A 72,089-nucleotide genomic window follows, 5' to 3' on the forward strand; every position below is an offset into this window, starting at 1 on the left:
ACAAGTGCAAGATGTTACTTCGACTACACATTTTTGCCTCTCTGGGATATGTTCCCAGGAGTGGTACTGCTGGGTCAAATGGGAGCTCAATTTCTAATTTTTTGAGAATCGTCCATATTGTTTTCCAAAAGGGATGAACCAGTCAGTATTCCCAGCAGCAGAGAAGGAGAGTCCCTTTCTCGCCACATCCGCGCCAACACCAGTTGCTTTTGTTCTTGTGGATGTGGGCCAGTCTCTGTGGTATGAGATGATATCTCATTGTTGTTTTGATCTGCATCTCCCTGATGATTAATGATGTAGAGCATTTTCTCATGTGCCTTGTTGCCATTCAGATTTCTTCTTTGAGAAAGTATCTGTTCATTTTAGTAACTGATCTCTTGAGACACCGGTTTTGCTTTCTTTTGCTTGGCTACTTATTTTTTTCTCTTTTGCTTTTGTTTTTGGGCCACACTTAACGATGCACAAGGGTTGCTCCTGGCTCTTCACTCAGGAATTACTCCTGGTGGTGCTCAGGGGACCATATGAGATGCTGAGAATCAAACCCGGGTCAGCCGCGTGCAAGGCAAACTCCCTACCCGCTGTGCTATCCATCCAGCCCCTTGCTTTGCTCTTTCCATAGTGAAATTCCAACTCTTATTTTGGGGCTGGAGCGATAGTGCAGCAGGTAGGGCATTTGCCTAGGGTGAGTCCGACCCAAGTTTGATCTCTGGCATCCCATATGGCCCCCAAGGTCTGGCAGGAGTGACTTCAGAGTGCAGAGCCAAGAATAACCCCCGAGCATTGCCAGGTGGCCTCATAAAACAAATCAAAACAACATTTCCACTCTAGTGTTTTAAATTCACCAATAAAAAGTGATCCCATGAAGCCTTATGTTCTCACTCTCAAACCTGATAAAGCAGAGCCCCATCTTTCCCCTCAGCCTGTCCCCTCCTTCCTGCCACCTGGCTGTGTGACCCTAGGTGTGCCAAGTGACTGCGAGGTTCTGCAGGTAATAAAACTTTTTATCACCCAAAATTTTCTAATCATCTCTATGGAAGCTTACAATCACAATACGATTATGGGTAAGTGTGGAACAATTTTGGGTATTGATCCCCTGAGATGAGCACAGGTCACTTAGAGTATATATATATTTCAATTTACATATATTTTATGTCACTGTTTTCCTTCTGCTTATTATCTGTACAGTTAGTGCTCACTGGTGCGTTTTAGGTAAGGTTTTGTTATGATTTTCATATGGGCCACACCTAGCAGTGCTCAGGGGACTCTGTGACTACTTCGAGCTGAGAAACTCAGCTCTGCCTTCTGGGTCTGAATGTTCAGTGCTCAGACGTGGTGAGGCTCAGAGAGTCCTAAAGTACAGCATGAAACGCAGGGGGGTGGGGCATGTGGTGTCTGGGGTCCAATTAATAAAACGACATGCCATAGCCAAGCCGCAGGACCCCGCACCAGGCTGTTCCATTCAGGGCAACTTGGAAGGGGGAGGGTGAGTTCCCCTCCCTGCCCCAAGCAGCCATCTCTGGCAGCCAAAAACCTCCAGAACTCAACCACTGACATGCTCACAGCTGCTCTCCACTCCCACACGCGAACCAATTCCTGGACCACACAGTTGCATTTGCAGCCACATGACATCTTATACTTCACACCACTAATAATCCAAGAGTAGCACGCCACATTTGATGGGGTTTAAAGTAGAAGGCAACCAATCTTAAGAGGGAACGATATTTTTTACAGTTATGTGCTTATATCGCACGGCAGAGCTTGGCAAGCTCCTCGTGTTGTATTCGATATGCCAAAAACAGTAACAGTAATGGGTCTCATTCCCCTGACCCTGAAAGAGCCTCTAATATGGCACTGCTGGGAAGGACGAGTAAGGAGAGGCTGCTAAAATCTCAGGGCTGGGATGAATGACTGGCACCCGCTCAAGCAAATCAATGAACAATAGGATGACTGTGACAGTGACAGTGATGTGTTTATATATAAACATATAAGGCTCAACCTTTAACAACATGTTAGCAATCTCATATAAAAGGGCTTAATGGTTCCTGGGTGAAATACAACAGTCTTCACACAACTTCCTCACAAAACTTTTTGGGACCATTTTCAGCAGTTTATTCATAACAAACAATGCAAAATAAATAAATTCGGTTCTGCTTTGGATCAGGGGTTGAGGTTTGGGGTGGAAACATCCAAAATATGGTGGTGGGAAGGTGTAATGGTAGTGTGGTTGGTGTTCAAATGTTAAATGTAATCAAATATTGTGAACTACTTTATAAAAATTTAATTTAATTTAAAAAGATCTGTGTTGCTATAAGCATGCCTTGCATGTTTTATGTAATTGTTGAATATTATTTCATAATATGAATGCAAGTCATTTTCCACAGCCTTTTTCTTGCTGATAGAAACACAAAGTACTGTGATAAATGTTCCTCTGTTTGCCCTGTCATGGTATGGGTGGCAATTTATGTGTACCTAGTGGTGTTGTGGTTGACTATTGTTAGAATCCTCCAATTCCTGCTGCTCTTAAGATTCCTGACCAGCAATAAGCAAAGATTGCTATTTCTGTTATCAGAGTTATATACCATCTTTCCCAATCCAGTCATCTGTTCTGGAGAATTGGGTTGTTTCTTGATTTGGGCTACTATGAGAGTACTACAATGAATACAGGAGTACAAATTCTTTTCTGAATCTCTATTCATTTGGACCCTTGGGATAGATGCCAAAAAGTGTAATTGCTGGGTTGTATGGAAGGGCATTCCTAGTTTTTTGGGAAGTGTCCACATTTTTTTCCAAAAAAGGCTGGACCAATCAACATTACCACCAGCAGCGAATAAGGGTCCTTCCCCCCCATCATTCAAATCAACACTGATTGGTTTTGTTCTTTATGATGTCTGTCAGTCTCACTGGTGTGAGGTGATATTTCATTGTTGTTTTGACTTGTGTTTCCCTCATGATCTGTGATGTAGAGAGAGCATTTTTTTTCCATATATATTTTGGTCATCTGAACATTTTCTTTGAGGAAGTTTCTGTCCATCTCTTGCCTTCATTTTTGATGAGGTTGGTTGTTTTTCTCTTGCAATTTTTTTAAAATCAGTGCTTTATATATCTTGGCTATCATCCCTTTATCAGATGAGTGGTGATAAAATATTCTCTCCAAATCTGTGGGGTATCTTTTCATTCTAGTCATTGTTTTTGTTGTGGTACAGAGGAATCTTATTTTGGAATCTTATAGTCCCACTTGTTTATCATCACTTCTGTTTGCTTGGGTAATGGCATTTGATTTATTGAGGACACCCCTAGATTCCATGTCACGAAGTGTTCTACCTATATTTTCATCAAATTACTCACTATTTGCAGATGATATGATACTATGTCTAGAAAACCCTAAGCACTCTTCAAAAAAATTCTTAGAAACATAGACTTGTATAGCAAAGTGATTGGTTACTAAATCAGTGTGCATAAATCCATGACTTTTTCTATATGCAAATACTTAAATACAAAGGAGAGAAATAAAATAAATTAAATTAAATTTAAAAAAGCAATCCTATTCATAAATGTTCCTCAGAAAATCAAGTACCTTGGAATCAACTTAATGAAACAGGTGGAAGACTTAGAGAAAGAAAATTATAAATCACAAATTAAAGACACAAAAGATGGGTACAAAGTGATAGTACTGTGGGTAGGGCACTTGCCTTGCATATGGCTGATCCAGGTTCAATCCCTGGCATCCCATATTGATCCCCGAGCCCCATGAGAAGTGTTTCCTGAGCTCAGGGGTAAACTCTGAGCACCACTGATCCAAAAGACAAAACATTAATAATAATTTTTAAATAATATAAAGCACTGGAACTTCACAAGAAATAAACATCCAACCCCAATGAGGGGAAGAGATGAACAGAAACAACCTCAAAGAAGAAATACAAATGGCAAAAAATACATGAAAAAATGCTCTATATCATACTACATCACTAGTCACCAAGGAAATATCAATCAAAACAATGAGATATTATATCATGCCCCAAAGACTGGCATACATCAAAAAGAGCAAAAACAGGTAATGCTAGCATGGATGTAGGGAGAAAGGGACTCTCATTCACTGCTAATGGGAATGCTGTCTAGTTCAGCCTTTTGGAAAACAATATGGACATTCCTCAAATAACTGGGAATTGAACTTCCATATGACCTAGCAATACCACTCCTGGGAATATAGCCTAGAGGCTCAAAAACCACAATGCAGAAAAAGCCATCTGCACTTCTGCGTTCATTGCAGCACTATTCACTATTTCCAGAACCTGGTAACAACCCAAGTGCCAGAGAACACATGACTGGATAAAGTAATTAGGGTAAATCTATACAATGGAACACTACATGGATGTTAGTAAAAATGAAGTAATGAAATCTGCTTATGCATAGATGGACATGGAGAGTATCATACTGAGTGAAATGAGTCAGAGGGATAGAAACAGATATAGAATAATTGTACTCATTTGCAGGATATGACAAAAAATATCATGAGAATAATACCCAAAGACAGAAGAAATGAGGGCCAGGAAGACCGTTGGATAATAGGAAACTTGCCACAAGTTATGGGGAAGTGCACTCTGACGGTGATAACAGAAAAGATCACTCTGGACAAGAACTGAGAGATGGAAGGTGGGAAAGAGATATACTGATACCCTTTCAATAATAGTATTGCAAACCACAGTCATTAAAAGGAGGAGGGCTTGTAGTGTCTGCCATAGAGGCAGGCTAAGGAAAGCAGGAGGGAAACTGGGAACATTGTACTTTGGTGCAGGAACGGGTGTTGGAACACTGTATGACTGAAACCAAATCATGAACAACTTTCATGACTGAAACCCAACCATGACTGAAACCCTATCATGAAAAACTTTCATGAGTCAAATTCATGATACAATTGTGTATATCTTGATGATTCAATTTTTAAAAAGTAGTCATTTTAAAATAAATTGAAAAAAAGACATAAATGAGGACACAAGGAAATGAAGACAAATCATGGATTAGGAAGATTAATACTGTCTAAATGGAAAGCTTGGCAAAGCATTACACAGTTTCAATGCAGACCGTATAAAAATGATCATGACATATTTTAAAGCAATAGATAAAACACCATTGAAATTTGTTAGTAACAATAAACACCCCTTCAAATAGCCGAAGCAACTGTAGGGTGAAAAAGAAGATGGAAGATTTCTCTTCCCCCAGTTTCAAACTATACTATAAGCTATAGTAAAATGTGTGGTACAGGAATAAGGTCAGACTTCAGATGAATAGAATGGAATGGAATAGAATAGAGTCCAGTGACAAATTCGCAGGTATACAGACAGTTAATCTTTAACAGAGGAGCAAAAAGTATGTGGCATAACAAATAAGGGCTCTTCAACAAATGGTGTTGGGAAAATTGCTGGCTTATATACCAACAAATGAAGTCAGACCCCATTCTAATGCAAAGTATGAAAGTCAAGTCAAAATGGACTAAAGACCTAGATATAAATCCATTTAAACCTGACTCCATAAATTATATTGAGGAAAATATAAGAAGAACACTTCATGACACTGAATCTAGTATTTCCATTGATTCAGTGCTAGTGGCCAAGCAAACAGAAACAAAGACAACAGATCATTAAACTAAGAATCTTCTGCACTGCAAAAGAAACAACGAAGAGAATAAAAAGACACACACAGACTGGTAGAGAATATTTTCCCACCACTCATTTGATAAAGAATTGATATCCAAACTATATAAAGCACTGGTAGAACTTTGTGAGAAAAAAAACCAACCAACTTCATTCCAAAATGGCAGGTGGTGGATGTAGAGATGAACAGAAACTTCCTTAAAGAAGACATGCAGGTGGTGAAAAGGTAGCACAGCACTGTCCTCCCTTTGTTCATCATTTTGCTCGAGTGGGCACCACTAACGTCTCCACAGTGAGACTTGTTATTACTGTTTTTGGCATATCGAATACGCCACGGGGAGCTTGCCAGGCTCTGCCATGCGGGCAGGATACTCTCAGTAGTTCGCCGGGCTCTCCAAGAGGGATGGAGGAATCAAACCCCAGGTCGGCCGTGTGCCCGGCAAATGCCCTACCCGCTGTGCTATTGTCCCAGCCATTTCTCTCAAAAATGGGATATAAAGAAACAAGGAGTGTGTGTGTGGAGGGGGGGTTCCAGGGTCAAAAGTATGTAGTTATTTAACCTGTTTGTAGCTTGTTGTTTTTTGTTTTTGTTTTTTTTTTTTTGTTTTGCTTTTTTTGGGTCATACCTGATGATGCTTAGGGCTTACTCCTGGCTCTGTCCTCAGGAATCACTCCAGGTGGTGCTCAGGAGACCATCTGGGGTGCTGAGCCTTGAACCCGAGTCAGTCACATGCAAGGCAAGCACCATACCCATGTACTATCATCCCAGACCCCTTGTAGGTTTATTTTATATTTACTTTGGCATGTCCAGTAGTGTTTATCCATGAGTGGTATGAAGAATAAGATCATTCCATTTGCTCAATATCCTTGTTGTTCTTCTAAGAGATAGTCTAGTGCCAGATGGTTGTCTAGGACCATAATTGCTAAGGAATTAAGAGAGACTCTAAGTCTCTAAAAGCTCACATATCAATAGGGTGTTTAATGCAATTGTTTCTATTGCAATATGATTGCATAAACTTGCTTCATGATGGCAAGATCTACCTATGGTGCAACAATACTGATTACAAGTCAGGGTAAGCCCTACAGACCTCTTATCATAGTGGGAAAGTGTGAAAGTCAAACCCCTACAGCTCACTCATGAACAAACCACAGGTTACTAATACATCAGTTAGACCCTCATGTGGGAGGGAGCACACGTTTTCAGTCAAATGGGAATCTTTCGGGTGAGGATGGGGGCCACATAGCCTAATTCTGCCCATGGGTACACAGATGGGAAGAGAATTTTTATCCTCCTTTGCCTGTATGATTTATCTACCCAGGGAAAGAATCCATCCCTCTTGGAAAGCCCGGGGTCCACTGAAGGAAAGAAAGAGAAGATTATTGGTCCATAAGTTCCCACAAGGAGGTTGGGGTTGACCTTCTTCCAGGCAATGCAGTAAGTAAAAGGAGTAAGTTAGTTAGCAATTGTCTCAGGTAATTGGTGCATGTGGCCTTATACTTCTTTGCTTTGTTTTGTTTACTCAGCGTCACAGACAAATATGAGTTCCATTAGTTATAAACATGACAGAGGTGTTAAAGATAGCCTGGAGCAATTTGCTCATTATTTGAGCAAATGGAATAATCCAGATTAGCCCTATACTTATTCCTATTAACCCAGGAGTATTATTGACATAACTTACACATTTATCATTTTTTAGGAAGATTGAACCATAACTGAAAGCCTTCCTCATGAGCAGGAAGCGGGGAAGGGTGAAGGGGGAGGGTGGAGAAGGCAGCTGGAATAGACCAGGAGCAAGGCAAAAACACTGCTTGCTGTACCTCTCTGGCCCCTGACTGAATTTTTGGTTAATTTCCTATTTTTTTAAATTTTTTTATTAGTGAGACACCATGAGGTACAGTTGTAGACTTACATATTTTTGTGCTTAGGTTTCAATTATATAATGATCAATTACCTGCCTGCACTCATGGCTTACTCCTGGTTCTGTGCTCAGGGATCACTCCTGGAGATATTCACGAGACCGTATGTGGTACCAAGAAAAAGCCCAGGTCAGCTGCATGTAGGACAAGCACCTTACATGCTGTTCTACCTCCCCAGCCCCAGTTTAACCTTTTCCTCTTTTTCTTCTGTAGAATTGCCTCTAATTCTGCAACTGTGATTCAAATCAACTCCTTAGTGGAATTAACATAGTCTCAGAACTTGAAAGACTGGTTCTATGAAATAATTGGACAAACCAACTGCTGAGCTATGGAGACGTTTCAAAGGTGGGACTATAAAGATTTTAAAAAATGTTTTACCCCCCAAATATGTTTTGGGTCAAAGGTTACTTTATGGAAAAGGCCCTGAAGACATTATGGAGATGCCTTTGAATAGGTATTTTTTTCTTCCCATCAGATTAGTCTGTTCTATTCCACCTACAACAATCCTGTTCAGCCAGAAGTTGTGAGCTGATGCTCCATTTCTCACAAGATTGTGAAAATTATAAATCAGCTTAGATGTGTCTCTGACCTGGATGGCAGGGACAGCCTTTGCTTTCAGACAACTGGGCCTCCACTGAGGAAGGAACACTGGCAGAAGGAATTTGAATCCAGGTTCTAAATAAACTGATATATGGGGCCAGAGAGAGAGTTCAGAGGTTAAGGTGCATGACCCTCTTAGTTCCCTGGCACCACCAGGTATATTCCTGAAGGCTCCAGCACTACTGGGATGGCCCAAGAGAACTCTGTCACTCTAGGGACAAGGTAAGAGCACTGCATCCTTAGGTTCTCACAGTGAATAACTAGCCTAGGTGAATAAGAATTCCCACACAGGGTCCCCAGGTCTCCTGATCACTACTTGGGAGACCCAAAATATAAAATTAGAAAGGAACTATAACTGGGTCAGGGACATAGTTCAAATGGGTAAATTATGTGCGAGTCCCCAAGTCTGATCCCCAGTACCACATGCCACCCAAGCACTGTGGGGTATAGCCCTGGTGGCATCTGAACTCTTGTTGGCATGATCCTGGTGTTATCTTGATGAACAGGCCTACACAGACAAGGAAGCACATGATTCCTAAGCACCGATACCCCCACCAAAACTAGAAATTAAATAAAAAGTTTTAAAGTCAACTAACTTCTGGGGTCTGTCCTTATCTTGTTCTAAAAATAATCTGCTGGGTCCAGAGCAATAGCACAGTGGAGAGGGCATTTGCCTTGCACACAACCAACCTGGGTTTGATCCCCAGCATGCTTCTCCAGGCATCCACTCCCTGAGCACCGCCAGGAGTCATTTCTGAGTGCAGAGCCAGAAGTAACCCCTGAGTACCCTCAGTGTGACTCAAAAAGCCAAAATAAAATAAAATAAAATAATAAAAATAATCTGCTTGATGACTGATTAAAGAAACTTTGGTACATTTACACAATGGAGTACTATGTAGCTGTTAGAAAAGATGAAGTCACGAAATTTACATACAAGTGGTACTACATGGAAAGTATCATGTTAAGCAAAATGACTCAGAAAGAAAGGGATAGACATAGAAAGATTGCATTCATCTGGGGAACATAAAGTAACAAAATAGGAAACTAACACCCAAGAATGGCTGAGATTAGTACCAGAAATTTTACTCCATGACTTGGAGGCCAACCGCACATACTAGGGGAAAAGGGAGCTCAGATAAAGAGGGGAACACCAAATAAAAGTGTTGGGAGGATCCTCCCAGGATGGGAGAAGCATGCTGAAAGTAGACTATAGACCAAACATGATTGCCACTCAATGTTTCTTTCGCAAACCACAGCACCCAATAGGAGAGAGAGAACAGAGCGGAATGCCCTGCCACAGAGACAGGGTGGGATGGGGGGATGGGGGGTGGGAGGGATACTGGGATCCGTGTTGGTGGGAAATGGGCACTGGTGGAGGGATGGGTATTTGATCATTGTATAATTGAAACCCAAGCACAAAAATAAGTAAGTCTGCAACTGTACCTCATGATGTCTCACTATTAAAAAATTTTTTAAAAATAAATAATCTGCTTATTGAACTCGATCTTAGCAGTGAACCTGCATCCAAGAACTTTTCACAACTAGTTGATCTATTTTAATATTTATGTATGAGTCTCTGGAACATGGTGGTAGATGAGCTTACATGATGGCAGAGGTGGGATGCGGGCCTGCTAATTGAACTCTTAATAAGAAATTTTAATTTAATTTGCAGATACAAGGAAGGAACTAGCCTGAGAGGGAGTTCACAACTTCTTTGGGACCCACCAGCCTACAACCTACCCTTTCTAAAACACTTGCTTCCCTGTTCATTTTTTTCTGGTTTATTGTGACTGTGTAAGGAAGACGGTTTTCCAGGACATGAGCCCATCTTCAAGCCCTCGCTTGTTGTCAATATAGTTCTTTCTCTACCCATCACCTTTGCTCTTGGTAGAGTTTCTCTGAACAACAGTTGAATGAATTTTTTTTTTTGCTTTTTGGGTCAAACCCAGCGATGATCAGGGGTTACTCCTGGCTCATGCACTCAGGAATTGCTCCAGGCGATGCTCAGGGGACCATATGGGGTGCTGGGAATCGAACCTGTGTTGGCCATGTTGGCTGCGTGCAAGGCAAACACCCTACCCGCTGTGCTATCGCTCCAGCCCCAAATGAACTTTTATATGACAACTTAAAATCTGACAAAGAGGGATGACCAGATCCCTCTGAAAGTAAGTGACATTAAATGTGCAAAGACTATTGTGGGGATCAGGATATGCCTCCTTGGCATACCTATCACTGTGAGATAAAGACAACCAAGAAACAATAACCCTACATCAGCTCTCTGCTCTCCTGCCCGCTACCTTAAAATAGGGCAATCAATTTCCTTTTTTTTTTTTTTGCATTTTTTGGGTCATGCCCGGCAATGTACAGGGGTTATTCCTGGCTCTGCACTCAGGAATTACTCCTGGCGGCGCTCAGGGGACCATATGGAACGCTGGGAATAGAACTCAGGTCGGCCGCATGAAGGCAAACGCCCTACCCGCTGTGCTATTACTCCAGCCCTCAATTTCTTTTTGAGAGGGTATCTCCTGTTTCACCTCTTCTACCAGAAGGGACAGAACAAGACTGATCTCTCTGTTCTCATCAGCCCAGAGAAACAATGAAAGAAATTTTAAAAAATGCTCCTCTTCCATTGGTTTCTCCCACATACTGACCTTACCCACGTTTGTTGGACCTAAAAGTCCAAACCTCTTTCCTTGGTCTGTCACCTCTGTACAAATTTGTTATTTGTCAAGGTAGTATATAAGCCTGGAAAAATAGCTCAGTAGCTTGGAGCATCTTCCATGCAAGCATCTAACCATGAGTTCACCTCACATCATGAGGTAACCCCACAGATGCTGAATAGGATCCTGGTGGATCTGCTCTCCCTGATCCTCAGTGCCAGATGTATAGAAACCATGCAACCAAAAGAGATAAGCTACACTATAATCATGAAATGTGATCCCCCCTCCACACACAACAAGGTGTGTTTGAGCACCCCAGAAACCTCTGACTAGTACCACAACCATAACCTGTGAACCTCAGCAAAGATCGTGACCTTTGTGAGCAAAGCAAAAGGAGTGCAAAGCTTGGGGAGCACTGTGATTAAGCGTGTGAGCTCCACATCCAAGTGTGCGTAGGACTCCTGATCATTGCAACATAAACAATGACGACAACCAAAGGAGTGGGGTGGAGGAGGGGAAATGGGATATAAGCGCTCAGAACTAGCTGTGTCGGTAGGGGGTATTCCACATCTTTTATGAAAGCCCACTGTCACTGTCACTGTCCTCCCGTTGTTCATCGATTTGCTCGAGCAGGCCCAGTAACGTCTCCATTGAAGACTTTGTTGTTACTGTGTTTGGCATATCGAATACATCACGGGTAGCTTGCCAGGCTCTGCCATGCGGGCGAGATACTCTCGGTAGCTTGCTGGCTGTCCGAGAGGGGCGGAGGAATCGAACTCGGGTCGGCCATGTTGGCTGGGTGCAAGGCAAACGCCCTACCGCTGTGCTATCGCTCCAGCCCTAGAAAGCCCACAGGGTATACAGACACACACATATGAGACTGATGCGCTACCTACTGAGCTAAGGAGACAACCCCCTTTGGTGCTTGCCTTGCATGTGGCCAACCTGGGTTTGATTTCCCCTTACCTCCAAGCCCACCAGGCGTGATTGCTGAGTGCAGAGCCAAGAGGAAGCCCTGAGCATAGCCGGGTGTAACCCAAACCCTTCCAACCACCCCCCCCCCACACCAATTTTAAATCTTAAAAAAAAAATCTTAGGCTAGAAAGTTTTTATATATAAGGCACTTAGATTGTAGCGAACAAAGGACAAAATAAATCCTTGTTTGGAACATTTAATCATAGATGTCTGAAAGCGTACAACATTAAAACAGAGAAAAGAACTTTTAAAAAAAGAATTCATAGGAATGGTTGTATCTGGGAAAGAAACTGATGAGAAGGGATTTGCAGGAAAGGGTTCTGAACCCATGAGTCTTAAAGGCATGTTCATATTATCTTTCGTGACCACGCATGGCAGAGCCTGGCAAGCTACCCTTGGCGTACTCGATATGCCAAAACCAGTAACAATAACGGGTCTCGTTCCCCTGACACTGCAAGAGGCTCCAATACGGCCGTGTTGGGAAGGATGAGAAAGGAGAGGCTGCTAAAATCTCAGGACTGGAATGAATGGAGACGTTACTGGTGCCCACTCGAGCAAATCGATGAAAAACGGGACGACACTGATACAGTGATACAGCACTGCACTGTAGCACTGTCCTCCCATTGTTCATTGATTTGTTCGAGTGGGCACCAGTAACGTCTCCATTGTGAGACTTGTTGTTACTGTTTTTGACATATTGAATATGATATGGGTAGCTTGCCAGGCTTTGCCGTGCAGGCGGGATGCTCTGGGTTGCTTGTAGGTCTCTCTGAGAGGGACAGAGGAATCGAACCCAAGGCCATGTGCAAGGCAAACACCCTACCTGCTATGCTTTCTCTCTCTCTCTCTCTCTCTCTATATATATATATATATATATAAATATATATATATGAACAGACGCCATTGGGCTACACTAGCACACGACAGGGACAAATGGAGACGTTACTGGCGCCCGCTCGAGCAAATCGATGATAAACAGAAAGTCAAGTGATCAAGTGATATATATATATATGTATATATGGCATATAAAAACATAAATACCAAACGCCCTTGGTATGCCTTTTTCTCCTGCTCATCTGTTTGTCTGTTTCAATTCCAGGGTCCCAGCTGTAGAACCTTGCGATGAAGAAAGAATTTTCCTGTCTATATCAGGAAACTCAGACTCCCCCTCTGGCTGCAGTGCTTTCCTGGGAGACACCACAGTCCAACACTCTGTTCATGGACACTGGTTCTAAAACTCCAAGGCACAAGCAAACTCAGTACTAGCTCCCACCTCTCACTTGGATGCTCATTCCTGGACAGTGGGCCCAGCATCCTCAACAACGATGGTCTGGACTTACAGACTCATTCCATTCTTCCCAAGCAAACCATCATGAACCTTCTACCCCAATGATTAGCTAATAAGAATCCAAAATTCTACCATCTTTCAACTAACCTGTGAATTTTGTTACTGCTCACAGCTTTTTTTGCCTGTCAAGGAAGTGAACTGGGAATTCACTTTGATACTCACAGGAATGATCATTGTCTTTCCTTTAACGAGCCTCATACATGGCATAAATCAATGACCATGAGCTAGGACTGTCTTATTTTTTTTAACTGAGGCACCATCATTTACAAAGTTATTCATGATTGAGTTTCAGCACACAGTTTTCCAGCACCAATTCCTTCACCAGTGGAGCTAGAACTGTCTTGTGTAGCCCTATGTCAATGCTTTCCATAGACCCTTCCTATGTCACCATTTGCACGTCGTCAACAAGCACAATTTTTCCCTTGTTACTGCCAGTGGTGAAGTGCTCACTGAGAATCACAAGTGTACCTTGGCCCAAACTCCACAGCACCCCCACAGATCCAGTCCTCATTGGTTACAGCAGATGAACATTTTGGCAAAGTCAAGAATGTTTCCATGTCAATAGTGACCAGGATACAGAGACAACCTGTGGAATGGGAAAGGATATTCACCCAATACCCTTTAGATAAGGGGTTAATATCAAAGATATACAAGACACTGGTTGAACCCTACAAGAACAAACATCCAATCCCATCAGAAAATAGAGCAACAAAATGAACAGAAACTTCCTCAAAGAAGAAATTTGAATGGCCAAAAGGCGCATGAAAAAAATGCTCTTCATCACTAATTATCAGGGAAATGTGGATCAAAACAACAATAAGATATCAACTTATGCCACAGAGACTGGCACACATCTAAAACAACAAGAGCATTTGGACGCATTGATGGCCATGATCCAGAGACTCGCAGATGAATCTCAGAACTGGGCAACTCGTTGCAGAGATGCCTCCAAACCTTGCACTGGGCCTATTTCACCAGGGTGCCTCAGATGGGAGAAAACGTCATTCTTCTACCTGCCCGCTTTGAATCAGGGATGAACCACTCCTTCCCATCTCCCTGTCCCATGCGGGATCCTGGCTGTCACACCCATATACTGCCACTGGGTACCATTTAAGTGCATTAATGGCCACAATCCGGAGACTCAGTGAATCTCAGAACGAAGCAGCTTGCTTGCAGAGATTTCTCCACACCCTAATAATTTAAAATTTTAGAATTCCAGGAGCATGCGGCCACAAAAGCGACCACACATCTCATGCTATTCATAATAAGCAATACAAAATAGATTATCTAGCATCTACCTGTGAAGCAGGCGTGAGTGGTGGTAGGAAAATTCAAAATAGTGGTGGTGGAAAGGTGTGATGGTGGTGGGATTGGTGTTGAAATATTAAATGTAATCCATTACTGTGAACAACTTTGCACTGTGAACAACTTTGCACTGCACTGTACACTGTCCTTCTGTTGTTCATCAATTTGCTAGAGCGGAGCCAGTAACGTCTCCATTGTGAGACTTGTTGTTACTGTGTTTGGCATATCGAATACACCATGGGGAGCTTGCCAGGTTTTGCTTTGTGGGCGAGATACTCTCGGTAGCTTGCTGGGCTCTCCGAGAGGGCAGAGGAATCAAACTTGGCTCGGCCAGGCTGGCCGTGCACAAGGCAAGCACCCTACCACTGTGCTATCGCTCCAGCCCAAAAACCTTATGAAAATAAAATTTTTAATTCATTCATTCATTCATCATCCTGTTATTCGTCGATTGGCTCGAGCAGGCCCCAGTAACGTCTCTTTCATCCTAGGCCTGAGATTATATTCAAGGCTCTTTAGGAGAATGAGACCCATCAGTGTTACTGGTATTTGACATATTTGGTGTGCCACAGGCAGTTTGCCAGACTCTGCCCTGTGGGCAGGCTGTATTCGATAGCCTGCAAGTTTGTCCAGAGTAGGAATGAGATAATGAGATATCATAAAAAGATGTTCTGATAAGATGTCGCGCGGCCGCAAATGCGGCCGCGCGGTTCCGGAAGCTGCATTTTGTAGTCTCTGAGTCTTGGCCGTTGATGGGATTACACGGCACCAGGGGGATCACACCCACCAAAATTTTTAAAAAAAGAAAAAATATGAATGATAATCTAACTGGACAGAATATTCTTGGTGAGGTGCTCATTACATTGAGTTGTTGTTTATCTCTCCATTCTCGTGACACATAGAATCTCATTTGACAGATCTGATATAAACCATATGGGCTTTCCTCTGTAACTTCCTTTTTGAACTCACTATTTTCAATATTCGTCTCTATCTTCTGAATTTACCATTTTGAGTAAAATGTGTCTTATAGTTTTCCTAGTGGAGTCTAGTTTTAATGGTACTGCTCACGCATCTTGAATCTTGGTGCCTGTATTCTTTAACTCTGGTAAATTCCTATCATTGATTTCCTTAACTGTTTTTTCATCAGCGTGACCTTTCTGTTCTTCAAGAAGATACTAAAGCACTCCTTTTAGATTGTATGGCCCCAGGAACCATGAGTAATGAGACTTGCTTTGTTTTCATTTTTTCAAGTTCTCTAAGGGTTGATCTATGATGAGTCTTGCAATTATGATAAGAACCACTAGGGTTGGGCTAGCCACAACCTTGGCTCTGCTTAGGGAATTGTCTATGGGTATTTACCACAAGTGGATGGGCATTGATGTGTGACTCTGGGCACTTCTAGGCATGTTATCACTATAGATAGATAGACTAAAACCTCAACACAAGATAGGTTGATTACACATACACACACAAACACACACACCATTGTCAGTTAATTATTTAGGAGTGGCTTTATTCATGGAACAATGTGCAGAAGCCTTGATCATATAGAAATGAGAAACAGACATTGTAGAAGATGATTCTCTGTGGATCTATCTTGTTATTGTACCTCCTATGACCACCTACCTCCCAAATAAGAGGTAAACAGGTAGATACAATTAGACACAGAGAATCATAACTTACTAGGGAAGATACTTCTGTAGAAACCAATGCCCGGGTGAGGAACCCTGGATTATAACTTGTGAAATGCCATAGGCTCCATGGGAAAAGATTGTTTTTTAAAAAATAGAAAATACTGTGAGTTCAAAATGTGAGTGGGCCACATGTGCCTTCAGTGGTCAAGAGCCACCTTCCCACCCTTGCTGGCCCACGGTGATGGGCAAACAAAGGAGGAAATGGAGCCACCAGGCTGGTGAGTAATGAGTCACCGTTTATTCCAGTGTCACTGAAGGCCTCTTTTCAGTCTCACACTGCCCCTCATTCCAGTCCCACAGTTTTAGTTATAGAGAAAAATCCTCAGGAGTTGGGAGTAGCAATTACACATAGGTGTGGTTTCACAATCAGCAGATGTAAAGCTCTTCCTTCAAAGGGGAAGCTCTTCTAGGACGAAAGTCTCATCCTAAGGAGAAATTCCATCTTTAAGGGTATGTTTCTCCTTTCCTTGATCCATATCCATTTAAACTGTTATCTTAAATTCACGTAATAATATTTCTAATGTGGATGGACACATTGAAAGATATATTAGGCTTAAAGGGGACATCTTGCTATGTAATCCCAGACTACAGTCCTTAGGTTGGGTTCGTCTTTTCTAACTCCTACCTGCAGGGTTATTTCTTATCCAGTTACTTTTTGAGGGATTATGACAGAGTTTGTCCAGGACCATGCTCTTTTTTTTTTTTTTTTTTTTTGCTTTTTGGGTCACACCCGGCGATGCTCAGGGGTTGCTCTTGCACTCAGGAATTGCTCCTGGCGGTGCTCGGGGGACCATATGGGATGCTGGGGATGCTGGGAATCGAACCTGTGTCGGCCATGTTGGCTGCATGCAAGGCAAACACCCTACCCGCTGTGCTATTGCTCCAGCCCCCAGGACCGTGCTCTTAACTTATTAGAAGTTTTATGGCTCACTGGAACAGGGTTGAATATCCTTACACACACCCTCAAATATATGATCACCTAATCTTTGATAAGGGTACAAAGAATGTGAAGTGGAATAAGGAAAGACTTTAACAAATGGTGCTGGCAAAATTGGACAGCTACATGCAAAAAAAAAAAAAATGGGCTCAGACCTCTACCTAACACCATGCACAAAAGTCAAATCAAAATGGATTAAAGACCTCAATATCAGACCAGAATCCATAAGGTACATTGAAGACAAGGCTGGCAAAGCCCTCCACAATATTGAAGCTAAATGTATCTTCAAAGATGACACGCCATTGACCAAGCAAGTGGAAACAGAGATTTTAAAAGAGATGGGACTATCTTAAACTAAGAAGCTTCTTTCTGTACCTCAAAAGAAACAGTGACCAGAATACAAAGACAATCTACAGAATGGGAAAGGATATTCACCCAAAACCACTCTCATAAGGGGTTAATATCAAAGATATACAAGGCACTGGTTGAACTCTACAAGAAGAAAACATCCAACCCCATCAGAAAATGGGGAGATGAAATGAATAGAAACTTTCTCAAAGAAGAAATCTTAATGGCCATAGGCACATAAAAAATGCTCTTCATCACTAATCATCAGGGAGATGCAGATCAAAACAAAATGAGATATCATCTCACACCACAGAGACTGGCCCACATCCAAAAGAACAAAAGCAGCCAGTGTTGGTGTGGATGTGGGGAGAAAGGGACTCTCCTTCACTGCTGGTGGGAATGCCGACTGGTTCAGCTCTTTTGGAAAACAGTATGAACATTTTTAGAAGGTTTATGACCCTTGCCTGTCCCTTTTAGATGCCAGGGTAGCTTAAAGCTTATGGCTAGCCCTAGGTCTATCCTTGTCCCTCACCAGACTCCCCCCCCCTTTTGGGGGTGTTAAGAACTAAGGGCAACTGAGGCTTACATCGAGTAAATATGACAGATGCCCAGAAGTAAATATTATTTGAAGTCAATTAACTCCCAGGTTACAAAAGTATAGCATTAACTCTCTTCCTGTGTCTACACAAAAAGGGCATTGCTCTAAAGTAAAATATGTAGAGGACATAAAGGAAAGAGAAAAGCAATATACACTTGTATATACAAAATTCAGAGTCCTCAGAAGAATCTAGCTTCACAAGTCACAGGGTCTGATTTGGAGATACAGTGATTAACAGATAGGAGCAGCAGAGCAAAGAGGAGAATTTAAAGATAAACAGAATGAGAGTGCCTCATTACTGTGATTGGTATTACTCCATAAACCTGAGCTCCTTGTGGAGGTGGGAGAAGAACAAACCAATGTTATCGAACAAGAGATGAGCCATCAGGATGAAACCAACACCATGGAATTTAGTGGTTGAATTCAATATTGAACGCCAGAAAACATGTTTGAGCAGGGATGGTTGAAAATGTCAGGAATGACTCCTCTGCTTTGTACTAAAGGATAAGAGGGTGGAACTTCATTAGAAATCTTTTATTTGCAGATACAGCGTAAACAGGCTTCAAGGGGTCCACATAGGAAAGATATTAGTGGTCACCCTGGCACCCACCTGTCTGTGATCCACTCTTCCTAGAAATGTCTTTCCAGATTACATTCTCCATAAAATCTGTTCCTTGAGACCGTTCAGACAAGATGATCATTTGAGGACCTGAGAACTCCATCTTCCAACCTGCTGACCCCCAATGAATGCTGTAGAAAAATCTACTTGTGCAACACCCAATAAGAGAGAGAGAACAAAAGGGAATGCCCTGCCACAGAGGCAGGGGGGGATGGGGGATGGGGGGTAGGAGGGATACTGGGATCCGTGGTGGTGGGAAATGGGCACCGGTGGAGGGATGGGTATTTGATCATTGTATAAATTAAACCAAAGTACAAAAATTTGTAAGTCTGCAACTGTACCTCATGATGTCTCACTATTAAAAAAAATTTTTAATTAAAAAAAATCTACTTGTGCAGATGAAAAAGAGGGGGAAAAAACTTTTGAAACATGCCAAGTGTTCTACTCTTTTTCCTGTCCTCGGGAAAAACGTTTTTATCAGGGCGTAATTTGCTGGAGTTTCATCAGTCAGATGTTCCTGGAGGAATGAAAATACCAACTATAGTTATCTCTAGCCATCTTGTCCCACCTGAGGGGGTGATGACATTGGAAAGTAATAAGGTCACTCCCCACACACAGCCTCACTGAAAGTGAGACTTGGAACCACAGAATGCCTCCCTCCTCCCACAGCTTATCCCCCCACTATTAAAGTCCCATTTATCACAGTTACTTATAGTATATCATGCCCACTTTCCAACAAAGCATTTCAAGGCAAAGTAGCATGCAAAAACATAATTTTTAAGGAACAGAACCATGTCAGATCTGGAGAACACTGCATCAGATCAGGAAATTTTCAAAACTATGACCAAGTGGCAAGGGGTATGGCTCAAGTGGCAGAGCACATATCTTGCATATATAAGGCACTTGGTTTGATCCTCTGAAAGTTGACAGGTATGCCCCAACCGCTAATAATCAACTGATCACTTGACATCCCGTTACTCATCGATTTGCTCGAGCAGGTGCCAGTTACATCTCCATTCATCCCTGTCGCATGCTAGTGTAGTCCAATGGCATCTGCTCATTCTAGGAACACGAAGAACCTCAAACCAATTGTTCAGGGTCTTGAAGAAGAAGTCTGAGCATCTCATAGGTGGGTGGTCATGCGATCTTTTGACATCAGGTGGAATCCAGCCAGTAGTGGCTCTAGTCCAGCGGTCTTCTCCAATTATCATTACGTGTCCAGCCCATCTGATTTTCGATGACTTGGCAAATGACACAGCGTCCCTGATTCTTGACTGTCGACAGAGGTCGGAACTCCGGATTCTTTCTCTCATTTGAGTGAAACATGATACTCCAAGTATAGCTCTTTCGATTCCTCTTTGGGAGACCCGAATAGCATTCTCATCCTGTTTTCATAGGGCCCAGGTCTCTGAGGCATATGTTAATGCAGGAAGAACAGTGGAATCAAAGAGATGTGCCCAGAGCCAGAGGTTCTTTGTCCTCTTAGCTATTTCTTCGATGCTCTTGAAGGCGTTCCAAGCCACTCTCTTCTTCCTGCGCAACTCAGGTGCCAGGTTATTGGTCATGTTGACTTCTCAATCTAGGTACACATAACTGCTGCTTTCGGAGATGATCGTTCCATTGAGAGCGAATGGAGCGTCAGGAATGAGGCTGTTTCTCATAAACATTGTCTTTATAAGATTCAGTTGTAGCCCGACCTTCCCACACTCATGGTTGAAGTCGGCCAACATTTATGCCACTTGCCTAATGTTTGGTGTTATTAGAACGATGTCATCAGCAAAGCGGAGGTGGTGTAGCTGCCAACTGTCTATTTTCACTCCCATTTCTTCCCATTCCAGTCATCGCATGATGTTCTCGAGGGTGGCACTGAAGAATTTCGGTGAAATGGTATCACCCTGCCAAACCCCTCTCTTGACATGGATGATCATTTCCTTGTAGAATGGTGATATCCTGGTAGGAATCCGTAATACAGTTCATGGAGGATCCTGATGTATTGAGTTTGAATGCCCTGTTTGGATAGGGCTTCGATGGCCACTTCAGTCTCAACAGAATCAAAGGCCTTCTTTAAATCAATGAACGTTAGACAGAGTGGCATCTTGAACTCCTGAGAAACCTCAATGAGCTTGGTTATCTTGTGGATATGGTCAATCGTGCTGAATCCTTTTCAGAACCCGGCTTGCTTACATGGTTGTCCTTCATCTAGTGTTCTGCCAATCCTATTCAGGTTGACTCGAGTGAACAGCTTGTAGACGACAGACAACAGGCAGATCGGGTGATAGTTGCCAATGTCGTGAATGTCTTCCTTCTTGTACAGTAGTACAGTCCTCCTGGTTTTCCATTGGGACGAAACCTTGCATTCAGACAGGTAGCGTGTGAAGAGCTGAGCCAGCGTATTGATGAGTACTGACAGCAGATTTTTCAGGTGTTCAGCGACCTTGTCTGAGCCGGGTGCTATTCTCTTCTTTACCGATGAAATTGCGTGTCAGATTTCAGAAGGGAGAACAACGTATCCATCCTGCGGAATTTGGTATGTGGGCAGGTAGACGTGACTATCGAAGAGATCCAAGTAGAAATCATGGATAATTTTCTCCATTGCCCTTCTGGAAGATGTGAAAGATCCATCAGGATGTCGGAGGGCAGTCATCTTGGTCTTGTAGTTGCAAAGAACAGGCGAGCATTGCAAATGCTTTTCCTGGCTTCTGCCGCATCTTCTCTCTTTGAGGTCTTCCTTTATCGCTTCTCTGCACTTCTTTGTGAGCTCGGACATTCTCTTGCAGTTGCCTAAGGCTTGCGCCAAGCCATTTTGGCAAATGAGCTCGAGAGTTTTCAAAGACGGCGGCTTTTGTGGCTATCTCTCTCTTGGTGTTCCTCACACAATCACAGAGGTGCTGAACCAGTCGATCGTATTCGTCAATGTTGTAAACGATGTCATCTTCCCAGGTTGCTGCAATAGTGCCAAAGAGCTCCCAGTTGGTGGTTGTTCTGGGAGTTCTCTTCTTAAACTTTGCAGCCCTTTCTCCCCGCTCTGTGAAGTAGAATTTTGCAAGAAGGATATGGTGGTCTGATCCCGTTAGAATTTTGGGACAACAGTGACATAGGTCAGGCAAAACCGTCAATTGAATATGATGTGGTCAATTTCATTGTGGAACCATCCACCGGGAGACTCTCATGTCCAACATTTAGATTAGGCCTTCTGGAACTGTGAGTTATCGTGGATGGTCTTGGTCGACATGATGAACTCATATAGTCTCTCACCCTGTTTGTTCCATTCTAGGCCATGGGTCTCGATGTGGAGTTCTTCGGCTGATCTTCTCGGTTCTATCTTGGCATTAAAATCACCCGTAATGATCTTGTAGAAGGTGTGGTCTTCTTTATAGAACTTCTTCAGGTCCATGTAGAACTTCTCAATTTCTCCTTCATCATAATTGGATGTTGGTGCATAGACAATGAAGATAGAGACTGCCGGCAGTGAGCCATATCTATTTAAGTGTAATCGTCCAATTCGAGTTGTTAGGCATTCAAATGAATCAATGTTCATGGCCAAGTTCGTGTTGACAAGGACACCAACACCACCAATGACTCTTTTGTTGCATGTTTTGGAACAGTTCTTCTCCTGTGTCAAAAACGGTGTCATGAGATTGATGCCTTCTCGTCTCAGTCAGACCAATGATGTTGTACTTGATCTTTCACACTTGCACCATCAGGTCCTTGATGAATGCATCCAATGCCAGCAAATGTGCATTGAAAATACAGTCTTTTTTGTCCTTCTTGGTTTTGGAAGCTTAGTTCGGCCTTGAGATTTTATCAGCCTCTCCTTCCTCATCCTTCTTAATGCTGCCATATTGGTGGCTCTTTCAGGGTCAGGGGAATGAGATCCATTGTACTTACTGGTTTTGGAATATGGAATACGCCACGGATAGCTTGCCAGGCTCTGCCATGCGGGTGGGATATTTTTGGTAGCTTCTCAGGCTCTCCGAGAGGTATAGAGGCTTTTAGGGCAGCCTCTAATCTCCCTTGCAGGTGTTCCCATGGTTCAAAACACATTTGGACCCCATTAAATATGGTGCAGTAATCTTAGAAGATTGGTATTAAGTGCCTTATGATGTATCCGGAAAGCAGCTTGGAGCATGGCGGTAGCTGGGTAGTGGAGGTAGTGGAGGTCTGCTGAAGATGTATTTATCTGGTACCGGTAGGGTGGGTCTTCTGTGTATAATCTCTGGGTCTTCCGGGGATTGGTGGAAGCAGACAGGGCAGGGTAGGGTGGGGCTTCTGGGTTTAATCCCTGGGTCAATCCGGAGATGGTGGGAGCAGGCAGAGGATCTCTGTTCCTGGGTCCCGTTGATCCTGGAGTCCAAGGTCACAGAGTTCCGCTTACCTGGTTCTGTGGGGCTTCACTCCTGTGTGCGTCTTGGCCTGAGAGTCCAGAAAGCGTCCTGGAGCTTGGCGGTGGCTGGGTAGTGGAGGTAGTGGAGATTTATTTCCCATGAACTGATAAAGCAGGGAAGGGGCTAAAGAAGTCATTTTTTAAGTCAATAATAAAAATATAACAAAACTTGTTTCTTCCCCTTTTCCTTTTAAGCTATTTGTAGAGTTTATGAATACATAGTCTGTACAGGTTCATAGACCAAGGATAATACACTTTAAAGCAATTAAAAAGAACCAAAAGTAAGTAGAGATATTGAATCACGAAGATCTGGAGTTTGCCGCTAATAATAATAATAATAATAATAATAATAATAAAACATGACTAATGTATGGGCTGGAGTAATAGTATAGTGGGTAGGGAGTTTGCCTTGCACATGCCAACCCGGGTTTGATCCCCAGCACCCAATATGGTCCTCTGAGCACTGCTAGGAGTGATCCCTTTAGTGCCGAGCCTGGAGTAAGTCCTGAGCACAGCCAAAATTAAACAAAAGGTATGACTAATGTACAATGCTAAAATAAAATAAATAATGGACCTCAATGTTAGTTTCCACCAAGACTTAAGTCCTAAGCTAAGTACTTTAAGGCTCTCCCAAAAGTGAAATTCTATTGCTTTTCTGCCATTTTGGCTAACATCAAATATACTAAAAGTGAAATTCTAGGTTTTTATTGGGGGGGCAGGGGGACGGCAGGGAAGCATGGGGGGATTTAGCCACACCCAGTGGTGCTCAGGGCTTACTTACTCATGTCTCTGAGCTCAAAGATCACTCCTGGTGGACTTAGGTGTATAAGGGATGCAGGGGATCAAACCCAGGTCTGCTGGGAGCAAGGCAAATGCCCTACTCATTGTACTATCACGTTGTACTATCACGCTGGCTTCTAAAAGTGAAATTCTAAACAACAAATATGAAATCATCTGGTCAGGACTAGTTGGAAAATCTTCATGACAGGACACAAATTTCTAAAGAAAAGTAACTTTTCCTAAAATCTTATTATTTTTTTTTGCTAACAACCTTGTCCTATCTTCCTGACCCTAAAAACCTACCATTACAACCCTTTGCAAGAGACTTTATACTTGATAGGTGGAATGCAGCTAGAGTCTTGTAATGTTTATACAGTCAATTAGATTTATAAACTTAATTGCAATAATTTTGCCTTTTAACTGTACTGTTTTAATGGGAGGAAGGGAAATATGCAAGAACAAAGAATATAAGCAGAAAGATAAAAATTCTAAGAATGAATGACCAAAAAGTGATAAAAAGATCAAAGGTATTGTTACTAATAAAAAGTGTCTTTGATGAACTAGAGACCAGATAAAACTAAGAAATGGATCTCTAAGCCTTATGATGTGACAAAAGATACTTCCATAGCAGAAAAGCAAAAAGAGAAAGGACTGAAAAAAGGATAAAATTCCTAAAACCTGTGGGGATGTCTAGAAAAGGAATAACGCATAATCCCTTTTTTATATTAAAAAAATAAAGGGAAGAAGAAGAAGAAGAAGAAGAAGAAGAAGAAGAAGAAGAAGAAGAAGAAGAAGAAGAAGGAGGAGGAGGAGGAGGAGGAGGAGGAGGAGGAGGAGGAGGAGGAGGAGGAGGAGGAGGAGGAGGAGGAGGAAGGAAGGAAGGAAGGAAGGAAGGAAGGAAGGAAGGAAGGAAGGAAGGAAGGAAAGAAGCCAATGATTATGGGAAATGCTACCCCATCTAATAATGTCAGTTCAAAGAATACCAAGTATGATGAATGACTAAAACAAAAAACAAAAAACTTGACCTAATGGTATTGTATCCAAATTTCAAAAAAGCAAAGGTAAAAGAGACAAAGAAAATTTTTGTAGAGATCAGAGAGATAGTACAGCAGATAGGGTGTTTCCCGTGCATGCGGCTGGCCCAAGTTCAATCTCCAGCACTCCAGATGGTCTCCTGAACATGACCAGGAGTAATTCCTGAGCACTGCCAGATGTAGCCCCCAAACCAAAAATATATACTTTTTTTGACAATGAATCACATCTGGGAATTTACTAAAAATTTAAGAATTCAAAATATTAAAAATGTGCTGTAGACTGTCATTTGAGAAATAACTATTAGAATGAACATGAAATTAATCATTTTGTAATAGTCAAAATAGAAGATTGGTATTACAGTGTCTGAAAGCAAACATTTTATAATATGCATTTCAATCTTTCATACCATTCATTTTAAGTTGATGAACTTTAGAGCTGCGTTTTAATCAAAGTTGTTTTCAAACATTGTCATACTGTCATTTTCATGTCAGTGGCACCTGCCATTGTTTCTTCCTCTCTTTCCTTCCTAAATTACAGTCTTTGAGAAATCTGAAGTTGTATTTAATTTCCAACTACTGATGTTCTCTTCTCCAAGGCACCAATTTTGCATTTTATTTTAAGATGATCTAGAGTCAGGACTGGAGAGATTGTACAGCGGTTAAGGCACTTGTCTTGAACACACCTGACCCGGGTTTGATTCCCGACGACCCCTGTGGTTCCCCAAGCACTACTAGGAGTGATTCCTGAGTGCAGAGCCAGAAGAAACCCCTAAGTATTGCAAGATGTGACTCAGAAACCAAATAAAACTATCTAGAATAAAGAAAAGTTTCATTTGATTTTTCTAAAACACGTTTGGTTCTTTTGTAGTCTATTAAGATGTTTCTGTATAGTTTCTATGTTCTGGGTTTTACTTCCTTTTATGTCAGTTTTCTTAATTGGTTTAAGAGCACATCTGAAGATTTCATTACTTCTGTTATTTTAACCGGTTTGTCTTAACTTTTTTCAGGAGTTCACATTCTTGACCTCTTTGTCCTACATAAGAACTTGACATTAACGCCTTTATGTCTTATTATCAGATTGATTTGTGATAGCTTGCCATTCAAATGCTACTCAAAATCATGTGGGGAAGCATAATTAGAAAAGCATAAGAAAAGAGTGCCTATGAAATTGTAATGGTGTCTCTAAAATCCTGATTCTGTTTTGTTTGGGGGCCACACCTGACTGTGCTCAGTGCTGAATCACGGTTTTTGTGCTCAGGGGGTCACTCCTCCCAGTGCTCGGGGGATTATATGTGATACAGGGATCAAACGGGGGTCAGCAGCATCTGAGGAAAGTTTCTTTATCCCTGTACTATTCTTCTGGCCCTAAATCCTAATTCTTGATGATTGAATATTGACTGGTGGTGACATGGTCATACTCCACATAAATGTGTAGTCTGATGAATAAAGATCGTTTTCGCAGAGACTGTATTACATAAAGATTGTATTCGCTTTACTTTCTCTTTATTTATTTATTTATTTATTTTGCTTTTTGGGTCACACCCAACAATGCTCAAAAGTTACTCCTGGCTCTGCACTCAGGAATTACTCCTAGCAGTGCTGGGGAGACCATATGAGATGCTGGGGATCGAACTCTGGTCAGCCGCGTGCAAGGCGAACGCCCTCCCGCTGTACTATCACTCTGGCCCCTTTACTTTCTCTTTAGAAGGCAAATCATTTTGCCTTTTTCTTTTACTCCAGTACATGTAGGAAACATTTTGGATTCAGGATCACTGCTGTTTGAAGAACTTGAGTCATTGTTATGCCCATTAGACTCTGAAGAGCTACCACAGCTCAATTACTACTGCTTTCACTCCATTGGCTGGCACTTCCAATAGCCTGGGATTATGGAATTTTTGCAAACCTCATTTGACATTTTCTATAATTAAACCAATTATTGGCATCCAATATGCCACTTTTCCAACTCCACTTTTTTCTTTCCCCAAATACCATTATTTCTTACTCTAAGGTCTTAAAAAAAAAACTTTATTTAAACATCATGGTTTTACAAGTTGCTCATAATTCAGTTGTTACAGGTATTCAATATTTTGACACAAATCCTACCACCACTGTGACCTTCCCTCCACCATTGTTCCCATTTTCCCACCCAAACCTGACCCCTTAGCAGGCACAAAATAATTTATTTTATATTGGTTGTTACAACAAAATGGTAAGCGGAATTATAGCTCAACAAAACAAAATTTGTGGAAATTGTTATATCTCACAATGGTGTCATTAAAGGCATTGCCTGGGGATTTACTGAGCCGTTTGTTGCTAGCAGAGACTTGTGTGTAATTGTTTTCACTTATAGAGCTTAGTGGACTTCTGTACTACTTTCTCATTTAATTTGGTGCGTTCCTACTGGGCTGTTATTATTGTGGAATTTGGAGGGGTCACTTGGCTACATTTGCTGCCATGCACTCCAAGAGCTCCAGGATCTCTAGGACTAGGATGACTCACAGTCTGCACCCCTCCGTAGGGAACCCCAGAGTTTTCAGTCCCAAAGCCATGTGGTCTTAATAGTCTTTTTCTTAGACATTCAGCAATATGGTTTTCTAGTTCTCTTATTGTTCATACTTTCCTAAATAGCACATGGAACAGAGAAAAAAATTTAAGGAAAATAATAACAGTTGACACGAAATGAAAATTAAAATACTGCTTATCAAAATTTATGACATGAGTAAAAAATGGAATTTAAAAGGAATATCTTGACACTGAATGCCTATATTACAAAAAAAAAAGACTATACTATTTTAGCTTCCAACCCAGGAAACTGGAAAAAAAGAACAAATAACATTTAAAGCAATAAGGAAAAAATAAGCAATAAAAAGGCATATACTGGGACTGGAGAGATAGCACAGAGAGTAGGGCATTTGCCTTGCATACGGCTGACCCAGGTTCAATTCCCAGCATCCCATACAGTCCCCCGAGCACTGCCAGGAGTAATTCCTGAGTGCAGAACCATGAGTAACTCCTGTGCATCGCCAGATGTGACCTAAAAAGGAAAAAAAAAAGGCATATACCTTGCACGCAGCCAACCCCTAATTGGATCCCAAGTACCACATTGTCCTTAATCATCTCCTGGTGTGATCCTGGAGACCCCTCAGACATAGCAAGCATGACTTGTTTGGTTAATGGGGGGCCTTACAAGTGGTACTCAGGAGTCCAGTGTTCCCTCCCCAAAATTCTCCACCAAATAGACCATCGTGACAACCTAAATATGTTATACAGCTTAGATCCATTGACAACATTATATGCAGACAAGAATATGAGATAAAAGAAATCCTCATCATTGCTTATAGGAATGCAACTAATACAACCATTTTGGAAGAGAGTTTCAAAATTTTTTACAAAACTAAAAATACCCTTTAATATATGATCCAAAAATTTCACTTCTTGGTTCTTATCCAAACAGATTGAAAGCTTATCCTACAGAAAAGCAAAACAAAGATGTTGATAGCAACTTTATTCATAATTGCCCAAACTTGAAAGCAACCAAAATATCCCTCATCATATTAATAGATATGTTGTATTCTCAGACTATACAATATTATTCAGCACACAAAAAATGTAATGATTAAGGGGACAGAGAGAAATGCGGACATCTTAAATGATTTTTTAAAAAGGTAACAGAACAGACTAGTGCCTCCAAAAGATACGCAATCCAGAAGATTCATTACAGATTTCTGAAATTTAAACGTATGAGAATAATTTTATTTTTATTTTATTTTATTTTGCTTTTTGGGTCACACCCAGCGATGCTAAGGGGTTACTCCTGGCTCTGCACTCAGGAATTACTCCTGGAGGTGTTGGGTGTTGGGGAGACCATATGGAATGCTGAGGATCGAACCCGGGTCAGTCACGTGCAAGGCAAACAATACAATACCTACTGTACTATCTCTCTGGCAGAGAATAAATTTTTGTTCTATAAAAACCTCTGACTTCACAGAAATTTGTTTTAGCAACCATTGGAACTAAAATAGTGACAAAGCATTGTCTCAACTTTTCTTACCAAAACAGATTTAACATTTAAGACTATTAAATGTTCTATCTAAATGACACTACTAAATGTTAGTAGTGGAGACCAACTGCAAACCCCCCCACCCCTCCCCACCAGAAGGCATATTCCATTTGATCCAGCTAGTTTCTTGAATGACAGATTATACTGGACCTCTTCCATTATGGGAGAGGCAGAGATTTGTCCTCCCCAGAAAAGACCCCTATCTCCTTCCATGATTTCTCTCAGTGCCATCATCCAGGGGCTCATAGAAAACTTTATCTGCCATCGTGATAAATTTTACAGCATTGTTTCTTATCAAGAAACTCATGTCTGAGGAAGGAAGAGCAGGATTGAACCAATCTTTCCATGTCCACCACTTCCTAGAAGTGGTTGCGGCTCTGAGGAATGGAGGACAGTTAGGACAGAAAAGGGACCACTATGACAATAACGGTTGGAAATGATCACTCTGGACAAGAACTGAGTGCTGAAAATAGGTAAAGGGATATGCATTATTACCTTCTGTATTGCAAGCCATGATGCTTTAAAACGAGAGAGAGAGAGAGAGAAAAGAAGAAGAAGAAGAAGAAGAAGAAGAAGAAGAAGAAGAAGAAGAAGAAGAAGAAGAAGAAGAAGAAGAAGAAGAAGAAGAAGAAGAAGAGGAGTGCCTGGAATAGAATCAGTGGGGCGGTAGAGGGAAATGGCAAGAGTGAAACTCAGGACATTGGTGGTAGGAAATGTACACTGGTGAAGGAACAGGTGTTAGAACATTGACTGAAACCCAATCATGAACAACTTTGTAACATTTAATTAACAACAACAAAAAAAATTTTAAACAAGTGTGTTTAAAAACTATAACCAAGTGGTTATAGTGTCACTTGGAAGGCAATGTCCTGGAAGGATGGCATCCTGTCTTGCAGGATGCACAGTTTTCCTGAAACAAGAGATCCATCCTGGTGCTCTTAGCCAAAGACAGAAGTCAAATTCAAGGTCAAGATGGATTCACCAGTGAATTCTTCCAAACTTTCAAATAAGACCTACTCCCAATCCTATTCAAGCTTTTCCAGGAAATTGGAGAAACAAAAACACTTCCAAACAGTTTTTATGAGGCAAATATCACCCTAATACCAAAAGCAGACAGACTCCACCAAAAAAGAGAATTACAGGCCTATATCCCTGATGAAAACAGACACAAAGGTCCTCAACGAAATACTAGTAAATAGAATCCAATGACTCATCAAAAAGATCATACACCAGGACCAAGTAGGATCATCTAGGGGATGCAAGGATGGTTCAACATTTTCAAGTCAATCAATATAAGAAACCATATCAACAAAGGGAAAGATAAAAATCATATGATCATATCAGTAGATGCAGAGAAGGCATTTAACAAGATCCAGCATCCATTGATGGTTAAATCTCTAAAAGAATGGGAGTGTGGAAGGAACTTTCCTCAATATAGTGGAAGCCATCTACCAGAAGCCCACAGCAGGCATCACTCTCAATAGGAAAAAACTAAGGGCCTTCCCTCTAAGATCAGGGTCAAAACAAGGTTATACACGCTCACCACTTCTATTCTTCAATATAGTACTAGAAGTATTTGCCATAGCAGTAAGGTAAGAAAAAGATATCAGTGTATCCAGATAGAAAAGGAAGAAGTCAAGCTATCACTATTTGCAGGTGACATGATACTAAGAAAATCCTGAAGACTACAAAGAAAAACCTCCTAGAAACAATAGATTTGTATAGTAAAGTGACAGGTTACAAAATCAATACCCAAAAGTCCTTGGCTCTCTTATATACAAATAATGAAAGAGAAGAAAGATTTAAAAAAAAAATCCTGTTCACAATAGTGCCTCAGAAAGTCAAGTACCTTGGAATTGGCTAAAGTAAAGAGGTGGAGGACCTATACAAAGAAAACTACGAAACACTACTTCAATAAATAAAAGAGGACACTAGGAAATGGAGACACATCCTCTGCTCAAGAATCGGGAGGATTAATATTGTCAAAAGGCAATACTTCCCAAGGCATTATACAGATTCAATGCAGTTCCTATAAGGATACCCATGACATTTTTCAAAGAAATAGACAAAACACTCCTGAAATTCATATGGAACAATAAACCCACACGAATAGCTAAAACAGTCCTTGGGAAAAAGAAGATGGGTGACATCACCTTCGCCAACTTCAAACTGTACTACAGAGCAGTAGTAATTAAACAGCATGGCATTGGACTAGAAACAGATCCACAGACCAATGAAATAGAGTTGAATATTCTGACACAGACTTTCAAATATATGATCACTTAATCTTAATTAAGTGAGTTCACAAAGCGTGGGAGTTCTGCGATGTGTGCTTTTGGTGGCAGAGAGATACCTCCCGTCCTCCCCAGGCCTCCCCAGTGGAGAGAAAAAGAGACGAGGAATCACAGACTGATGGTGAAAATATCCGTTTCATGCAGAGCTGCTAGCATACTTATAGAACATCTGAAGGGGTCAGAGGTATAGGACTGTCTGTCAGTGTGATTTACAGAAGCAAAACATTCCAGCACAGGCAATTATCTGGGGAAGACTAATTCAAGGAGATGCTCTGTCTTCTAGGGACATGTATATTGCTTTTCTCTTTCCTTCTAGTCATGTATATCAAACAACTAAGTCAAATAATTTATCAAACAATTAATCAAACAATTAAGTCTACTCTTGCCAATACATGCAGTTGTTTAGATAAACACAGTAAGCGATAAAAATCCCAAACTTAGTTTTCTGGAATCTTAGTTCTCTGAGAGCAAGCAAGACTTTTACCATAAATCCCAGACTAAGTCCTCAGGCCAGTTCAGTTTGGCCTTCCCCACGGGGGGTTCTGTCTCTTAAGTCATAAGTCATAACAACTTGCATCGAGACCTTGCATTTTATGCTCTCTAGACTGTTCCATTTCAATGCCGGTATGATAGCTTTGCCACTCACTCCAGGTCGATCCCAGTCCCACGGCAGACCTCCTTTTGGGATGTTAGGAACTACAACAACCAAAGCCCAAGGCAAATAATTGTGACAGATGCCCAGGAGTAGATATATTTCAGCGTCAATCAACTCCCAAGTATTAGGAGCATAGCATTAAGGTCTCTCTGTGGTTAAGCAAAGAACACTGCTCTATGGTAAAAATATGAAAAGGCTATAAGGGAAATTTAAAAAAAAGTAACTCACTACAAATACAAAGTCCAGAATTATCAGAAAGTTTTGACTTATAGGCAGCCAGCACTGACTTGGGGAACTGTGACAATGAGAATAAAACACAAATGAAAATTTAAAGATTCAGGGGATTAGGGATGCTCATAAGAGCATGGCAAGCTCCTCTAGGAGGAGGAATAGGGACAATTCACTGATGAAAACTAAAACACTTGGGTTAATATCCAACATCAAAGGAGCAAGAACTGTGAAGTGAAGAAGAAACGCCTTTTCAACAAGTGGTACTGGGAAAACTGGGCAGCTACCTATAAAAAAAATAAATTAAAAAAAAGAACTCAGACCTCTTTTTAATGCCATGCACAAAAGTCAGATCAAAATGGATTAAAGACCTCAATATCGGTACTTGAGCAATAGCACAGTGGGTAGGGCATTTGCCTTGCACGTGGCAGACCGGGCAGACCCGGCAGACCCGACTTCAATTACCAGCATCCCATATGGTCCCCTGAGCACCACCAGGGGTAATTCCTGAGTGCAGAGCCAGGAGTAACCCCTGTGCATCGCCAGGTGTGACCCAAAAAGCAGGAAAAAAAAGACCTCAACATCAGACCTGAATCCATAAGGTACACAGAAAACCCTCCCTGACATTGAAGCTATCTTTAAAGATGAAACACCACTGACCAAGCAAGTGGAAGCAAAGATAAACAAATGGAAATACATTAAACTAAGAAGCTTATGCACCTCAAAAGAAATGGTGACCAAGATACAAAGACAGCCCACGAAATGGGAAAAATTATTTACTTAGTACCCTTCTGATAAGAGGATAACATCAAAGATAAATAAGGCACTGGTAGAACTTTACAAGAAAAAAACACCTAACCCCAGAAACTTCCTCAAAGAAGAAATTCAAATGGCCAAAGGGCAAATAAAAAAAATGCTCTACATTACTAATCATTATGGAGATGCAAATCAAAACATCAATGAGATATCATCTTACACCACAGAGACTAGCACACAAGAAAAATAACAAGAACAACCAGTGCTGGCATGGATATGGGGAGAAAGAGACTCATTCATTGTTGGTGGGAATATCAATTGGTCCAGCCTTTTTGAAAAACAATATTGACATTCCTCAAAAAATTAGAAATGGATGGGGCTGGAGCGATAGCACAGCAGGTAGGGTGTTTGCCTTGCACGCAGCCGACCCGAGTTTGATTCCTAGCATCCCATATGGTCCCCCGAGCACCGCCAGGAGTAATTCCTGAGTGCATGAGCCAGGAATAACCCCTGTGCATCGCCGGGTGTGACCCAAAAAGCAAAAAAAAAAAAAAAAAAAACCTAGAAATTGAGGTCCCATTTGACCCAATAATGCCATTTCTGGGAATATATCCTGGGGACCCAAAAACACACAGCAGAAATGTTATCTGCATTTCTTTGTTCATTGCAGCACTATTCATAATAGCCAGAATCTGGAAATAACCCAAATGCCCCAGAACAGATGACTGGATAAAAAAATCTGTGGTACATCTACACAATGGAGAATTATGCAGTTGTTAGGGAAAAATGAAGTCATGAAATTTGGTTATAAATGAATGGACATGAAGAGTATCATGTTGAGTGGAATGAATCAGAAGAAGAGGAACAGATATAGAATGACTGCATTCATTCAACTGAATGTTGAAAGTAAGTAAAGGGATATACATTATAACCTTTTAGTATCTGTATTGCGAACCATAATGCCCAAAAGGAGAGAGAGAGAAAGAAAGAGAGAGAGAGAGAGAAGGGCCTGACATAGAGGGGACGCGGGAGGGAAACTGGGGATATTAATGGTGAAAAATGTACACTGGTAAAGGAATAGAAGTTGGAACATTTTATGACTGAAATTCAATCATGACCAACTTTGTAACTATCTCACTGTGATTCAATTAAAAATATTTTTTTATAATGTAGGAGTACTGCTATTTATTCAGCCACTGATTAAGCTGATTGAATTGGGCATGAACTCCATATTACTTTTTCTTTTTTTTAATTCAGGATGTTAATTTTATTTTATTATTTTATTATTATTTCCCCCCACCCACCCCTCTTTTTTTTCTTTTTTGATCAGTGGTGAGAAATAGTTACACAGCTTTCATGTTTGAGCTTCGGTCATACGATCATCAGACACCCATCCCTTCACCAGTGCACATTTTCCACCACCAAAATCCTCCATATTCCCCCTTCTCCACCCGCATTCCAACCTTTCCCCTGCCTATGTGGCAGACAATTTTCGTCATACTCTCTCTCTACTTTGGTAGATATTTCGACATCAGTCTCACCACCACTCAAACTTGCCGAAAAGGCAATGCTAGACAATTTGTTTTGCATTGTTTGTTATGGATAGAATGTAATGTCCAGGAAATTCTGTGTTGCTCTCTTCCAGGAGCTTTAGTTTATAGTCTCGGGTCTTGACCATCGATGAGATTACATGGTGTCTGGGGGCGGTTTGTTGGTGTGACTTCCAAGCTACTGGAAAACTGGGGAGCTGGGGGGAGAAGGCCCAGTCCCAATCTGAGTGGGCTTGGAGATCTCAGTCACGGGTTCCCACGTGTTTGGGTTTTCCGCCCAGTGAGGTTCATACCATCTTGAGTGAGGCTCGTCTCCTCTAGGGAGAGGTCATCCAAGTGTGTGGAGAGTGGCCTTGAACATGGCAGCGGTTGAGTTCTGGAAGCTTTCGGCTGCCCGGGGCTCTACTTAGGCGGGGAGGAAGACTCAACTCTCCCCCTCAGAGGTGCCCCGGTGAAGACAGCCTGGCATGGGGTCAGGACATTCTGCGGCGTTCTCTTCTCGGAGCTTTATAGTCTCTGGGTCTTGGCCATTGCCCGGGGCAGTCGTGAGTGTGACTGTCAAGCTACTGGAAAACTGGGGACCGGGGGGTAGTAAGCCCAGTCCTGACCCAAGAGGGCCTGGAGATCTCAGTCATGGATTCTCACCTACTTCCATGCTACAGGCCCTACCTGCGTCTTTTGATCTCTTTTGAGATTTATGAGTCTCTGAAATAAGGACAATAAGTGAGCTTATATAGCTGAGAAAGTGGTTTATGGGTATGGCTCACACATACCTAATTTTTGACTATTTAATTTCTTGGTAAACATGACCCCGAGTTGTTGGGGTCTGGCCAAAGGCACAGCAGCAATTTTGGGGTATCGGGAAGCCTGAAGTCACCATCAGGCTGCTGATTCACTCTCCACGCAGGTACAGGTTGACCTGCTGGCGGGACCATACCTCCAACAAATTTTTTTCTTAAAAAAATTACACATCCCATGAATTAGTGCAGGAAGTGCCACTCAAGTTACACAGGAGCACCAAAGAGGAAGGGGAAAGAGGAGACTACCAACCACCAAGCTCCCCCAGAATCTTCCTGGCAGAGAGAAGGGGACACTCACAGTGTGCTGGAAGGATCCACCACCTGACCATCACGGATCAGCAGAGGAGTGGATGAAGATAGAAGCCCTGAAGCTCAACAAGAAATGCCCACATACATAAACTCTGTGTAAAGGATTCAGAGATGAAATGGTGAGGATGTTTAATGAGCTCAAAGAAATAGTGGAACAGATATCCATAAAATACAGGCGGATATGATAGAAACGGTAGAATGGACAGCCAATAAAATACAAGAGGGTTTGCGAAAAACATTGGAACAGACGGCCAATAAAATACAGGAGGAGGCTGTCTTCACCAGGGCACCTTGGAAGGGGTCGGGTTGAGTTTCCCTCCCTGCCCCATGCAGAACCCCAGCAGCCAAAAACCTCCAGAACCCAGCTGCCACCATGCTCTAGGCCATTCTCCACATGCTCGGACGACCTCACCCAAGAGGGGTTGAACTTCACTCGGGAGTGGACAGCAGGAAAACCCAGGCACGCGGGAACCCGTGACTGAGATCTTCAAGCCCGCTCGGATCAGGACTGAGTCTCCCTCTCCCGGCTCCCCAGTTTTCCAATAGCTTGGCAGTCACACCCACAAACTGCCCCCAGCACCATGTAATCTCATCAATGGCCAAGACTCAGACACTATAAACTAAAGCTCCCAGAAGAGAGCACTGCAGTATTTCATGGAGAGCATGGCCACATTTGCAGCTGCACAACCTCTTATAATCTACCTCACTTACTTATCAAAAGTATCACACATTTGTTTGGCTTCTAACATACTTGCTTGTATTCTCTTATTTTCGGGCTTAAATGACTCCAGAATGAAATACAAAAACCCTCACACACATACCTCTTTTTGTGGTGGGAAGGTGCTTGGTGGTGCGATTGGTGTTTGAATATTATCTGTAATGAACCACTTTTATGACAATAAAATATATATAAAAATACATGAGGAAATGAGAGCAGAAATAAAACTACCAACAGAAGTGCAAGGTGAGGTGCTCCCCGCTGTACTAACTCTAGCCCATCTTTGGACTGGAGCAACTCTGATCTCCACTCCTAGGTGTCCACACCCTCGTATGACTTCTTTCTGAGGGAGAGACTGATGGACAGTTTCCAGTAGGAGAGTGGCGAGGATGATGAGCATGGGATTACCATGGTGATGATGTTTCTTTAGATTCTGGCTGCCATCTTGCTAGTCTATTCCCTCCTTGGTTGGCTTTGAAGAAGTAAGCAGTCATTAGGGGGAGCACAGACAGCAAGAAATATTGCTGGCCTCTGTCCAACTGTCAGTAGGAGCAAAGCACTGAAACCCTCACACCACAGTTTCCAGGGAGTAAATCTAGCAAAAACCTGCTTGAGTTGTTACAAAGCAGCTGCTTCTTTGGTCAAACCTCAGATGAGACCATAGTTCAAACACTTGTTTGCAGCCTAGGGCGTCCTCAGCTGCAGAGATTACCCTGCTAAGCTATTCCTAGACTCCTGGCGCATAGAAATTGATTTAAGCCAGAAATTCTTGGGGGATGTTGTTATACAATAGTAGCTACTCAACACACCCTTCCATCAAAGAAACCCGCCTCCAGCACTGGGTGAACACCTGCCCTCTTTGCAAGAACCTCAGGCGGTTGTAGAGTCATTCATCAATCATCTGTGAGGTCCTGGACACAAAGAGAAGCTACTATTACAGCCGTTGAGACCATTACAGACTAACTGGAGAGCCTCCAACTATTATCCGTAGATCTAGCACACAAGGGTCCCTACTCAAAAATTTATGGGAACTGTCCTCAGCCTGCAATATGAAGATTCCTTCATATTGAAAAAGGGGCTTGGGGTGAGAAAAGGGACATTTTCTTGTTTAAGTGGAAACATTATAGCCCTGGCAGGGCACTTGCCTCACTCACAGCTAATTCAAGTACAACCCTCATTTGGTCCTCCCACCAGAAGTAATCACTGAGAGACGGCCAAGAGTGCCAGAATAAGCCCTGAGCACCACAAGGCATGGCCCAGAGAGAGAGAGAGACAGACAGACAGACAGAGATAGACAGACAGAGACAGATAAGCAGACAGGCAGAGATAGAGACAGAGAGACAGAGATAGAGAGACAGAGACAGACAGAGACAAAGACAGAGAGGGGGAGGGGGAGGGACAGAGAAAGAGAGAGTGAGGAAAAGAGAGAGAAAGAGAGAAGAAGAAATCAAGAAAAAAAGAGAAGAAAGGAAGGAAGGGAGGGAGGGAGGGAGGGAGGGAGGGAGGGAAAGAGGGAGGGAGGGAGGGAGGGAAAAGAAAGGAAGGGAAAAGGAAGGAAGGAAGGAAGGAAGGAAGGAAGGAAGGAAGGAAGGAAGGAAGGAAGGAAGGGAGGGAGGAACGGAGGGAGGGAGGGAGAGAAAAGTGAGTATAACTAAATGTTCTCTTATAACCAAACATTGACCACACAAGCCTGATATTCTGAAAGAAATCATTTGTGTGCGTTATTAAAGATCTAGAAAGATGCCAGGCCTGTCCTCACTCTCCGTTGCCCACTCAGGGCTATGTGGATGCAAGAACCAGGAACTGGGTCTGATCTAGCAGCCTCAAGAGGGAGTCCTTGTGTGTGCCTGAGGAATATGGGTGCACCCATCCCCTAAGGTCGCTCAAGCTCTTCCTGCAGGCACCATTCTGAGCAGCCTAAAGCTCCTTCTCTGCCTTTCTCTGCATACGCCACCTGCCAGAACCAGACAGGCCCAGGCACCAGGGATTCTCAACTCTCGACTACGTCCTCAGCCACTTCGGAGGGGTGTTTACACAGTGCTGCTAACAGATGTGTGTGCACAAGAGTGAAGTGTGCTATCCCAGAGCCTCTGAGAGGCCGGGCAGAGTTTCTCAATATTTCATACCAGGGCTCTCCTCTGACCTTGTTTACTTCCTGGTGTTCCCTTGACCCAGCAGTTGACCCCCTAGTCTCCTGCCAGGGCCCCCAATGATGCTGTTTTCACCTCTGGTTCCCTTGGAATGTGCCTGAGTGGGAGGCCGCCTGGTTGAGAGAACGCTCCTGCTGGGGTTTCAGACACTAAGTCAGGCAAGAAGGATGTGGATGAGCACAGGAAAGACGGAAAGATGTGGCCTTCCACAAGCCACTAAGTAAGTGGCCTTCAGCCACATGGGTGGACTGTCTGCCCACCCTGGGGGAAGCCACAGTTTTAGAGGGGTTTTGCTTTTTTTTTTTTTTGAGGGGTGTGGTCACACCCAGTGATGCTAGGGGTTACTCCTGGCTCTGCACTCAGGAATTACCCCTAGCGGTGCTTAGGGGACCATATGGGATGGCAGGGATTGAACCCCGGTCTGCCTCATGCAAGGCAAACGCCCTACCGCTGTGCTATCGCTTCGGCCTCAGGGGGCTTTTGTCATAGAGATGGAGCCTTTTGTTTTTCTCACTTGCTTCTCTAGACTTCTAGTGGGTAACAATCCCCCTTCATTCACTCAAACTGCCCCCTCTCCTCCATACCTTTTTTGTGTTTGGTTTTGAGGAGGCAAACATAGCACAGCTCAAGGGCCACACTTGGCCATGCTCAGGGACCATACGCAGTGATGGGGTTTGAACCGGTGACCACAATAGGCAGCTGACTTCGTCTTGATGCCATCTCTCTGGTCCCTGTTCTCTGTGTCTGTAAGAACTCAGGAGTCCTGACTTGTGTCTGAGACTCTCACGGCTTTAGTCTGGCATGACGAGCAGTTGGCTGGTTATTTAGTGATTAGTTCTAACAATACCCTAAGAACACATGGAACCATCACCGCAAACAACCACCAGGACCTCAACCACACCCCACAACAGACCTTGTCTACATCCCTTTCCTTCAAACTGTCCACACACACACACACACACACACACACACACACACACACACACACATCTGAGGGATGCTTATCCTGAATTCTGTCTCCCTCCACCTTTTCCTTTTCACATTGTTTTCTTGTGTCTAGGTGAGTTTCTTTAAAACATCATCTTGAATGTAATTTTCCTAACTTTCTGAAGAGTCTTGGGCTGTATGCAATGGGGGACAGGGTTTGGGGGCCCACCTGGCAATGCTCAGGGCTGCTCCTGGCTGTGTCCGGAAGGCAAGCCTTGGCCTCCCACTGCAAAGCACGCACTCAGTCTGTTGAGCCACCTCTCCACCTGTGTGCACTGTGCAACCTTTTGAGATGTTTCAGTTCAAAGTTTAAAGGGGTTTTTATTATATGTAAAATAGGCAAGAATGCCTAGAGTCAATAAATTCCTACTTAAGGGCTGGAGCAATAGTACAGCAGGTAGGGCATTTGCCTTGCATGCGGCTGACCTGAGTTCGATTCCCAGCATCCCATATGGCCCCCCAAGCACCACCAGGAGTAATTCCTGAGTGCAGAGCCAGGAGTAACCCCTGAGCATTGCTGGGTATGACCAAAAAAAATTATTACTTAAATCATTTCATGTTGTGATTTTTTCCCATCCCACCCACCCCCCACCCCCAATCACTTGACTTGCTCTGGTTTGAGTCATGAGTTCAAAATTCAGTTCATTTTAAACTGCTGAGATTGTGGTTTGGACTTCCAGCTCATTTGGGGAGGAAGCACCCAGGCAGTGCTTAGGGCTCATTCCTGGCTGGGTTCAGGAGTGACCCCTGGCAGTTCTTAGGGGACCTAAATGCAATGCTGGGGATATAACCAGAGGTGGGCACATATAAGGCAAATGCCTTACCTCCTGTTGTGTCTCCCTGGCCTTCCCATTCATTTATTTAAAGAGCCGTGTGCATTCTTTTACCATATGTATTGGGTAGCTGAAGCCTCCATTTGGGGGATCCAGGAGCGATGGTTATAACCAGCCACTGTTCCACTGTTAAACAAATTCTCTGCTCCAGGCACAAGTCAAAATAAGGGAATTAGGATATACAGGATCAATCATTCAGACAAATCCATGGAGAGACAAGCCCCTGGCATGTCCCTCCAGGATGTCACAATAGGTTTCTGTTGCCATGGGACAAGGGCCAGGTGCTGAGCAGAATATCGATGGGCAGGAGATGGACAGGGCAAAGGAGAAAGGCATGGCAGTCGTATTTTCAATGATGTCTGTCTGTCACAATGACATCAGGCATGACTCCCAGGGCTATGTCAGACAGACATCCAGTTTATAAGGCCTGATCCTGTTCTATCTCTCGATCTATGGGACAGAGAGGTAGAACAGGAGGTAAGGTATCTGCCTTGCACGCAGTGCAAACCCCAGTTCAATTCCCTGGCACTACATATGGTTCCCTGAGAACTGCTAGGGATTGATTCTGAGCACAGAGCCAGAAATAGCCCCTAAGCATTGGCCAATGTGGTACACACACACACACACACACACACACACACACACACACACTAGTTGGTTTTTACTCAGGTGTAATGCCCACTTACTTTTTTAAAAATAAATGTCCCATTTTCACTCACTCCATCATTTTATACTTCATGGTAGTGGCTCTAGCACTCACTGACCCTGATTTACCCACCTTCACCCCTGTTGGTAGGCATTTGTGTTATTTAGAACAGGGCTGTGTCTTTCTCGGGGTGCAGGTGCAATAATGCCTCTTGGATGAACCTTACCAGGAAATTAACCTGCTGAAAATTTGGGTATGCTGGTTTTGTGAATGAAATCTCCAGATTTTCACTATAAGTTGGGATGGGCTACCTCCCCCCACTTCCTTATGCTCCCAGAAACCCTGGTAGTCTCTCCCACGAACCAACTTCGATGCTACCATGTAAGCTCTTCTACCGGCCTTGCTTCAGAAGCCCATAAATCTCGAAAATGATCAAAAAGCCACAGTAAATCTTGGACCCATGCATGTCTGAATAATTTGGGGCACATCGGACTGGGGCAGGTTAGCCCAGTGCCTGCCCAAACAGAGCCCCTGGCAGCCACTTGATCCCAAAATCCCAAATCGCCGCCATGTCCCCAGCCAGACTCCAACATTTCACTAAAATATAATCTGTTGAAAATTTGAGTATGTGGGTTTAGTGACTGAAATCTCCAGGCTTTCTCAAAGTCAGGATGGGGTATCTCACTCCACCTCCCTATACTTCCAGAAGCCCTGGCAGTCAAGTCTACACCCCAAAGCTGCCACACAGTTAAAAAAAACTACTCCAGCCTCACTCTCCCTATATAATACTGAAGTCCCCAAACAAACACAATGACCTCTTAGTACCTGTATTGCAAACCACAATGCACAAAAGGAAAGAGAGAGAAAGGAATAGTGCCTGCCACAGAGGCAGACTGAGGGGGAGGGGTGGGTGGGTGGAAACTGGGGACATTGGTGATAGGAAATGTACACCGATGAAGAGATGGGTGTTGGGACATTGTATGACTGAAACCCAATCATGAATATCTTTGTAATGCTCTATCTCACAGTGATTCAATGGGAAAGAAAGAAAGAAAGAAAGAAAGAAAGAAAGAAAGAAAGAAAGAAAGAAAGAGAGGGAAGGAAGAAGGAGAGGGAAGGAAGAAGGAGAGGGAAGGAAGGAAAGAAAGAAAGAAAGAAAGAAAGAAAGAAAGAAAGAAAGAAAGAAAGAAAGAAAGAAAGAAAGAGAGGGAAGGAGGGAAGGAAAGAAAGAAAGAAAGAAAGAAAGAAAGAAAGAAAGAAAGAAAGAAAGAAAGAAAGAAAGAAAAGAGTCTGGAAAGAAAGATGGCGGCCGCACGGGAGCCTTGTGGACAGCGGGTTTGAGCCGGGGTGGGCAGGAGCGGCAGGGACCTCATGGGAAGGGGGGCTTTGTGGGCCGTCCCCCACGCCCCACCGAGGTCGCCAGCTGCCCCCCACGAGCGGCTCTCCGGCACGGCCACGACTCCAGGACACAGAAACCAATCTCTTAACTATCTAACTTTTAATAGAAATTCTTCCAGGGTCAATAAGTAAAATAGCAGAAATTCAAAACCGCGCGGCCGCGATTTTATTTTATTCTTAAACCAAGTTGTAGAAAGCAAATCATTTCACAACGCTGTTTCAGCATGTCTGATTGTGGGGGGTGGGTCGTAAACTCTAAACAATAATTGTGCATCTTCTATCGAAACAATCTATCTAGTCAAAGTAGATAGAGTATTAACTAGAACTCATCTGCCTCACAAGAATTGGGAGGGGTGGGAGGTGGGGGTCTATTGGGGTTCGGGGTTAAAAATAAGTATTGGTAAAGGGAAATGTGTTTGATATTTACATGACTGAGACCTAAACCCGAAAGCTCTGTAACTTTTCCCACAGTGATTCAATAAAGAAATAAATTATAAAAAAAAAAAAAAAGAAAGAAAGAAAGAAAAGCAAGCAAGAAAACTTCTTGGAAGTCAGAAGCTCTTTCTCTGTTCCATGTGCCACCCCCATGCTCAGCTCCACCTCCCAAAGACTCACCAACCACTGTAGCACAGTTCTTCCAGACACTAGAATCCAGCGTGGTGATATACCCCATCCACAGCCCGTGATATACCCCACAGCCACACACGGAATGCCACAGTGCACGCAAGCTGAACCTTTGGGTGTGCCTGACCAGCACCTGGCCCAACCAGAAAACATCAGACACTAATTCCACCCCATCTCTAGATGTCCACTGTAACTTGGGGCTCCCCTTCAGCAAGGTTCTCTTCTACACTGTGGAAAGCTGAGGATTCCACAGACAAGGTGATTTGAAACTTGCAAAGCCTGTAGACAGGGCTGTGGTCCAGCAGGGGATGCTCACTCATGTCTGAGGCCCTGGATTCAATTCTCAGCACTAAAGAAAAAACTGACAGACTCCAGACTGGGAAAGGAAGGTGAGCCACCCCAGAGTATTAATAATAACCACATGAATGCAGGAGATTCATAATCCTACATAGTGGGAGTATTTCAATGACTACCAGAGCACTGATAACTACCTATCTATTATCTAACTATCTATCTATTTATCTATCTACTTGAGCATTGATAATAATTTTACATATTGGACTCAGTATATATATGATGACTGTTGACAATTGGGCTGGAGCGATAGCACAGTGGTAGGGCGTTTGCCTTACAAGCGGCCAACATGGCCGATCCGAGTTCGATTCCTCCGCCCCTCTCGGAGAGCCCGGCAAGCTACCGAGAGGATCTCGCCCGCACGGCAGAGCCTGGCAAGCTACCCGTGACATATTCAATATGCCAAACACAGTAACAACAAGTCTCATGATGAAGACGTTACTGGGCCCACTCGAGCAAATTGATGAACAACGGGAGGACCATGCAACCGTGCCGTTGACAATTATATACACTGAAGTATTTATAATAATTATACATGCTGGAGTATTGAGAATGTTATATATGGAAAAGGGATGATAATCATATACTGGAGTATTGATAATCTATATGCTGAAATATTGATAATGTTGATAATAATTACATATGCTAAAGTATTGATAAATATATATTATAGACCACTAATGATAATTCTCTAGGTTGGAAAGTTGGTAACAGTGGTATATGTTGGAGTATTGATAATTAGATACAATGGACCATTGATGATAATTCTTTAGGCTGAGATATTGATAATAATGATTCATGCTGGAGTATCGATCCCTGATATTAATCATAAATACAAGCTAGTACATTTCTGATGCCAGGGCCTGGATCATGCTCAGGTGGAGGGCAGGGGCACTCAGCTGCAGGCACAGTTATGCACCTGGGACACCTCAACCTCAGAGCTCCCAAGGCCAGCAGCTGCCTGCATAAGAGAGTGGACTCAGGCTGAGCCCCAAACTGAGCAAGTGTGACTCTTTTGGGTTACCTGCTAATTCCAGTACCGGGAGAGGGGGGCCCAACCACAGGGGACAGACAGAGGTCTCACCTCACCGACCCCTGGCAGGGAATTGAAGCTTCAGGGGCTGGACGCGGGCAGCTTCTCAGCAGGGCTGAGACCTGTCTGTGCATGTGAGGACCCACTGGGGGGCTTCGGAGCACAGTGTACCTGAGGGAGGGTGGGGTGTGGGTTGGCCTTAGAGCTCCCAGGGGATCTTGAGCTCCCAGGGAGCTGCATCTTCCTGGCAGAGCTCTGGCACTCACTGTCCCTTCTGCTGAGACTTCATAGACCAGGACCAAGAGGAAGCACGTGGGGACTTGCCTGAAGTGCAGGGTTGAGGAGCTGGGGGCCAGCACTCTCAGTCACAGGTAAGTGACACCGTGTGCGATCCTTCAAGGACTCGAAATGATGTCCCAAGTGTCTGTGACGGCACAACATCAGAATTTCAAATGGACGTGATTGTCCCTTGCCTGGACCTGCCCAGCCTGCTCCAGAAGAGCCTGCTTTGAGTAAATGTGACCCTCAGCTCCTCACGGAATCAATGTTGGCACTGATTCTTTTTCAAACACCTTGTCAGGACATTTCTTGATGAGGCAAGAGTGATAGGACAGTGGGACAGGTGCTTGCCTTGCACAAAGCGTCCCCTGAGCATCCCCAGATGTGCTCCCCGAGCAGTCAGGAGGGCTCTCGGCCCCAAATTAAACAAACAGGATAAATCTTGACAACTCAGACTGTCAAGAGTATTTGGTTCCCCCACACGTTGGGCCAAGGCTTTCTCTGACCAGAAACAGTAAAGCACTCTGTGCTGTCACTGCAGCCTTCCTCCCCACGTCTGCTGCCCCCTGTCTGCCCAGCCCCCCCTGAGACAGCGCCATGGACCCTTTCCCCCCTCCGTGACGCCTCCCTCTTGTGCTTGTAAGATGGTCTCAGTATGTGCTCAGGAAACACTTCTTGGATGAGCCCTGGTTTTTACTTTAGGAATATCACTCTCCCTCCAAAGAGGATAAATCCCGGTCCCAGCCGCCCAACTGGTCTGTGCGCAGGGGGCTCTGAAAAGGATGTTTGATAGCGGACAAGGATCAGGGGACAATTAATGTGAGATACTCAGGAAAAGGGCAAACTCACCAAGGCAGCAAATGCAGATGTTGCTGCTTCTACCACTAGGTGGCAGGGCACCCTCATCTCAGGGAAACTATGTAACAGGACACGTTGTCTTTCTATGGACAAATGTTCACACATAGATGTCCCTTCATTCATCCAACTATTCCTCATCTGCCCACCACCCATCATACCATCTATCCATTCATCCATCCATCCCGCGTCCATCCACACACTCATTTCTTTGTTTATTCATAAGCACACCCTTTCCATTCATGCACCCATACATTCATTAAAAAACTTAATATACACAAATCATTTCACAACGCTGTTTCAGCATGTCTGATGGGGGGGGGTCGTAAACTCTAAACAATAATGGTGCATCTTCTATCGAAACAATCTATCTAGTCAAAGTAGATAGAGTATTAACTAGAACTCATCTACCTCACAGGAATTGGGAGGGGTGGGAGGTGGGGTTCTATTGGGGTTCGCGGTTAAAAATAAGTATTGGTAAAGGGAAATGTGTTTGATATTTACATGACTGAGACTTAAACCCGAAAGCTCTGTAACTTTTCCCACAGTGATTCAATAAAGAAATAAATTATAAAAAAAAAAACTTAATATACAGCCGGAGAGATAGCACGGGGTTAATGTGCTTGCCTTGCATGGGCCAAGCTCTGGGGACCTGGTGATATAGGGTATGGTAGTCCTCCCTGACCTCAGGATTTTCATCTTTCAGTTGGGGGAGACAGGTAGTAAACATAGAAGTACATCAGGGGACAAGATCCAGATCTAGGCTGTGACCAGAGTGAGGAAGAAGGTTTCGGCAGATGCAGTGAGGAGTGGAGACAGGGACAGGAAGCTTTCCTTAGATACGATTAGGAAGACCACACGGGGAAGGACATTTGAAGTCAGACTAGAAGAACTAGGCATGGTCAGTCATGCAAAGGTGGGGTTTGGGGAAGGGACACACCTCTTGAAGGAACAAGTTCAGAAGATTCTAGGCAGGAAGGAGTTACAGCAGAGCTATCAAAGGCGGGGCAGGGTCCCAGGAACAGGTGGGAAAGTCAGCGGACCTTAGTGCCAAGCAGGTTGGTGCAGGGAGGAGTTTGGATTTTACCTAGGGGCACCAGAAAGCCACGGGAAGGGGTTGAGTGAAGGATTGACAAGCTTTCGCATTTTTGTTTATTTTTATTTGTTTTTTAATTGAATCACAGTGAGATACACAGTTACAAGGTTGTTCATGATTGGGTTTCAGTCATATAATGTTCTAACACCCATTCCTTCGCCAGCGTACATTTCTCCACCACCAATGTCCCCAGTTTCCCTCCCATCCCCTGCCTGCCTCTATAGCAGACACTTTCTCTCTCTCTCTCTCTCTCTCTCTCTCTCTCTCTCATGGTTTGCAATACAGATACTGAGAGGTTATCATAAATATCCCTTTACCTAAAGCTTTGGCTCTTTTTTTTTTTTTTTTTGCTTTTTGGGTCACACCCAGCGATGCTCAGGGGTTACTCCTGGCTCATGCACTCAGGAATCACTCCTGGCGGTGCTCGGGGGACCATATGGGATGCTGGAACTCGAATCTGTGTTGGCCATGTTGGCTGCGTGCAAGGCAAACGCCCTACCCGCTGTGCTATCGCTCCAGCCCCAAGCTTTGGCATTTTTAAAGGCTCTTTCTGGTTGCAATGCAAAAGAGGAGAGGTGAAGCAGGGAGTCACTGCTGGAGTTAGGGACCTTTGGAGGAGGCTGGTAAGAAACCAGGGGCTCTGGGTCCCAGTTATCACAGAGCTCACCAGAAATGCATGTGGGCGAGGACAGAGAGGACTGAAGATGTAGGGAGAAAGGAGTCAACACCCCAAGTCTTGAAAAAGTCCCATGGAGAGGACAAGAGAGATAGAACAGTATTAGGAAGTTTGACTTGCATGTGTCTGACCCAGGTTCGATCCCTGACACCCCATATGGCCCCCTGAGCACCACCAGGAGTGATTCCCTGAGTGCAATCAGGAATAGCCACTGAGCATTGCCTGGTGTGATCCCAAGACAGTAAACAAAAAGTCCCAGGGAGACACATCACCTCTGCACTAGCCAAGGCGATCAGAACAGAGAAAGGAACCTGGTCTGAGAAATCTGCACAATGGTTACTGACCTGAGCCTGCAGCCCTTGGCCTGGATGCCCTGCAAAATCTCCAGCAGTAAATTATTTGAATTATTCCAAAAAGTTTCTTGTGGGTCAGATGACCAACATTTTGCATGTAGATGAGGCTCTGTCCTCAAGGAGCAACATGAATCCTCTTGCCCAGGCTACTTAGTGCTACCCCCGTGGGCTAGAACAGCCTCCTGGGGGTGGTCCCAAGACATGGCTTGTCCTTATAAGTCCCAGGCCATTCTTTATTTTCAGGCACAAGTCAGAAAAGTCGGGTCTAGAGAGAGAGCATAATAGGTAGGTGCTCACTTTGCACGCAGCCAACCCAGGTTCAGTCCCCAGCATCCCATAGGGTCCCCCAGCACGACCAGGAGTGATTCCTGAGTGCAGTGGTAGGAGTTACCCCTGAGCATCACCAAATGTGTCCCTCGAACAAAAACAAAAAAAAATTAAAGTCTGTGCAGAAACAACTGCTCAGCTAACTGAATGCATCTCCCTGTTAGAAGGAAAAGACCGCACAGCATTGAGAGCAGTGAGGATTGGTCTGGAGGGTAGAGAGATTACTCCTGCCACCTTAATTAATCAGAACAGTTTTCACAGCTGTGCCTCATCTATGTGAACTCAGAGCTCTTGAAGAAAAAGCAGGGTCTTAGGGTTGAAGATAGCAGAGAAAGGAGGTGCTCACTTTATCTACAGAGGACCCTGGTTCCATCCCCAGCACCGCATATGTTCTCCTGAGCACCGCCAGGGGTCACTACTGAGCCAGAGACAGAAAGAGCCCCTGACTGCCCTGTGTGGCTTCACTGTTTTCACCCAGTGTAGCTATGCTTGGAATATCACGGTTCACTCAAATGAGAGATAGAATCCGGAGTTCTGATCTCCATCAACGCTCAAGAATCAGGGACGCTGTCTCATTTGCCAAGGCATCAAAAATCAGATGGGCTGGACACGTAATGAGGTTTACAGACAACAGCTGGACTAGAGCCATTACTGACTGGATTACACGGGACGTCAAAAGATCGCGTGGACGTCCACCTACAAGATGGTCAGACTTCTTCGTCAAGACTCTGAATGATCGGTTTGAGGCTCTGCATATTCCTAGAACGAACATATGCCATTGGGCTACGCTAGCACGCAACAGGAATGAATGGAGATGTTACTGGCACCCTCTTGAGTAAATCGATGAATAATGGGGGATCAAGTGAAGTGATCAAGTAGCAAGATTACGTAGAGCTCCACCACTTAGCTTTGGGTTTAATTGCATGTTGGTGATTTATTATTTTGAAAATGCAATGTTATACCTGAGCCACAATAAATGGGTTCCCCACAACCACCCAAACAGAAAAAGCAATGGACTCTGGGAAGTTGGGGCTTCAGACTTTTCCTCTCAAAAGCTCTTGGTTATGAACTAGCCCAATAACTCACCCACGATTTGGGTAGAACGATTGGAAGTGAGTGAATAGACCCAAGCCAACTGGCTCACAACTCCCTATCCTGGGCTCCACAGCTGAGACAGAAAGACAATTCCTCACTTGGGTCAGCTCTTTCTGCTGCCCGCCTGGAGCTCTGGGCCATGACTGGTTCCTCAGCTGTATTTGTATTCAACAGAGAAGTATAACAGGGTCAGCCAGGGCTGTCTGCCATGGGCTCAGGAGGAGGAAATGATAACACTCAAACTGTACATGGGCCAAAAAAAAAATCTGTTGTTTTTAAAATGTCTATGGTCACTCGAGTTATAAACAAACAAATATCTGGTCATTTATGGCAAACAGTTTTGAAGTATCATACTTCACATATCAAATGCATTTCAACCATTTCAATTCATCTCTTCACAGGTCTCACATTATGTGTGCGTTTTTGTCATAAGCAAACGTGTTTGAGACAGAATGAAAACAGTAGGAAGAGTGGATTCATCTCAGTCACCTAACATGTCAAGAAGGGTTCTCCATTTGGGTCATTAATTTGCCTAATCTCCTCAGCTGCCCTTCCCGTTTTACTAGGAACCACTTAGGTTGGTGACTAATTCTGTTCCTTAGTTACAGACAGGAAATTAACCTTATTTGAACTGATATCGACTTCATCTTACAGATGGAGAAACTGAGGCAATCCAAGAGTGAGAACTGAACATATCAAAGGGTAAGATGCACAGTGAAGCTTCCCCAACCGCTCAACCAGAAAGGGCTTGGGTTCTGGGATCAAGCTGATCCAGATTCAAGTCTACACTCATTAGTTCACTGAGAGACCCTGGGCATCACCTTCTCAGAGGGAGCATCAGTCCTCAGCAGTGGTAATGTTAAAAGAAAGTGGCCCACGGAGGAGGTGTAGGGATCGCGTGGGACTACCACATGGAGAATCTCCCTGGAGAGTGGGTATGTGTCTGCTCCTGCTCACAGGTGCCAGGCGTCGTCTCCATGTGTTCATTTCCGCCCCCACTTCCCCAGCATAACCCCTCCTTCTAGGAAAGGACCCCACGAAAAACCTGTACTTACTGATCAGAGGCAAGTGAGACCAGCAAGTTTCTACCACTTGGCTCACACCTGAGAACATGGGCAGAGTCGCCCCAGACCTTGTCTAGCTCCAAGCACCCTGACATCAGGACACCTCCTGGGTTGGCAGTCATCCTCTCTGTTTGTTCCACTCCCGTCCCCCAATACCCAATATTCTGGGTTCATCACAGTTGACCCTGTTCCCTAGGAATCTTCTGAGCTGTCTACCAGGTAGATGAATGCCAAGTAGGCTTTCCTAGCCAAGCTGAGGATTGAGTGGTCCTGAAGTTGCCTGACCCAGTTCCCTTCCCTTCCAGATAGCAGCTGCTGCCTGCCAGAATTCTTGATGAGCTTATAAGGCCACCACGAAGGGGTTGGAGGGCAGGAGATGACACCTGCTCCCCCCACCCACCTTCTCCATCCAAGACTCCCTCCACCAAGACAGGTGTCTACAAGGGAACCATCCTACTCATTTCTTTGTTTCCAGCACTTAGAACAAGTTTAGGGAATTTTGAATAATGCTAAAGTAAGGTATTAAACGTCTTGAAGAGAAGGTCTCTGATAGGTCACCAGCTAGACCCTGTATATTAGCCTTGTTTGGCTTGAATTGGTTTTTTGTTTTGTTTTGTTTTGTTTTTCAACAGTGAGTCCACATTTTCCAAAGCTGGTAAGTGAAGACAGAGACGAATGGAGAAAGAGTCATCATTAGCAATATAAATGGAACATTGATGGTTTATGTAGAAGCTGAAGCTCTTTGGCACAATATAAAAAGCAGTGTTTGCCCTTTAAGATGAAATCAGCAAGGCCTAAAGGAGTCATGTATGTACTTAGGCAATCCTGCTTTGCAAATCTGTGGTCACTAGTTTAAATCCCTGGTGTCCTGCATGCTCTAAGCATGCTCCTAGTAGTTCTGCTGTCCAGATCTCTGGCACTACGAGGAATTTCTGACAGCACCAAGCTAGGTGTGTGTGAGCATCTCAAGATGGGGTGTGTTCCCCATGAGCACCACCACTAAAATGATAGGCCAGGAAGTGTGGCCTCTAGCAAGCATATATGTAGAACATATATGTGAGTGATCCCATGTGAACAACAGGACCATAACTTGCGTCCCTCAGCTAAGAGTGTGAACATCACAACTAAAGAAGTACAAAGCTCTGTGAGCAGGTCGGGCTGTGGCTCTGTGACATAGTATATATATGCCTTGCATGTGGAGGACTTGGGTTTAGTCCATAGCACCTCAACAAACAAACAAACAAACAACCTTTAGTAAACACACTGACATATGACTCCAGAAATCACTGCAGCTAAAAATGTTGGAGTACCACAGCCAGGTGTATGAGAAACACCCCATCACTTCTACAACAACAACAAAAAGCGGGGAAAAGAATGATGTAATAAGTAAAATAGAATAAATAAATTTTGTAAATAATTAAGTGCATTGGCTTTTTGTTTGTTTGTATTTTAAGAAGACAAATCATGAACAAATCATGAAATAAGCATTTTATTTGGGAAGCATGAGAGCCCCACCCTACCCTGTCTTGCCTGCTTCCACCAATCTCTGGGTACCCATGGATTACACACAGAAGCCCCACCCCACCGGTACCAGATAAATACCTCATTGGCAGACCTCCACTACCTCCACTACCCAGTTGACACCATGCTCCAGGCCGCTTTCCGGACTGCGCATCCATTTTGCACGACTCATCATAAGACACTTAATATCCAACTTCCAAGACTACAGCACCATATTTGATGGGATTCAAATATGGTTTGAACCATGGGAACACCTGCAAGGGAAATTAGAGGCTGCCCTAAAAGCCTCTATCCCTATCAGAGAGCCTGGCAAGATACCGAAAATATTCTGCCAGTGTGACAGAGCCTGGCAAGCTATCGTGGAGTATTCGATACACCAAAACCAATAAATACAATGTTTCTCATTCCCCTGACCCTGAAAGAGCCACTAATATGGTAGCATTAAGAAGGATGAGGAAGGAGAGGCTGATAAAATCTCAAGGCCGAACTAAGCTGCCAAAACGAAGAAAGACAAAAATGACTGTCTGTACTTTCAATGCACGTATGCTGGCATCAGATGCATCCATCAAGGACCTGATGGTACAAGCACAAAAGATCCAGTACGACATCATTGGTCTGACTGAGACAAGAAGGCATCAAATCACATCATGCCGTTCTCAACACTGGAGAAGAACTGTTCCTTGGAACATGCGACAAAAGAGGCGTCGGTGATGTCGGTGTCCTTGTCAACATGAACTTGGCCATGAGCATTGATTCATTCGAATGCCTAACAACCTGAATCGAACGATTACACTTGAATAGATGTGGCACTCTGCTGGCAGTTTCTATCTTCGTTGTCTATGCACCAACATCCAATTATGATCACGATCACAATCACGATCATCCTGTTATTTGTCGATTGCCTCGAGCAGGCACCAGTAACTCTCCTTGGTCCTAGCCCTGAGACTCTAAAAAGTGCCACGTTCAAGGCTCTTTCAGGGTTAGGAGAATGAGACCCATCACTGTTACTGGTATTTGGCACATGTGGTATGCCACGGAGAGTTTGCCAGACTCTGCCATGTGGGCAGGTTACATTCAGTGGCCTGCCAGGTTGTCAAAAGCAAGAATGAGATAATAAGGCATTCACGGCCACGCACTTCCGGGAGCTGGGTTTTATAGTCTCTGGGTCTTGGCCATCGATGGGATTACACAGCGCTGGGGGGCAGTTGGTGGGTGTGACCCCCACCTACTGGAAGATGGAGGATCTGGGTGGAGGATGCTGAGCCCTGATCTGAGCAGGCTTGGAGATCTCAGCCCGGGAGCTGCATGCCTTTGCTCCTCAGCTGGTACCTTCATGCATGTGGAGAGTGGTCTCAGCATGGTTGTGGCAGACTTGGAGATCTCAGCCCCAGGTCTCGCACACCTGGGTTCCTCTGCCAGTTCCTCCTTTATGCGTGAGGCTCATCCAAACATGTGGAGAGTGTTCTCATCATGACTTTGGCTGGGTCCCGGAGGTCTTCAGCTGTCGGGCCCTGGTGAGGACAGACAGGCACAGGGTAGGAGACTCTGCTTTGTTCTCTTCCGGGAGCTTGGTGTGATAATCTCTGGATCCTGGCCGTTGTTGGGGTTACACGGCAGTTGGTGGGTGTAACTGTCTAGCTACTGGAGGGTCCAGTCCCAAACTGTGCAGGCTTGGCGATCTCAGCCCTGGGTCCAGCACACCTGGTTTCCTCTGCCGATTCCTTTATTCCTATATCTAATTATGATGAAGAAGAAATTGAGAAGTTCTACATGGAGCTGGAGAAGATCTATAAATAAGACCACACCTTCTACAAGATCATTGTCGGTGATTTTAGTGCCAAGATAGGACCAAGAAAATCAGCCGAAGAACTCCACATCGGGACCAATGGCCTAGAATGGAACGAATAGGGTGAGAAACTATCTGAGTTCATCATGTCGACCAAGACCATTCATGGTAACTCACAATCCCAGAAGGCCGAATCTAAATGTTGGACATGGGCATCTTCCGGTGGACGGTTCCACAACTAATTGACCACTACATATTCAATCGATGGTTTTGCCTTACCGATGTCGCTGTTGTCCAAAAATTCCAAATGGGATTGGACCACAGTCTCCTTCTTGCAAAATTCTACTTCACAGAGCATGGAGAAAGGGCTGCAAAGTTTAAGAAGAGAACTCCCAGAACGACCACCAACTGGGAGCTCTTTGGCACTATTGTGGCAACATGGGAAGATGCTATCGTGGTTGACATTGATGAAGAATATGATCAACTGGTTCAGCACCTCCATGATTGTGCAAGGAACACTGAGAGATAGCCACAAAAAGATGCCTGTCTTCGAAAACTCTCAATCTCATTTGTCAACGTGGCTTGGCTCAAGCCTCAGGCAACTGCAAGCGAACGTCCAAGCTCGCAAAGCAGTTCAGAGAAGCAATATAGGAAGACCTCAAGGAGAGAAGAGCAGCAGTTCTGGCAGATGCAGCAGAATCCAGGAAAAGTATTCGCAACGCCTGACTGTACTTGGACAACTAAAAGACCAAGGTAACTGCCCTCCGACATCCTGATGGATCTAGCACATCTTCCAGAAGGGCAATGGAGATTATCCATGACTTCTACTCAGATCTCTTCGATAGCCATATCCACCTGCCCACATACAAAATTCCACAGGATGGATATGTTGTTCCCAATGTTCTCCCTTCTGAAATCCGACATGCCATTTCATCAGTACTGAAGCGAACAGCACCCAGCCCAGACAAGGTCAGACCCAAACACCTGTAAAATCTGCTGTCAGTGCTCATCAATACACTGGCTCGGCTCTTCACATGCTACCTGTCTGAATGCAAGTTTCCCAATGGAAAACCAGTAAGACTTTACTACTGTACAAGAAGGGAGACATCCACGACATTGGCAACTACCACCCAATCTGCCTGTTGTCTGTAGTCTACAAGCTGTTCACTCGAGTCACCCTGAATAGGATTGGCAGAATACTAGATGAAGGACAACCATGCAAGCAAGCCGGGTTCTGAAAAGGATTCAGCACGATCAACCATATCCACACGATAACCAAACTCATCGAGGTTTCTCGTGAGTTCAAGATGCCTCTCTGTCTAACGTTCATTGATTTAAAGAAGGCCTTTGATTCTGTTGAGACTGAAGCAGTCATCAAAGCCCTAGCCAAACAGGGCATTCAAACTCAATACATCAGGATCCTCCATGAGCTGTATTTCGGATTCCTACCAGGATCTCACCATTCTACAAGGAAGTAATCATCCATGTCAAGAGAGGGGTTTGGCAGGGTGATGCCATCTCACCGAAATTCTTCAGTGCCACCCTCGAGAACGTCATGCGATGACTGGAATGGAAAGAAATGGGAGTGAAGATAGATGGTCGGCAACTACACCACCTCCACTTTGCTGATGACATCATTCTAATAACACCAAACATTAGGCAAGCGGCACAAATGCTGGCCGACTTCAACCGTGAGTATGGAAAGGTTGGACTACAGCTGAATCTTATGAAGACAATGTTTATGAGAAACAGCCTCGTTCCTGACACCCCATTCACTCTCAACGGAATGACCATCTCCAAATGCAACAGCTATGTGTACCTAGGTCGAGAAGTCAACATGACGAATGACCTGGCACCTGAGTTGCGCAGGAGGAAGAGAATGGCTTGTAACACCTTCAAGAGCATCGAAGAAATAGCTAAGAGGACTAAGAACCTCCGGCTCTGGGCACATCTCTTCGATTCCACTATTCTTCCTGCATTAACGTACTCAGAGACCTGAGCCCTACAAAAACAGGATGAGAATGCTCTTCGGATCTCCCAAAGAGGAATCGAAAGAGCTATGATTGGAGTATCACGCTTCACTCAAGTGAGAGAAAGAATCCAGAGTTCCAACCTCCATCGATGATCAAGAATCAGGGACTCTGTCTCGTTTGCCAAGGCGTCAAAAATCCGATGGCTGGACACGTAATGAGATTTGGAGACAATCACTGGACTAGAGCCATTACCGACTGGATTCCATGGGACGTCAAAAGATCGCGTGGCCGCCCACCTATGAGATGGTCAGATTTCTTCATCAAGACCCTGAATGATTGGTTTGAGGTTCTTCGTGTACCTGGAGCGAGCAGATGCTACTGGGCTACACTAGCACGCGACAGGGACGAATGGAGACGTTACTGGCTCCTGCTCAAGCAAATCGATGAGTAACGGGATGTCAAGTGAACAAGTGATCAAGTGAGAGGGAGGAGAGAAAAGAGGAAATCTCATAAAGAATGACAATACATGCCCCAACTTGGGGTGCAGGCTAATCCCTAGTGGAGTAGTGGGCCTTATATTATTCATTAAATCTGTTATCGAGGTGGAAGTCATTCATCAAACTTTACATCTATAATAATTGCAGGACTTGCTGCATCTTTGCTCTCAGAGTTTTGGTTAAAAACTCTACCAATGTGGGAAAATAGCATAGAAACCAACTAAATTCAATAAGCAAAAGCAATCATACAGAAGGTTCAACTAGCAAAAAAATGTTGGTAAACCCTCAGATGGTAACTTAATCCTATTGTGAGATACAACGATTTTTACAATTTTCTTTTACTCGAGTCTTTTTTGATAATTCCATTAGCCATTTAGTTGTAATAAGCAATATAAAATAAATTATTTTGTGCCTGCTAAAAGGCAGATTTGGTGGGTGGTTGGGAAACTGGGGACAACGGTGGAGGAAAGGTCACATCGGTGTTGAAATTGGCTTTGGAACATTGAATGCCTGAAACAACTCTATTATGAACAATTTTGTAAACCCCGTGCTTTAAAGTATAAAAATTATTTTTAAAAAAGCTACAAATGATCAGGCTGGAGCAATAGCACAGTGGGTAGGGCGTTTGCCTCGCACGTGGCCAACCCGGGTTCGATTCACAGCATCCCATATGGTCCCCTGAGCACCGTCAGGAGTGATTCCTGAGTGCAGAGCCAGGAGTAACCCCTGAGCATCGCCGGGTGTGACCCAAAAAGAAAAAAAGAAAGAAAGAAAGAAAGAAAGAAAGAAAGAAAGAAAGAAGTGCCGGCCTAGAGAACTGAGACTTTGTAGAAAACTGAACCCTTGTCATGACCAATTTTCAAGGGTAATTATATAATAAATAAACAATATCTTTAAAAAAAAAGCTACAAATGATCTATTATTACTCACCCCTTTCTAAGGGTCCAGGTATCCTTCCCAGTGCCCCTCCCTTCCCTTTTTGGGGGCTGTTGCAGTGACCAGGCATTTAGATGTAGTGTTCACACACACGTGGGGTGTTGGGGATCCCAAGTGGCAGAGCTGCTGGAATTGGGCTGAACCTGTGGAAAGGTGACACCCACCAGAAGGAGCAGGGTTTCCCAGGGGGCTTGTGTGAATTGGGGCGCAGAGAAGACCGCAGCTTTGAGAAGGGAGTCTACCACTTCCCTCTCCCTGGCATAGTGCCTGGGGAATCTTGGGCTAATCCGCAATGAGCACCTGCATGGTACAGATCTGATGTCTCAGCAGCCTCACAAGGCAGTTGTCAAATGGTACCTGGGTTCCACTTACTCTGCCAGGCCTGGGAGATGGTCCCTGCCAGCCCACTTCTCAAGGAGCCACAGAACCCGGGCAGGGGTGAGGAGTCATTCTTTGCAGGAAAGGAAAGTCAATCCTAAATCTTACCCCGGTTTTCCAGGTCCATTGCCTTCCCTCAGAGAAAAGAATTTCAGGAGCGGTGAAGTAAAACAAGTTCATTTGGGAAATAAGGGAGAGAAAAAGAGAGAGAGGTCCATGCTCAAGAGAGAACACAAGCTTCTTCCAGAGGGGGAGGAAAAGCAACATCGGGTAGGGCTATGGGCGAGATGCCATCTGGTAAGAAAATACACGACTGGCAGATGTGAGCCAAAGAGGCCACAGGGTAAGAGAAAGGAAATGCACATCTCAGGCAGAGATGCAGGCAAAAGTGCCCCTTTTCCTCTGCCAAGTTTGTCTTCATACAATTTTCCCAAGCTTCCCGCACCCCCCCCCCCAAGTCTGTTGATAGAGGTTGCCAAGGAGATGAACATAGAACTGTTGAAGGTCTTTTGATATTCTTAACGTGGCCTTTGTTCCAGTGGCGGCATCTCTCCTGGGGGAAATCCCCACCCCCATCTGGCCATGCTCTGGGCCTGGAATTCTACCTCTTAATGGTTTTCTGGGCTCCTCAGATGGGTCCTGTGTTGTCAGGAATTCTGCCAAACTGGTTCTACAGCCCAAACAGGAGGGGCTACTTGAAGAGAATGAGATAAACAAACAAATACACAAGGACTGATCACGCTTTAGGATCTTTGAGCAGCTTTGAGTGACTCACAGTCTGGCCACTTATTCAATACAACCCCCAACACACGAGTCATTGTTTAAGCAGAGAACAGTTAGCAAGCATGGCAAAATTCTCTGAACCCATTAAGAGCAGAGGCTGGGCTATTTCACACAGCCAATCAGCAGGTATTCTTAAAATATCAAGTCCTGACAATTTCCTATTCTACTTTGCCTATGTTGACCTCTAAAATACTTGTTTTATTCTATTCTTTATTCTACTCCTTCCTGGACACGGTTGTGGTTTTTTTTCTTTTAGGGTTACAGAAATTACTCCTGGTGGTGCTCGGGGGACCACATGGGATGTTGAGAATCGAACCCAGGTTGGCCACGAGCAAAGCAAATGCCCTGCCCACTATGCTATTGTTCCAGACCCTCTATTCTTTCCTGGACACAGGTTTGATTGTCCCACTATATTCTAAAAGACCTAAACTGTTTTATCCAAGGACTATCCCAACTTTAGTTTAGGTTTCAGACTGTGTTCTCCCCAATATACATTACCAGGGCCCCCCTACCTCTCTGCCTACAACACAGGTATTGAATTCACTGCCTTCAAAACAGGCAATTTTCACCTAAGTCACAACAGAGGCCCCATGACTACATGTGACTGTTTCTCCTTTCTTGTGGGGAAACGGGTCATACCTGGCTATACTGAAGGCTTACTCCTGGCTCTGCACTCAGGGATCACTCCTGGTGGGCTCAGGAGACCATACGGGATGCCGGGGATCAAACCCAGGTTGGGCCATATGCAAGGTAAACACCCTACCTGCTGGACTATCTATCATTCCAGCCCCATACTGTGTTTCTCCTTTGACCAGCCAACCCCCCACCCTCCCTGCCATCACCACCCAGGGCCATCCCATAAAAAGCATCTTCTCCTGGGCTGGGGCCAGAGCTCAAGTTCAACTTAGTGCAGACTTTGCCAGCAGGAGGCACAGGTTCCGTCTCCAGCATTATATGGTCCCTCCAAGCACTGCCCAGTATGGCTGAGAAACAAACCAAAGAGCATCTCATCCTGCCCTTAGTTTCAGGAGGAAAACAGAAGCCCATGGAAACACAGCTGGGAAGTGAGGAGCAGGACTTGGAGGCAGGTTTGTCTGACCCCCAAACCTCGGGTCTCCTTGCTAACATCTTTCTAGTGGGCAAAAAGCCAAGTTCTTGTTTTCCTTGGATCTCTCCCTTTCATATCTGAAAGTCTTCTGGAATGAGGTGAGCACTGACTTGATGCCACCATCCTTAGCACTGGTAGAGGGTCCTGGGAGATCCGGGACTGGAGGGACCAGAAGGCACCCACAGTGCTGTTGTAGTCAGAAAGATAGGAAAGGGCCCCCAAGGCAATAGAATTCCTTGGGAAGTAATAAAACCATTAGGCTGAGGCTATAAAAAATTTATGTTGCAAACACAGGATCTAAGGATTGATAAGACTTCACCTGGAGACCCAAAGAAGGCTGTATCCTACCCCTCCACCTCCCTCTGAGAGAAGCTCCAGCTAAAACAAAGGCTAAGGAAAGGAATTTCAAAGAAGACCATCAACCAATCCCAACTCTACCCCCTTGGCAACCACCCTAGCAATGGACTCTTACCTAGGTAAGAAGCCCCATGTGGGGATAGCTTGGGAAAAACTCTATAAAACCCAACTTGAACAAATGAAGCACACATATATGCTGCCCAAACCCATGTGCTTCTTGTGTCCATATGGCCTAGTACATGTGGTGCCCAAACGCATGTGTCACCCTCATCTCCCTTTTTGAGATGTGTACTGGGGCTCTCTCTGCCTTTGGAGAAGCACACCTTCTCTCTGGAGCATGTTATTCTCTCTCCTTTTCTCTCCCTCCCTTCCTTTCTCAAAAGCCTTCAAATAAAATCTGTTTTTCTTTCACCGCTCATCTCCTCCTGAAAATCTTTTTCGTGAGAAAGACAAAGACCCGGAAGTCCTGGGTCAGGTCTAGGACTGGTTTTCCTTCCCACAAAGAGCAATTCCTCACTCCAGCCTGAGTCCACGGCTCCCTGAGAAATCGGGTAATGGGGACTAACTCCCATGCCATGGGCTGGAGCGATAGCACAGTGGGTAGAACATTTGCCTTGCACGTGGCTGACCTGGGTTCGATCCCCCGTCCCTCTCGGAGAGCCCGGTAAGTTACCGAGAGTATCCCACCTACATGGCAGAGCCTGGCAAGCTCCCCGTGGCGTATTCGATGTGCCAAAAACAGTAACAACAAGTCTCACAATGGAGACGTTACTGGTGCCCGCTTGAGCAAATCGATGAACTAAAGAGTAGTGCTACAATGGACAGTGCAGTCAGTGCCATGCATATCAAGTGGGTGTCAGTGTGGCTTGATGGCCACTTAGTGGGGCTGGCAGGACTGCTGGTCAATGCTGAGAAAAAGCTTATTGTAGACTTTATCAATCCTAGCCTTCCCAGCTGGTCCCAGTTTGCAGAGGTGGATTGGGAGAAAGTGGCTTTTTCTTTCCTCTTCACCTCATGTAAATCCCCCCTGGGGACCCACCAACCTCAGAGCCATGTCAAAGCCCCCTGAGCCATCCTCAAAGGCTCATAGCCTTCTCACAAAGAAACTTGGAATTTTGTTAAGTTTCAGGCCAGGGAGATAATATAGGGATTAAGGCACTTACCTTGCATCCCCCACTGACCCTAGTTTGAGTCCCAGGCATCATGGTCTAATCCCCGAGCCTTTATTAGTAATCTCTTATAGAAGGGCTTAATGGTCCTGGGTGAAATACAACAATCTTCACACACTCTCCTTTAAGGAAAGATTTTTGGAGCATTTTCAGTGGTTTATTCATAATAAACAATTCAAAATAAATTATTTCTGTTTTGCTTTGGGGCAGGGGTTGAGGTTCGGGTTGGAAACATACAAAATATGGGGGTGGGAAGGTGTAACGTTGGTGGGATTGGTATTCAAATAATAATTGTAATCAAATATTGTTAAGAAAAGATAGATAGAACTGTGATTCAGTTCAAAAAAATAATAATAATCCCCAAGCCCTGCCAGGAGTGAACCCTGAGAATAAGCCAGGAATATTGTCTGAGTACTGCTGGTTGTCACACACACACACACACACACACACACACACACACACACACACACGACACAAAATTACAAATAAAATTAGAAAGGTCTCTGCTTTTCTGGGTCATGTAGAAAAGGCTGCTGAGGGCTCTTATTTTTCCATCTTGGGGCCTCCAACCAGCTTTCGATCCAAAAAGCTGGTAGGTCTGAGGCAGTCTGTCTGCCCACAAAGTAGAGGATGACTAGATGGATCATGGCCCCTGGCTGTGTCCTATCACTTCTCTAAGTCTGTATCAGTCCTAGCCTTCCCAGCTGGTCCCAGGGTGGCAGAGGTAGGAAGTCCCAGCAGTCCAGAAATATATTTTTGTTTTCCAATCATATTAACCCTTATTCCTGATATAGGAGAAGTGACAGCGGGTCTCTGTGTTGGTACACCATTCCCAGGTTCTTCAGTATTTTCAAGGAGGAAAATATTGAGTAATAAATACGTTCAGACTCCAAAAGTAGAAAAGTTTATTGGAAAGGTGAAGAGAAAGGAAAAGGAACTCCCCATGTGCGGTGAAACTTAGTATTGAACTGAGTTAACTATGGCTCCATTTTTTGGTTTTTGGTTTTTGGAGGGTGGGGGTGAGAGGGAATAGGAAAACTGGGTCTTTGTGTTACAGAAAACGCAGAAAAGTTAACGATGTGTGTGTGTGTGTGTGTGTGTGTGTGTGTGTGTGTGTGTGTGTGTCTTATTAAATGAAAACTGGGTACTTTGCCTTTCTTTTGTCTGGTCATTTGCCTTAGGTATTAGCCCTTATCTTAGCTCCCAGTGAGCCTAAACTCTGGGGCAGGATTTTATGGTCTTGAGGAATTGCTAATTCCCTGTTTATCAGTAAGAGCCCAGGAATTGTCAGGAACGGTAAAAATGTAGGATGGAGCAGTCAAAAATAGAACTGTCCTGAGCAGCTGGCAAGGGGAAACCGGCTTCCTCTTTCATGACCAGCTCTCTAATCTCACCGAGTGGATGTAATAGATGCTACCGTCCCCTTTCCCAGATGGAGAAACTGGGACACAAGGCGGGGGAGTGATACACCCGGGGTGAAAATGCTGTTGAGTGGTCCAGCTTAGCACAGAGGAACAGTGGATTGGCTAGCGAGGAATACGGGAACTGCAGATGGAGAGAACAGCTGTGACCCCTAGGATGGAGACAGGGTTCTGAGAGGGACCCCCATCTCCCACAGAGGGCTGAGATTTAGAATTGGTTGCAGAGAGCTTGGCGCAGGGTCTGGCGGGTGACTGTCCAGTGAGGCTCCCTGGCACCGACCTCTCTCCCCACCTCCGACATTGGTTTGAAATCTCCCTCCAGGATGCTAAGAAAAGCTCTTCCTTGCCACCAATGCAGACGTGCAGAGAGCAATCTGTGTTCCCAGGCCCTATTAGGAGCACTAGAGCAATTTGCTTGCAGTTAGTAGAGACTGTCATGACCCGCGACAGAAGCAGAGGAGCTTAAAGGAGATCAGAAGGAAGAAGTCAAAGAGAGCCCAGTGGTTGCCCACGGGGGTGTGGGGGGGAGGGGTTCAGGTCCCAATTTTCAGCATCCTCAAAAACACCATCAGGGACTCACTGGTGACGAATTCAGCCTGACCATGTGCCCACTGGGAGGGGCTAAGACGTCACTAAAAGAACCCACCAAGGCACTGAGCAAACAGGCCAGCAAACGCAATGTTCTGATTGGTTAAGGGGTAGTCAGGAGCATCTAGTTCAGCACAGAAGAAGGCCTGCAAGAGAGTTTGGTGGGGGTTTTTTTTTTGTTTTTGTTCTGTTTTGTTTTGTTTTGTTTGTAGGGCGTTTGCCTTGCATGCAGCCAACATGGCCGACCCGAGTTTGATTCCTCCACCCCTCTCGGAGAGCCCAGCAAGCTACCGAGAGTATCACGGCAGAGCCTGGCAAGCTACCCGTGACGTATTCGATATGCCAGACACAGTAACAACAAAGTCTCCAATGGAGACATTACTGGGCCCGCTTGAGCAAATCGATGAACAACGGGAGGACAGTGACAGTGGACAGTGACAGTGTTTTGTTTTGCTTTTGGGGTCACACTCAGTGATGCTCAGGGCTTCCTCCTGGCTCTGCACTCAGGAATTACTCCTGGCGGTACTCAGGGGACCATATGGGATGCCGGGGATCGAACCCAGGTTGGCTGCGTGCAAGGCAAATGCCCTATCTGCAGTACCATCGCTCCAGCCCCAGGCCTGCAAGAGTTTATGCAAATGGAAGGGAGTTAGTAGGAAAAAGGGAAAAATTCCTTTCAGGGACTACAGGGTGGGGGGTCCCCATGCAGAGGGTCTCACGGGGGTGGAGGTCAGAAATCTTCAGACTGACTAGTTTAAGACAACACTACAGACAGAGGATGAGACTACAATGTAAAGGGGTATGAAGGGCCTAAGGGATAACTTCAACAGGCTGGAGCACGTTTCTTGGCACGTGGGACGCCCAGGCTTGATGCTCAGGATGGCTGAAAACAATAGAATACTCAGGGACTACTCCTGGTTCTGTGTTCAGGGGTCATTCTCAAGGGGCTTGGGGGACCCTTAAATCCGGGCTTCCCACATGCAAAGCAAGTACTCACTCATTGAGCTCTCTCTGGCCCAGACCCCTTCCGTATCTTATATCTTATTTAGTTTAACATAACCTCATACTTTATTTTACATCTTAATATTTAGCATCATTTGTACATTACCATTTCTGAATTGCTGATTTGGATCCCCGTTCGGTGTACCCCATCTCCACGCTTTCTTTAGGACTGTCTAATCCCCATTATTGATCTATTCACATTCCGAATCTTTGTCGTTGTTTTATCAGTTCCTATGTTCTATTCATGGATTCTTTTTCTTTTTCTTTCCATTTTGTTTTTGAGCCATACCTGAGTGGGTCCAAGGCCTACTCAATGTTCAGGTCCAGTTGCTGCTGAGACAGTGCAGGGAAATGAGAGGCCTGGTTCATGTCGGGGTACCAGGAATATCTCTCCTCTCCGGGGACCCAGATTTGAGACTTGGCAATGGACCAGGCACTTCCCAAAGTCAACATTGGGGGACCGGAGTGATAGTACAGCAGGTAGGGCATTTGCTCCGTAAGCGGCTCACCCGGGTTTGATCCCCGGCATCCCATATTGTCCCCCAAGCACTGCCAGGACTAATTCCTGAGTGCAGAGCCATGAGTAACCCCTGAGCATCGACAGGTGTGACCCAAAAAGGAAAAAAATAAACAGGCTGAGGAGTAAGGGAGGGGAGGTCATTCTTCAACCACCAATGCAAGGAACACTGCTGGTTCTGGGGTGTAGAGAGATTGAAAGCCAATGGTCTAGAGCACTTTATCAATTGCTCTCCTTAGGTAGGTGATGGTCCTTGTGAATCATCCCCAACTCATCCCCATGTGCTTGATGTGAAGTTGGATCAAAGGTGTGTACCCCCACACTCTGGGGGGAACCACACCCAGTGGTGCTGAGGGCTCACTCCTGGCTCTGTGCTCAGGGATCACTCCTGGAGGAAACTGAGGGACCAAATGGGATACCAGGAATTATCCTGGGATCAGCCATGTACAAGGCTTGTGCCGTCACCCCTGAACTATGTCCTCAGCTTTCTTTTTCTTATTCTTACCATGGCCTTTTGTTTTTCTTGAAACTTCCTTTCTGTGGGGGTCCGCCCTGCTCTGGGCGTGCCTCAGTGTCTGCATCTGGCTGGTGCCTTCTAGTCGCTGGGCCACTTCAGGGCTGGTGATGACGTGGAACCAGCTCTAAATCCCATCTTGGTTTTATTACTTCCCCAAAAGGCTCATTCCCAGGGGCCCTCCCTGTCTACCTGCCTACTACAGGAAGCAGCGTTCAAACTTGTCCTCCACTGTAGAAACCCCCAAGAAAAGATGAGGGATTTCAACAACTTCATAGCGCCCTCATGGAAAGAAATGCTTATTGGCAGCTGTGTCCTCTGGGTGGAGGAACTTGGAGTCACTTTCTTTTTTGCCAGTAAATTTTTCCAGTTTTCTTCAGTAATATGATTTATTAATGATTTGCTATTTATGTCACTGAAACATTCCTCAAAAGGTTGAAGCAGAAACAATGGCCACCCTAATTGATCTCTAAGCCCAAAGTGTTCCATTGCCTGAAAACCAAACAAACACTGAGTCAGACAGCAGGCAGATAGACCCCCGCCTCCCTGTTTTTAGGGAGATCTTTTTTAAAAAATTTTTTTATTGAGCCACCGTGAGTTACAAAACTTTTATGTTTGAGACTGAGCTATACAATGATCGATCACCCATCCCTCCGACAATTGTTCAGATATGCTCTCTCTACTTTTTTTTTTTAATCTTTTTTTTTGTTTTTTGGGTCACACCAGGCGATGCACAGGGGTTATTCCTGGCTCATACACTCAGGAATTACTCCTGGCGGTGCTTGGGGAACCATAGGGGATGCTGGGAATCAAACCCGGGTCGGCTGCGTGTAAGGCAAACACCCCACCCCACTGTGCTATCGCTCCAGCCCCAGCTCTCTCTACTTTTGGGCGTTATATTTTGCTTGAATTTTCCCACCACCATTCATGCCTGCCTTCCAGGGGCAGACGCTACATCATTTATTTTCCATTGCTCACTTTGTATATAATGAAAGGTCGTGACTTAAATAGCAAATCATTCATAAATGAACGAGGGGGGGCTGGGAGTACAGAGTGACCTCTGCATACATCAGCGCATGCGCATTGTGGGGCATGGCCAGGCCACCACACAGCACGGAGACCTTTATCCCATTGCAGTGGCACTCGGGTGCCAGGTCTGTCCCAGATGCAGGTGGACGGACACATCGGAAGGACGAGGCCCCAGGGGGAGTGCATCCACGTGTGACAATGGTGTGTGTGGAGGGGAGTCTTCCCAGACAGAAAACCTTGGCTTCTCGGTGTGTGGGGGGCAGAGGGGTGGGTTGGGGGGCACAGATTTGGTCCAAATCTTGGGTGGACCAAGATCTCAGAAGATGGGGGATTCCATGGTGGCCGGCGGTGACACTGCAGACTTGGTGATTCCTCAAAGGAGCACGGAAGGTGACAGGATGCTCCTGGGTGGGTGGGGTCTGGAGACACCCTGAAACACTGAGGGAGCTGGTGAGAAGGAGATTAAAGGTGAAGGGAGTGTGGGATGCTCTTACTTCACCCACGTGAGCAGAGAAGTCTCACCTTATTGTTCAGGCTCTCTCGGATCCTGTTTCTTGTCTCCAGTGGAAGTAGTGAATGAAGTCCAGATGGCAGCAGCTCCAGACCAAATCAAACGCACAGGAAGGCGGGCAGAAAGGACCAGGGGAAGTGCTGGAACCTTCACAAGGCTGAGGGACAGGACACAGACCCCCTGATGGCCACACAGGAGAAACGCTCCCCCTTCAAGGACCCACTTCCTCCCGCCTCTCTGGAACTGTCCACTCCAATCCTTTCACTCTCCCACACTGGATGGAGATCTGGGCTCAGAACAACGTTCTCTCCTTTCAAAGAAGCTGGTGCCACTGGGATGGAAAACAGTCACCTCCCAGACCTCCTGGGGCAGACGGGCAGCTGGAGGGGGCGTCTGCCTAGAGGAGGCACAGAGGATCTTGGGATTTGTGACAACAGAAGCAGGAAGTAACCTAGACACCCGCCTGCATTTGTCCACTAACGAGGACAGTTTAATAAGCGTGCTCAGCCACCATTGAACACATTTTCTTGAGTGTCTGCTCTGGGCCGAGCTTCGTCCTGGGTGGGCGGGCACCTCAGGCTCAGGAGAGACCTGACCTTAGTGGCCGAGCACGGCACATTGACGACTCTTGTCTGTGGAATCCCACAGAGGAAAGCAAGGGCTTGAAGACCCAGGAGCATCACCCTGGCCGAGAGTCCACTCTATGCCAGGCTGTGGGAACAAGACTTTGTTACCTCGCCATGGTAGCCCAGAGGACACGTTTTCACTCCCTACCTGTAACAGTGCAAAACTGAGATGCAAAGAGGGAGAGCCCTAGACAACAGCGTGGGGAAAGACCCACACTGTCTGATTCTGGGTCCACTCTCTACCCATCCACTTCTTTCCCCTTTGGGGGGGACCAATGCTCTGCCCAGTGTCACTTGGGGGAAACACACAGACAAGAAATGCAAGACTGTAGCATCTTGCCCCAAAGGTTTAGGTCAGCTTTTTTTCTGGCTGAATAATATTCCACTCAATAAATACCGTTTTGTTTTGTTTTTCTATTCAACTGGTAGACTTTCAGGCTGTTGTTACTCTGGCTATTGGGAATAATACTTCTATGCACATTCATGTAATAGTTTTGTGGGAACCTATGGATACACTTCTTGGGTAAGTTTCTAGGATTGTAATGTCTGGGTCAGATGGAAACTCCTTAATTAACCTTATGAGGTTCCTGTGGATTTAATGTTTAATCTCGCTGCAGCTTCAGTAACATGGTTACAATGGCATTGATAGTGGGGGCGTTTTTTTTGTTTTGGGCCACACAGTGTTCAGGGGTTACTCCTGGTTACTCATGGGGGACCATGTCTACTTGAGTGCAGGTCTACCGTGTGCAAGGCAAACACCTTACCTGCTGACCTGTGTCTCCAGTGCTCTGATGATTTTGGTTTTGATGTGCAAAGTTACTGAAACTTCACTGCCACCACAGTACCCCAGCCCCTCCACCTTCATCCTTATGTCACTTCTAGCCTACCTCATTCTCCTCCCCTTGGACTGCTTAATAACTTCTGTAACCAAAGGTGAAGAATTTGCCATTTGCCAGGGATCGAACCCAAGTCAGCTGCCTGAAAGACAAGCGCCCTCCCCACTGTAGTATAGTGCAAGCATTTCCCAGGCATATCGGGGCTAATCAGCACAGCACCTCCCCAGGGACCAATCACCCTCATTCTGTCCCACCTTTGTAACCCTCATCACCCAAAGCATTCTCAGAATTTTTTTCTTTTGGTGCCACACTTGGTAATGCACAGGGGTTACTCCTGGCTTTGCACTCAGGAATTACCCCTGGCAGTACTCAGGGGACCATATGAAATGCTGGGAATTGAACCCAGGTTGGCCGCGTGCAAGGCAAACGCCCTACCCACTCTGCTATCGCTCCAGTGCCCCCCTCAGTATTATTTAATACTGTCTATTCCCTTGTTGTGTTTCTCCATATTTCACAGGTATGTAGCCAGAATTTATTACTTTCCCTCTGATTTATTTTGCTAACATCATGCCTTCCAGTTCCATATAGATTGCAGAGAACTACACTATTTATCTTTTCTTGGAATGTTATAGTTGTATATTTCCTTGGGTATATATAATATTTTTATTTTTTGAATTTGGACCATCCTTCGTAGTGCTCAGGGCTTACTCCTGGTTTTATGCTCAGGGATCACTTCTGGTGGGGTTCCGGGGACCATATGGAGTGGCAAGGATTGAACCTGGGTCGACTGCACGTGAGGCAAGTGTCCTACCCGCTGTGCTATTTCCAGTCCCTCACACCCTCTTTATCCATTCATCTGCTATTGGTTATTTGAGTTGTTTCCATGCCCTCGCTATTGTACTTTCACCACATTAAACACAGGTACGCACGTATCTTTTCTTTTCTTTTTTTTATTTAAATTTTTATTAGTGAAAGACCATGAGGTACAGTTGTAGACTTACAAGTTTTGTTACAAAACTTTACAAGTGCTTGGTTTTCAATTATACAATGTGCATATCTTTTCAAATTATTGTTTTTGTGTGTTGGGGGTATATCCAAGAAGTGGAATTGCTAGGTCATATAAAAGGTCTGTTCTTTTTTTATTCACGAGGATTTTTTTTTAATTGTTAGGTCATACCTGGTGACGGGGTACTTCTGGCTCTGCACTCAGGAATTACTCCCGGCAGTGCTTAGAGGACCATAGGCCATAAGGGATGCTGGGAATCGAACCCCGGGTCAGCCGCATGCTAGGCAAATGCCCTACTCACTGTACCTGTTGTGCTATCACTCCAGCACCAGATTTTTTTTGGGGGGGGGGCACACCCAGTGGTGCTCAGAACTGACTTCTGGCTCTGAGCTCAGGGACCACTCCTGGCGGGGCTCAGGCAACCATATGTGGTGCTGAGGATCAAACCCGGGTCAAGCACCCTGCAGGCATAGCCAAGGCATTCCAGGGCTCCAACGGACAGCACCTCCCCAGGGCCCAACTCCAGGTGGACTAGCCGCTACGCACCCTCCTTCTGTTCCACCTCTGTCACCTCATCACCCAAAGCATCCCCAGGGATGGCTCCATCCCTCCAGAGGCAGCAGTTGGGAGTCGGGGGAGGGACTTGTCGCTGCATTTACAAACTTGTGGTTTCCTCTGGGCCCCCAAACTTGAGGGCCAACCTCAGCCCCTTCCGGTCCCACAGATGTTCAGTGTTCGAGTAAGATAAAGAGCCAATGTGATCGGAACAAAGTGTTTTTATACACTCATGAAAAGAGCGCTTATTCGAGAGGGCTTAGGCAGGAGGCGGCCAGGCTGTGGGGCGCGCCCCAGCACTCGGAGGCTCCTGGCAGCCTCTGATCATTAGCAGATTTGTTCTGGGGAGGCTCAGTGTCAGGTCTGCTTTCGGGGGCTTTATGGGATTTATTTTCCTACAAAGCAAGGTATTATAGGATGGATTAGGCAGCTCCAAGAGGCAAAGGGTCTGGCTCTCTTGTCTTATTTTTTGAGCAGATTTTTTTTTTTTCCCCAAGAGGCCACGGTGGGGACTTTGCGGGCTCAGTCCGGAATTCCTGCCAGCTCTGAAACGCACGTGAGGTACAAAAGGTCCGTTGAGTGGCTTTCTGCTAAGATAAGCTCAGTAGAGGACATTGTGGGTACAAGGAGGCCCCCGGAACTGGAATTCACCGGCCCAATAACCAGCCCTTGAGGGCCCACAAGCACTTATCCCCTATGCTTCCTCCCTCCTTTGTGTGTTTGTGCACGCAACCAGGTGTGTGCGTGCTCGCGTGGCAGCAGAGGCAGGAAGATCAGGGTTCAGAGCAGGAAAAGGAGAAGCAGAGAGAATGAACAGGCTTTGAGGTCAACGGGGGCTGAGGGTGGGAAGGGGGACAGCTCGAGGGGCTGGAACACTTGTCTTGCATGTGAAAGTCTCAGTCCTTGGGTAGGGAGGAAACTGTCCCTCAAGGACTGAGCGGAAATACCCCCCTGAGCACTCCCAGCTGTAGCCTGTCCCCCTACCTGAAAAAACAAAACTGCAATCAAATGGAGCTCGGCTGGCATCCTCTCGCCTCCACTGTTCTGGGGGCCATGGGCTTCGAACCCAGGGCCACGAAGCCGTCATCAGCCTGAGGCACAGTGAATGCCCACCGTGGGCCAACTGGGAAACCCCAGCACGACTTGAGGCGTTTTCTTCTGGTGTCAGCAATACAGACGCGGTTTCTTTCACAGGAAACTCCCCCTACCCCCACCCCCAAAAAAGTACCGAATTTCCCCCAAAGTGCCAAATTCCCTTTAATACTGCTTTGAACATACTACTATTGGGGGCGGGGGCTCCTTTGTTCTTCATAACCGAGCACCCCAACGTCCGCTCAACAAGCAGGTGATGAGGGCCACGGAGCCTCAGCATCCGGGAGGGGGGATTTTTCCTGGGTTCCCCGCCCATGTGGGACAGGTGCCTCCCGCACAGGGGAGGGGGGCTGGCGCCTACGTGGTAAACCCCAGGCAGCAGGGCAGGGGGGCAGGCCAGAGTGGGGGCTGCTTTCTCGGGGTCCCCCATCCTCTTCAATTCCAGCCTCACCTGGGCGCTTGGCTGCCCACCTGCAGCCAGGGGACAGGGTGGCCTTGACCTGGAAGACAGCGGTCACACAGGACACCAGTGACACTGCAGAGGATAAAGGCGTCCCCTGGGCAGCCTGTCAGCGTCCCCCATTGGTCACCTCGGTCACACAGTGCTCACCACTGTCTGTCTCCAGACACCCTCCGAGACAGGGACGTGGGGTTCTTTTTTTTTTTTAATTGAATCACCATGAGATACAGTTACAAAGCTTTTATGTTTGAGTTTCAGTCACCCGATGATCGAACATCCATCCCTCCACCAGTGCACATTTCCCACCACCAATGTCCCCAGTGTCCCTCCCCCATGCTATCCTAACCTTCCCCCTGCTTCTTTGGCAGACAATTTCCCACATACTCTCTACTTTGGGGCATTATGGTTTGCAATACAGATACTGAGAGGCTATCACGTTTGGTCCTTTAGCTACTTTCAGCAACACATCTCCCATCCCAAGTGATTCCTCCATCCATCACTGACTTAGTGATCCCTTCTCTATCCCAGCTGCCTTCTCCCCCAGCTCATAAGGCAGGCTGCGAATCGTGGAACAATCTGCCTGGCCCCTGTGTCTACTGTCCTTGGGTGTCAAGTCTCATTTTATATTATTTTATATTCCACAAGGGCTGGGGCGATAGCACAGCAGGTAGGGCGTTTGCCTTGCATGTGGCCGATCCGAGTTCGATTCCTCTGCCCCTCTCGGAGCCCAGAAAGCTACTGAGAGTATCTCGCCCACACAGCAGAGCCTGGCAAGCTTCCCGTGGCGTATTTGATATGTCAAAAACAGTAACAAGTCTCGCAATTTGTTGTGAGATGTTACTGGTGCCCTCTCGAGCAAATCGATGAAAAACGGGAGGATAGTGCTACAGTGTGACGTATTCCACAAATGGGTGCAGTCATTCTATGTCTGTCTCTCTTTCTGACTCATTTCACTTAGCATGATACTCTCCATGACCAGCCACTTATAAGCAAATTTCATGACTTCATCTTTCCTAACAGCTGCGTAGTATTCCATTGTGTAGATTACCAAAGTTTCTTTATTTTTTTGATTATTTTCTTTTCTTGTTGGGTCACACCTGGCAATGCACAGGGGTTACTCCTGGCTCTGCACTCAGGAATTACTCCTGCCAGTGCTCGGGGGACCATATGGGATGCTGGGAATCGAACCCAGGTCGGCCGCGTGCAAGGCAAATGCCCTACCCGCTGTGCTATCTCTCCTGCTCCCCAAAGTTTCTTTTATCAGTCGTCTGTTCTCAGGTGGATCTGGGGTTCTTGATTCAAATTTTACACTTTTGTTGTCCTTTTGTGTTAACATTTACGAGTTTGTTGCTGCTTCTGGATCACACCTGACAGTGCTCAGGGGTTACTCTTGGCTTTGCACTCAGGAATCACTCCTTGCAGGCTGGGGGGGACCCTCCG

This window comes from Sorex fumeus, unplaced genomic scaffold, assembly GCF_029834395.1.
Source record: "Sorex fumeus unplaced genomic scaffold, SorFum_2.1 ptg000011l, whole genome shotgun sequence".
Taxonomy (NCBI): domain Eukaryota; kingdom Metazoa; phylum Chordata; class Mammalia; order Eulipotyphla; family Soricidae; genus Sorex; species Sorex fumeus.